Source organism: Amaranthus tricolor, chromosome 9 (genome assembly GCF_026212465.1).
Source record: "Amaranthus tricolor cultivar Red isolate AtriRed21 chromosome 9, ASM2621246v1, whole genome shotgun sequence".
NCBI classification, from domain to species: Eukaryota; Viridiplantae; Streptophyta; class Magnoliopsida; order Caryophyllales; family Amaranthaceae; genus Amaranthus; species Amaranthus tricolor.
Genome location: NC_080055.1, coordinates 11,263,423 through 11,317,242, shown reverse-complemented (window position 1 = coordinate 11,317,242; position 53,820 = coordinate 11,263,423). Strand labels below are relative to the sequence as shown.

Below are 53,820 nucleotides of genomic sequence, written 5' to 3'. Positions count from 1 at the left end.
GAAAAGGGTTTTTTAGAGGGTTATTGAGCGGCAATAGCGTTAGGCCGACTTTACTGAGAGGGGATCCCCATGAAGAGAGGAGGTTACGGAATCTGCAAGGCGAGCAAGGCAAGAACAAGCGGCCAGACATAGTCACGCCCAATGTTCAACTACCCTAGACCATGTGCATAGTCTCTTTGAGCGCCAGAGTAGCCTGCATAGTCATACGGTCGGCTCAGGTGTCGATGATACTGATTACGACGATTCTGTTAGTCGGGAAGAGTCTCTCGGTCAGGATGAGTCTGCCGGCCATCCTGTTGATTGGACGCTTGTCAGAGGGCATACTAGTCAGTTTAGGATTAGAGGGCATAGCGCGGACACTTTTGATCACGCAGGAGTCAGCCAAGTTGAGGATGCGGCTCCACGTGGGAGGAGGCGCTCACAGTCCGCGGACATGGACTGGTTGACACTCTAACCGTCCAAGGTCTTTCCCCTGGTTTACGACTACTTCCTATAATCATAAATTTACACCCACAAGCCCTACTTTTGGAACCAGGTCGGGTAGCATTGTCTAAGTTATGCAAATCACCCCTTATATTACCGTAGCGGTGACATCTTAAGTACAAACTCACTCTAGAACGTCCTTCCTTTTGTTTATATGAAGCACGTGTAAATTGAAAACTAATTGTTAGTGCTATCGCATCAGCCCAAGCATGTAAATCATCAACAAAATCAAATTCTCTATCGGTAACAAATCTATCAGAATAATCTACATCATCCCTTAAGTTTTCAAAGTCCTGCAAATAATAATTATAATAACATTATCATAATATAATAATATATTAAAATATATGAGTAAATAAAATCATTTACTTTAATATTCAATACATAATAATAACCTCAAAAATAGTTATAACAAATAAGAAGAAATAATTTTTCAAAAAAATAATTAAACATTAAACAAATTAATCCCTCCAATTCAAATTTAATTATTATAATAACATTATCATAATATAATAATGCATTAAAATAAAATAATCAATTACAACATTTATGAAATAACAATAACTTAAAAAATAATTTAATTAAACAAAATACATTTTATAATTCGAAGTTTAAAAAAAAAAATTTACCAGTTGCACAAAAAGTGCGACTCCACCTAGGTCTTTGTGCAATTGGTATTATTATTATTATTATTATTATTATTATTATTTTAAATTTTCGAATTTATAATATTCAACACTATTACACTAATTATTATAGTAACATTATCATAATATAATAAATTAAAATTAATTAATTTATTACAACATTTATTAAATAATAACGACTTAAAAAATAAATTAATTACACGAAAGAAATTTTATAATTCGAAATTCAAAAAAATAAAAAAAGTAAAAATTTTTTTTGAACCAGTTGCACAAAAAGTGCGACGGGCCTTTTTGGAAATTTTTTTTTAATAAAAATTTCGAATTGATTAATTACTTACCGAATCGTTATCATACTTGTTTTGGTATGCCATTGTTGTTGGATGTAGAGTTCTAGCTTGTTTAAGTTAAAGTAGTGTTTTTAGAGAGTTTTAAGAGAGATAGTATCGTGTTTGAATTCGTATATATACTACAAGAACGCCTCTGAAAATTCAATATATATAGAGTCCCGATAATATTGTTATTAAGTGATAATAGTGTTATTAAATGCGATTTATATTTGTTAAACATATTTTAAGTGCAATAGCAATTTCGTAATTTTTAAGTTTAGGGGCAAACTCATAATTTCATTATAGGCGGCAATCTTTATGTGCAGAGAACTTTATTTTTTCATGATTTCGTCCTATGCATTTAATATATTTTGTCCTATTCTACCTAAAACTAAATGATAACATGTTGTAGTAGTATTTGTTCTATTTATGCATTACAGAGTAATATACTCGCTCCAATTGACAATAATTATTTTTCTTTAGCATTTCATCCTTCGTGTCTTTTTTTTTTTTTTTTTTAAAAAGTAAATAAGCAATCACACCTTTGCAAAATTGTGGTTAGTTAATTTAAAAGATGGTATGTAACAAAAGTTTTGAACTTCGAAAAAAATGCTAAAGTTTTGAAGATGGGTAATCTGATTGGTTGCTTTGGAGGAGGATCCGACCCACCCGTTTTACCTCCTGGAGCCGAAATTTTGACACCTACTTCTTCAAGTATTTCTCCCCTCTTCTTCTTCTGCAAATTCTGCATTATATTAGTAGTTTTTTATGGGTCGGGTCTAAATTATTTGTGGGTGTGTAAATTGTTTGATTAATGCTCTTATTTTCTTAAGTTTTGTTTTTTAAATCATTTATTGTTCTTATTTCATAATTTTTACTTTATTGGGGTTGAATTAGCCTAATTAAGCTTACTTTGTAATAATTATTCTCTTAAATGTTAATTAATATGATTTTGTTTAATAATTGTACTTTTTGTGTTTGATAAGCTTTCTTGGTGTTACTTTTTTGCATTGGATTAAATAAAAGTAATTACTTTTTTATGGGTTATTGTTTTTGTTTCACAATTACACCTCTTTTGGGACTCTTTGTATCACAATTATACCTCTTTTGGGGTTAAAAAAGCTTTCTTGGTGATTGTATCATTAATGGGTTATTGTTTTTTTCTCACAAATGTACCTTTTTTGATGTTAAAAAAGCTTTCATGGTGATTAGTATGATAACTTTATTATCTTACTTCATCATACGTGAGTATGATTATTATTTTTGATGGGTTATTGTTTTTGTTTCAAATTGTACCTTTTTTGGTATTAAAAAAGCTTTCTTGGTGATTATTATCTTACTTCATCATTATATGTGATTGTATTTTTGATGGGTTATTGTTTTTGTATCACAATTATACCTTTTTTGGGGTTAAAAAAGCTTTCTTGGTGATTATATCTTTAATGGGTTATTGTTTTTATCTCACAAATGTACCTTTTTTGATGTTAAAAAAGCTTTCTTGGTGATTACTTTATTTCTTACTTCATCATAAGTGAATGTGGCTGTAATTTTTGATGGGTTATTGTTTTTGTTTCAAATTATACCTTTTTTGGTATTAAAAGAGCTTTCTTGGTGATAATTATCTTACTTCTTCATTATAAGTGATTGTATATTTGATGGGTTATTATTTTGTTTAAAAATTGTACCTTTTTAGTTGTTAAAAATAGCTTTCTTGTTGATTATTATCTTAGTTCATCAATTTATGTGATTGAATTTTTTTTATGGGTTATTATTTTTGTATCATAATTGTTCCTTTTTTGGGTTAAAAAAGCTTTCTTAGTGATGATTATCTTCCTTTATCATTAAATATGATAGTATTTTTCATTGGTTTTTTGCAGGAACTTCTGGTATAAACACATCTAGTCAAGGTTTTTCGGAGAGTAGTTGTTCAGTAATTAGTGGGTTGTCATTTGGAGATAATGTTACTTGTGAAGAGTCATTTCCTAGTGGAGAATTGTTGGATAAACCCAATTTAAAAGTTTTCACTTTTGCTGAGCTGAAATGTGCTACTAAGAATTTTAGGCCTGAAATACTTTTGGGTGAAGGAGGATTTGGGAAGGTGTACAAGGGTTGGATTGATGAGAAGACTAATGTTAGTAATTCTAAAAATGGGTTGAAGATTCCTGTTGCTATCAAGAAGTTGAATTCTGGGAGTATGCAGGGTTTTGAAGAATGGCAGGTAATCAATTTCTTCTTATCTAGAACAATAAAGCAAAGTTTCAATGTTTTACCCTAATTTGTTCTCACAATCATTCTTTTGCCCATTCCCACTCAAAATGGAATATAAAATGAACTTAGGACTTTGCAACAAGTACAATTTGACTCTTTTTAAGGGTTTGGGAAAAAGTTGCTCCACGGGAATTTGAATGAAATGTGTGAATGAGATGAAAAAATAAGGAAACTGTATTAATTTTAGATGCGATAGATTTCCACGAGACAAAGGGAGTAATTTTGGTTAGTGTAAATTGATGTAAAGTATCATTCGTACTTTTGCGCAAATTTAGGAAAATGTAAGTTAGTGGATAGAAACTAAAAGTTGGAGAAAAAGATTGCTCCACGGGAATTTGAGGGAAATGTGTGAATGAGATAAAAAAAATAAGGAAACTGTAGCAATTTTAATGGGATAGATTTCCATGAGACAAAGGAAGTAATTTTGGTTAGTGTAGAATGTAGATTGATGTAAAGCGTCGTTCGTAACAAAGGTGAACCATAAATAGCTAAATACGAAAATTTGACATGTGTGGTGAACTGATCTGTCTAATAAGATAATGAGACACTTGTGGTAACATTAAAAGTTTACTAATCACTTATGTAATTTTGAACCATAAATAGCTAATTACGAAAAAAATATTGTGCAATTGTTCAATTTAGGTATCATTTATGATGCAATATTAGTAAAAGTTGTCAATAAATTAGGAATTTTTATGCACCTACTAGTACCAAGGAAGAAAATTACCTTTTAGAAAGTTGGTGGATGGTGGAGAAGTAGTTAATGTTGTCCTACCCAGATTTGTGACTTTGATTTCTCATGTATACTGTTGCTAATTGCTATGACCTGTTTTTGTAGTTGCATTTAATAAATCATGTTTATACCATAAAATAACGGTGTGGAAAAATATTGGATCTTTTGATCAGGTTCAATGATGCTTAATTTCGCCATTAGAGTCATGTTAAGAGATCATGTTCGGAAATAACCTCTTTGTCAGTGATAACACTAACAAGGGTAAAAGTTTTGTACATCCGACCTCTGGACCCCACCCTAGATGGGAGCCACTTTATGGCATTGGGGTAATGGAATGTTATTGTTAAGATATCATGATATTAACTCTATCTAATATATCTAATAACTGTTTTGATTTACTAACTAAGCCAAGATGATTGAGCTACCTTCATGCCAATTTTGACTAAGTTTTCACCATTAAAAAGAAGAGATTGTAAGAGTTTGTTCTTGAAGTTTTGCTTTGGTGGGGATAAAGTTTCAAATGAATTATGTTATGACGAAGCCAATGCAAGAAAGAAATAGATAACAAATAACAAATATCACACACAAAGATTTAACGCGGTTCACTAACAATGTGTTCGCTACATCTACCAAGCCGAGAGAGAACAAATTTTATTATTATGTTTCGAGAGAAACAAGACAAAGTAATCAGGTTAAGAGGGGTTTATATAGTTACCCTCGAAAATCTAAACAAAATAACATAATATTCTAGAAAGTCTAAACCTAAACCTTAGGTTTTAAAGTCAAATAGAAACAACAACTCCTAAACCCGCCTCTAAACAACTGCAAAGGAGAATATGGAGATATAATTCATATTATCACAAATCATCTTTCATATCAAAAATTGTGTATGTAAAACATAAAACTTTAGCGAACTTAGAGGACTAAGGAATAGTTAAAATACTAAATGTCAAAAATATTAACTTTACACCATAATAGTGCATCTAGTTTTATTCATTGTAAAAGTTATTTGAAAGGAGAACCTTCATTTTGCGATCATGTCTTATATACCGCTTCTATTGATATATGCAGTCGGAGGTTAACTTCTTGGGAAGGCTTTCCCACCCTAATCTTGTCAAGTTATTGGGGTATTGTTGGGAGGACAAAGAATTGCTTCTTGTGTATGAATACTTGCCAAAAGGAAGCTTGGAAAACCATCTATTCCGAAGTAAGTTTTGAAGTGATTGATTGTTGGTTAATTGTTTTATGGTCGGAAATGCTAGGGTCCTTTATATTTATATGTAGGAGGTACCTCCACGGAACCAATAAGCTGGAACAGGCGGATGAGCATAGCATTGGGAGTTGCTCGTGGCCTAGCTTTCCTGCATAATTCGGACAAACAAGTGATTTATAGAGATTTCAAGGCCTCAAATATACTTCTTGATGTGGTATTGTAAATGTTTATATTGTTTTCCTAGTTTTTGCTCGGCTTTCGTGACAATAAAAATGTTCAGTATAAATTGCAATCAACAATGAGAATGGAAGAACATCATCATTATCATCATACCCAGTGTTCCCGCCCATAGAAAAATTACAGGTAGAGTCTGGGAGGGAAGGAAAACGCCGCCAAAGAGTCCCTCAACTCGAGAATGGAAGAACACGACCTATAATTATTCTCTCATTACTTATGTTTAGTTTGTTTTCCTAAATTTTACTTGGCTTTTGTGACAATAAATGTTCAACATTTCAGATTTATGGCAATAGAAATGCTCATGATTCTCAGGTGTTCTTATGTTTCCCTTGATACTCTTGTCTGGATGCAGAATTATGATGCTAAGCTATCAGATTTCGGTTTAGCGAAATTAGGGCCTTCTGGTGAAAAGTCACATGTGACGACTAGAATCATGGGCACCCAAGGGTATGCTGCCCCTGAGTATATTGCTACAGGTAAACTAATGTTGATTAATATCTAAATGTCCTTAATTTAAAGGGCACTGTGCAGTCAAACACATCTAGTTGTGTACATGCCCACAGGCCACAAGGCCACAAACACATCTAGTTGTGTACATCTAGATTCTAGACCTAATAAGTATTGACACTATCATTGGATGTGCCGATAGCGAATAGGGTGATATTTTTTTGGTAAAGAGGGATCTCTTCATAGATTCTTGTGAGCTATGTTACTTGACTCTGGTACTGATGTGGGATATTGGTATGTGTCCAAGTGTCAGATACGTCTAAATATTAAATTTTACGACTAAATTGAAGTGTCTAAGTGCCATAACAATGCCCGAGCATTAAGGATCGGACACGGGTACATAAAGCAAAATGAAGAGTCCGAGTAACAGAGCTTCTGACCTTAGTATATGGTCGGAAGTGCAAGGAAACCAAACCCCACTAGGCCAAATCTGAACGTTGCTTGTGAATTGTGATGTTCAACAAGATTGTAGAAGTGTTGATTGACCATTAGCTGTTTTTTCGTAGGTTACTTATATGTGAACAGCGATGTGTATGGATTTGGAGTCGTGATGCTCGAGATACTAACCGGGTCACGAGCACTTGATTTGAACCGCCCAAAAGGGCAGCAAATACTTGTGCAATGGACGAAGCCTTATCTCTCGAACAAGAGTAAGCTTAGACACATTATGGACCCTCGGCTTGAGGGTCACTATTCACTCAAGGCAGCATTCAACTTGGCTCAACTCGCAGTAAAATGCATCCGACTTGATTGGAAAGCTCGCCCTTCCATGAAAGACGTGGTCGAGATGCTACAAAAGATTGAAGCCATCAAGGTCAAGGACGGTAGCCTTCGTTCTCCTTACCATCCTTTAGACAATGGCTCGAGGACTAAGAGGGGATCTTAGTCATCGAATGTGCTGTGGAACTGTTAAATGTAATCTATAGTAGAAGTTTGCTCATGAAATTATCCCAAAATACATGATTGCAATCTATTGTTTATGAGCTATTTGATTAGCATGTGTAGCAATTTTTTGTCACTGATGTTTATCATCACATCATGTTAGATCAGAAATGGTTTAGTTTAATGAATGTATTTTGAATCTAATTATGGATTGTTAGTGTTACCTTGAGCTTATTTTATACTCTCTCTATACCTTTGAATTTTGCTACGTACGTTATATATAAAAATATCTCACAGCCATTTGCGTAATGTACTACGTAACGTCCAATATTAATGGGTTTTCAATGTCGTTCTTAACTTTTTATGGTCTTTAGGTGAAGTAGCGGTTAAAAGGCCTCATATAAACAAAGATTATTTCTTCATGTTTTGGAGTCGCTTTCCTCCATAAGCCTTTTTTCTTAATCCATTGCCAATTCGGATCACTCAGGGTACCAGCCCTAAGTGCGAATGTGCGAATTTACAAGAGCTTCATTTTAAGGTTGTATTGTGCAAATTGGCTTTTTTTTTTTTTTGATTTCTTTAAAATTTTAAAAATGAAAATTTTGGTTATGTATTACCTCAACTTGTCATTTATGTAGTCAAATTCATTGCTGCCAAGCTTTTAATTGAAAGAAGTTGATGTGCTAGTGTGAATTTAGTGATTTTTAGAAATGGAAGATTGTTAGAAGGGTTTTAAAGGGTTAAAGTGAATTTAGTGCGAAGGTTTTTTTTTTTTTTTCCTTAAATTTTGATCCCAATAATGAGGAAAAACAAAAAAATTCACAATGTTTTTTGTTATGTTCTGAGTGGGAATTTTTTAGAGGAAAACTTTGTTCACCAAACAAATAAGAAGCTGACATTTGTCCAAACAACTTTTTTATTTTTTAAATTGGCCTTTTTATTTATACATGTATTAAAAATATATATGTATTAAAGAATAAGAACTAGAGGGTGGGAGAAGTCGAGAAAGACCTAGGAGAACGTGGTGGGAGCAAATCAAAAGAGACTTATGTGAGTTACACCTCTCTAAGAACTTGACTAGAGATAAGTAATTAAGTATAATTGGAGACGCTTAATTCATGTTTTAGACTACTGATACTTTTCTTGCTTACATGTTTCTATTCTTATTCTTTTTCTATTTAGATCATCACTTAGTTACTCATTTATTTATTTTTACTATTTTTAACGGTAATGGTCCAACTTGTATTGTAAGATGCAGGCTTGCGGGTCCAGTCTTACTTACTCTTTCTCGTTGTAAGAATCTCACTATATGGGTGTCTGCATGAGCCGAGAGATTTTCTGATCGTATTTTCCTTTATGGGTATGAGTTGTCGTCTTTCATCCCTTCTCAAAGCATGAGCATAGTTTCCATGATTAGGACACATTGATTACGATGAGAGTAAAGATGATGATACTAATGGTCATAAAATTTTATGTTCTATAATTAGACATCCATTTTGCTATATATTAATATGCTTAAAATTTTTTTTTTTGAATTTATATAAATTAGTATTTAGAAAGGGGTGAGAAAATATTTTTGATTTTCATTGATAGGATAAATTTTTTATGTCAAATTTTTTTACGGAAAAAACTGATATGAGTGAAAGGAAAAGTGTAAAAAAAGATTGGTTACAATTTTTTTGGGTGTTACTAAATATCGCCACCCCTTTTCATTTTATCGCCACCCCCTCAAAATTACGTATTTGCCCCTGGAGTTTAAAAAATTACAAAATTGCCACTGCACTTAAAACTTAATTAATAAATATAAATCACACTTAATAACACTATTAACAATTTAATGCTGAAGATTTGTCTATATATATCGAATTCTGAGATGCGTATGAAGTACGAATTCAAACACGGTACTATCTCTCTAAAAACTCTTAAAGAAGTTGTCACCCGTAATTGGTTAAATATGGCTAACGAAAGCGACTATGAATCGGATGCGGTACGTAAATTTTGCGATTTAAATCGTTGGAAATCAAAAATAAATAAATAAATAAATCACACAAAACTGGGCGATTGAACCATGGTTCAATTGCACAAAACTGGGCGACTGGATCATGGTTCAATTGCATAAAACTGGGCGACTGAACCATGGTCCAGTCGCCCAGTTTTGTGCGACTGAACCATGGTTCAGTCGCCCATTTTTGTGTGATTTGTAATTTTTTTTATTTTAATTTACGTATTGTTTTTTTTAATTATTATTAATATAATTGTTGTTGTTTTAGTTATCGTTATTTATTATTATTATTATTATTATTATTGTTGTTGTTGTTGTTGTTGTTGTCATTATTATTATTATTATTGTTGATAATTTTTTTTAATTTTTTTTAATTTTTTTATTTACGTAATTATTATTATTATTATTATTGTTGTTGTTGTTGTCGTCATTATTAATTTTACTTTTCATTATTTATTTATTATTATTATTATTATTATTATTGTTGTTGTTGTTGTTGTTGTTGTTGTTGTTGTTGTTGTTGTTGTTGTTATTGTAGACATTAATGTAATTAATTTATATTATTTATATTTTAAATTTGCAGGAGTTTGAAAACTTTGGAGACAACGTAGACTACTTCGGTAGCTTTGTTACGGATAGGAATTTATTTTCATAGATGAGTTACATAGGTGGGCCGATGCGATAGCAATAACAATCGGTTTTCAATTTACACGTGCTTCTTATAAAAAGAAAGAAGGACGTTCTAGAGTTAGTGTCTATTTAAGATGTCACCGCTATGGTAATATTAGGGGTGATGTACATAATCTAGATAATACTGCCCGACCTGTATCTAAAAGTAGAAGTTGTGGGTGTAAATTTTTGATTATAGGAAGTAGTCGTAAACCACCAGAAAGACCTTGGACGGTAAGGGTGCGTCCTGGTGAAAAAGGAAAACATAACCACCCGTTCTTAGTCTACAGAGATGGTCATGTAAGGGCGAATAGGATTAATGTAGATATTCGGAAGCACATACGACAGCTTAATGCAACCGAAATACAACCGACCTTTATTATGAATTCTATTAAAGATAATTTTCCTGATTTTTATGCTAGTATGAATCAAATATATAATATTAGGCAATCAATAAGGAGGGAAGAGATGGAGGGTAGGACTCCCCTTCAACACTGTCTTCATATGGCCACAAAACTTAATTACATGGTCTGGACAGACTTGGATATCGAAGGGCAATTAAGCTCAGACATAGGCTCCTCGAACAGATTGGTGATACCGATCTGCCACTCCGCCTCCGAAGGCTCAGTCGGCAGAGAACCTTCAATAGAAATGCCCAATATGCGTTGCACGTCGTGCAACATAATCGTCATTTCCCCCCATGGCATGTGGAAGGTGTTCGTATCCGGATGCCACCTCTCCACGAACGCCGATATCAAAGCACAGTCGATGTGCTGGTGCATAATGTCCGGTAGTCGGTCGAGGGAAGTGGCAGGTAGAACATCGTTCAGCGCATCGGACATATCCCTCAGTCGGATGATGGACTCCACCGGTCTCTTCCTAATACGGCAATCCAGAATCGGAGGCGTACGCTCGGAGCCGTCAAAAATAAGTTTAGCTATGTGCCCGCCATAGCTAGGGATCAGTCGCGTATCTGTCGGCCCCCCGGGCTGGGGTGATGTCACTAACCAGTCTGTGTTAGCGAACTGTGAGGGCCTGCTTGAAACAGTCGTATTATTAGAAGATTTCATTAGTCGTTTTTAGTGCCTAATTTTTCTTATATATTTGTTCTTTACTAATTATAATTTAATTAGTGATGGTAGTAATTTGAAAAATCTCTACGATGATTAGAAACTTGTTAATTCGTAACATGATTATGAATCGTGACAAGTAACGTGAACTTTGGAGGTTAAACTTAAAGTTGAGCAACTACCCATAACAGTTCGAAAAAAAAAAATTTAATTTGTTACCCAAGCATATTATGTAACCATGATGGGAGTAAATTAAATATTTTACACATATACAATTGATTTTTAAACATAAAGTACAAGTTAGATAATTTGTTACATGTACAACAATTTTTACCCAAACTTTAAACTATCTTAGATAAACCTTTCTTATACCATAATAGACCAAATTGAGGACAAAAAGCACTCCAAATCAGCCCCAAACAGCAGCTAATATGGCTGTCCCAAATCCCCTTAGTAGCTCCTTGTTCACTTACACACTCAAGCCAATCACACTACCCAAAACCCCTTTTGTTCTACCCAAAGCTTGTGCATCATTACAAGCATGCAAGAGGCAAATATTTGAAGCAAAAATACTCCATTTTCTGAATAATTATTCAGCCATAAACCCCAACACATTGCTCCCAAGTTCATCCATGAACAAACACTAGAATCCTTCAAACTTTCAATAACTAGAACACCTTCTTTTCTCATCAAATCTCCTTCAAAAACCCATCTAAAACTTCTGAAAATTTATGTTTATAAACTCAAATCTCCCATAAAAATAATCTTCATCTTAAAAGCTTTCCATAGACACCAAACTTGAAGAAATCCACCAAGTATAGAGTAAGTTATGTTCATTTCTTTATTCCACTAGTTTTGTTAAAATTTGTTCATGTAAAACATTTTTTTACATGAATCTTTCTATAAACTAAGATCATTATAAAATGAGTATTTTATCTCTAAACTAAGAAAATCATCACTTATAAATCTATAAAAATAGGCCATAATAGAAAGTAAGAAAAGGTATTTCCACAAACATATAAATTTTGTTACTTAAAGGATTCAAATAAAATTATGGGACTTAACTAAGTATGTTGCTCAACATAATAAGTATACTCCAAATATATTAAAATCATCACAAGTATTAGTCTAACAACTCTAACTTGGAAAAATTAAGTGCATGTTAGAAATCCAAAATTATTATTGATTTTTGGATGAATGCAATATGTTTAGTTGAAGAGTTGGAGTTGAGACTTGAAGGGCAAGGACCCGAATTTAGAATCGCTTCTAAGAACGCGTAGGAGCTTACGGAATAATTATATAGGCTTGGAGTCGAGGTATGTCACATGGGGTGATTTTTAAAGGATTTAAGAACAAGTTGGGAAAGTTTGTGTATAAACTTCTTTTAAAAAAAATAAAAAAAATTCCCAAAGAGAAGTTCTGAAATCTTGAAAAATGATGTCAAAATGATAAATTTGAGTATGGAATAATTTATTACATGTATTATTATTGTGGGCATCATGCATGTTGATTTTATAAATTATTGTATGTTTAAAGACATGTTTAACACTACTTTGTGAAAGTTATTGTGATGGAAATGATTATATGAATTTAAAAATATTTGAAATTCATTTTAAAAGAAATTTCCAGTAGCTATATGTTAAGAAAAATTTTTTGGATACTTTTTGTTGAGATTATTCGTTAAAAAGATATTTTAATGGATTTTAAAGTGTTAAATACTCTTATTATAAAACATGGTATTAGATGAACTCTTCATCATCAAAAATAATTAATAAAAACATATTATAATGTCTCCAATAAGATTTGGCCAGAATATATTTAGTTTGGAATTTTTTTTATAATTTTTGAATAATCGTTAAATTGTTTAACGGTAAATTGTAAAATGGTAAAATATAAAATAATTACCAAACAAAGACATATGGACTTGAAATTTTTATCACATACTCATATGGACAGTAGGTAAAATTGGTAAAAGTTTGGGAAGGTTTCGTTGACATTTAAGGACCTTAATAATTTTTACTCGGTTATTAATAATCGGTAAGTTTGAAAACGGTAAAATATAAAATAAATACTAAATGACGTCTTTTGGACATGAAAATTTTATGAGACACTTATATAAATAGTAGATACATGTTCAAAAATTTATATGGATTTTCGTGACCATATATGGACTTAAATAAATTTTATTCGGTTATCGGTAAAATAACAATATTAATTATTAAAAATACTCCAAATGATTTTTAATGGTTATTTAAAATTTTTTACCCCTTAAAATAGCTTCTGGAATATCATATAGTTTTTATAATATTTTATTCGAACTCAAATAATTTTAAACCTATTTTATTCTATTTATAGATAAAATGTCTATACAAAATAATAAAACATCATACATGATTTTTATAAGTTTAAATGGCCTAATAAACATGTTAAATGACTTCTGGAACTTTGGTATAATTTTACAAAATAAATTATTAATTATTTACTAATTTATCAAATTAATAGAAAATGTTTATTTATTAAAAAGTGTAATATTGTTAATTAAATTTGGGTAAAAATAGATCTATATCAAAAATTTATACTTATATTAATAACCTACTGCCTCATAGTATAAAATAATTTTAAATTAGATGGTTTATAAATTTTACGGAATTAAGACACCATTTAAATAACGGTAAATACCCAAATTGTCGAAAGTAATTGTAAGATCGTTATAAATTCGCATAACCAATTATAATCTGATGGGACAACCTTAAATTCATTTTAAATAAGGTATTATAATGACTTGATTAATTTGGGCCTTGTTGGAGAATTAATATGTACTTTGTAAATCAATTATCGATTTTATTACCGGCAAAACTATCTCGTATTTAAGAAAATAGTGTTTAATGAAATCTTCTGTCGTAATGATTTATAGACTTATGAATCATATTCTAGTTGTTTTGAATGAATTTCAAAACCCTTTAAAGTTATATTTACTTTAAGAAGGATTGAAACGAAACATTTTAGTCGTTTCCTTAAAAAAAAAGTTGTATTGAACTTTAATTACTTTTTGTTACGATGCATTTCCATACATGCTAGTGATGCCCCAATATAATACAAAGGTTATGTTTAATGATATGATTATGCTAAGCATGTTTTACCCATGTGGGAAATATTATGATTTGATTTTGCTAAGTCGCAAATAAAGTATGTTTTGCTATGTGCAAATAAAAGATGTTTATCATATTGAAAAAGTTGATACTTTTGACTTTCAAATGCCAATAAAATTACAAGATATATATGATGTACAAAAAAATGTTTTAGCCTAAATGGCGGGTACATATGCCACAGCAAATGTTGTGTGCATGATTAAACAACTCACTAATGCTGAGCGCGTATTGTTTACAATACCAATGTGTTACACTTGCCGGACATGTCGCGGACGGTAGACCGACTACCAAACGAGTCACAGGATGACTCACAGAGTACCCATGTAAACTTATGATATGAGTTTGAAATTGATTTGGATCTATAGAGATCTTATGATTTATGATGAAAAATGAGAATTTGAAATTACTATAGAGCCATTGAACTGGATTTGAATCATAATATGATTTATCAAATGAAAAAGCATATTTCAAAATGAATTTACTCATAAAAAAAAAAAGATTCTAATAACTTGTTTGACGGATACCAGTGTGTTTATACTCAGCCTTTTTGCTGATACTATGCTTTGTATGTTTTTCCAATGGTTTTGTTTTTAGAGTAAACCCCTATGGCACCTCGACGGAGAATGGATATGCGAGCGGAAGTTGAACCCGAGTTGGAGTATGACTCCTCTTTTGTTTAGATCTCTTTATTGTATTTGAGAGACTATTAGTTTAGATTTAGACTATTTTAAGGATGTAATTTAAACTTTGGACTTATTTCGATTTGGTTGTAATTTTCCTATACAGTTAAGACTTCCGTTATATTGCTTGGATATTGGTTTGATCTTTAAGTAACCCCTTAATTGTGTTGGCAAAAGTAAGCTTCCGCTTTATTAATACTAAATTCCAGTTAGTGTTTGCTTTCATAATTCGAGGCGGTTACACTGCTCTCCCGTGGCGGCTCATTATCGACGAAACTACGTCCTGCGCGCTCAGATGCGACAGAAGAACTCGGGCCGCCACGGGCGAATCTGCCATCGGGGCCCCGAACAACAGTCCAGTGCAATGGGCGAGAATCAGGACCTTGGAACTGAACATCATCAGCATCATTATCATCATCACTAGAAACCCCCCAACTACTTTGGAGGCTTCTAGCCTGGTCATCAAAAGGAGTACGAACTTGGTTCAGCGTACTCGACCGTTGGGCCTCACTGTGTCTGGCAGCCTCTTTCTGCCTAGCCCTCCTAGCAGAACCCGTTACCCCCCCTCTCATGCTGGTCCACTCTGAGTAAGGTAGGCCTAGAACTATTACCTCTCAACAATTGTCTAAAAAAACCCTTTCCTTTTCCTTGATTGCCAGCCATTTTCTACAATTTTTGACAGTTTCATTAAATATTAAAAATAAATGAACATAATCAAACTTTACGTTACATTAACCAGATGAGCAAAAAACAATATTAATTTTCTAAATCGACAATAATCATAAAAATAATAACAACATTAACAAAAGTAATAACATTAATAATAATCATAACAATAATAACACAAATAATAACAATAATCATAACACTAATAACAAAAAAAAATGTAAATAACATTAAAGGATAATATAATAACAATAATAATAACAACAACCACTATAATAATAATATAACAATAAAAATAATAACAAATAATAATAATAATAATAATAATAATAATAATAATAATAATAATAATAATAATAATAACAATAATAATACAAATAAAAAAAAATTTCTAAAAAAAATAATAATAAAAAATTAAAAATAAAAAAAAAACGAAAAAAACCAAACAACAGCAATAATAAAAATAAATTTCAACACAACATACAAAGTTTATTAATAATAATAATATTAATTATAATAAACATATTTAAAATAATAAATTGATAATTAAAAGAAAAAGAATAATTTAATATAAAATTAATAACAATCACAAAAATAATAAAAAAATAAAAATAATATCAGTAATAATAATAATAATACCAACAAAAATAAAATTAAAAATAACAATAATAATTATCAAAAACAAACGAAAAAAATAAAAAAATTAAATGAATCGTCCAGATCTGGGCAATTGGACCCCGGTTCAATCGCCCCATTTTTGGCGATTGAACCGGGGTCCAATCGCTCAAATCTAGGCGATTCATTTATTTTTATTTTTTTTAATTTTTTTAAAAATAATTTAAATTCAAAAAATAAAAAAAACACAACAAAAATAATAATAAAAATTGTAATAATAATTATAACAAGCATATTAACATTAATAAATTTAAAATCAAAACATAAAAATATATTTAATAATAAAAACAATAAAAATCACAACAATAATAACAATAATGATAAAATTATTAAAATAACAGTACCAATAATAATAATAATAATAATAATTTTTCGTTTGAAAATTTAAATTAATTACATTCGAAAAGAAATTACCTCAATTAATTGTTTGCGGATTGAACTTAGTTTTTTCTCCAACAATTTGCTTTTGTAAGTTGGTTTTTAAGTGTGGTAGGAAATATTTTAGTGAGAATGTGGTATATATAGAAAATTTTAGGTTCAATGCAAAATCGTTATTTTTTGATTATATAGGGGCAAATACATAATTTCCTCAGGGGTAACGATAAAATAAAAAAAGTGGCAATATTTAAGGATTGGGTTTCTTTTTCCCAATCCTTATAATTCGCCACCCTTTTCATTTTTTCGCCACCCCCTAGTAAATTACCATATTGCCCTTGATTTTTGAAAAAATTACAATTATGCCATTGAAGCTAAAATTTTCTATATAAACCACAATCACACTAAAAATACTTTCACTACAACTAAAAACCAACATACAAAAGCAAAATTTGGGAGCAAAAATTAAGTTCAATCCGGAATTTATCAATCGAGGTAAGTTATTTGTAATTAAATTTAATCACGGAAAAAAAAAAAATATATTATAGGAGTCGCCCAGATCTGGGCGACTGGACCCCGGTTCAGTCGCCTAATTTTAGGCGACTGAACCGGGGTCGAGCCGCCCAGATTTGGGCGACTCCTATTATTTTTTTTTTTATTATTTTTATTTATTATTAAATAAATGTTTATGTTTTGTATATATAAAAATTTTTGTTTTTTAATTTTTTCCTTATATTTAAATTTAATCACGAAAAAAAAAATAAAATTAATGGAGTCGCCCAGATCTGGGCGACTGGACCCCGGTTCAGTCGCCTAATTTTAGGCGACTGAACCGGGGTCGAGCCGCCCAGATCTGGGCGACTCCCTTAATTTTTTTTTTATTTTTTATTTTTTCCGTATGTATTTTATTAATTTTATTATTATTAATTTAATTATTATTATTATTGTATTGTTATTTTTGTTAATATTAAATATATGTTAATGTTATTATTATTAATATTATTATTATTATTGTGATTGTTAATTTTGTATTATTAAATATATGTTAATGTTGTTATTATTAATTTTATTATTATTATTGTTATTGTTATTTTTATTTATTATTAAATATATGTTTATGTTTTGTATATATTTTTTTTAATTAAATGTTAATAATTTTTTGTTTGTTTTTTGTTATTTTTTTCCATATTTTATTTATGATTATTATGTATTTAGAAATATTATTATTTATAATATTGAATGAAACCGTAAAAAATTGTAGAAAATGGCTGGTAATCAAGGAAAAGGAAAGGGTTTTTTTAGGCAATTGTTGAGAGGTAATAGTTCTAGGCCTACCTTACTCAGAGGGGACCCGCATGAGAGAGGGGTCACGGGTTCTGCTAGGAGGGCTAGGCAGGAAGAGGCGGCCAGACACAGTGAGGCCCAAAGGTCGAGTATGCTGAACCAAGTGCGTACTCATTTTGATGACCAGGGTGATAGCCTCCAGAGTAGTTGGGGGGTTTATAGTGATGATGATAATGATGCTGATGATGTTCAGTTCCAAGGTCCTGAGCCTACCCCATTGGACTGGACTATAGTTCGTGGCCCCGAAGGCAGATTTGCCCGTGGCGGCCCTAGTTCTTCCGCCGCATCTGAGCGTGCAGGAGGAAGTTTTGTCGATAATGAGCCGCCACGGGGCAGGCCCTCATAGTCCACTAACACAGACTGGTTAGTGACATCACCCCAGCCCGGGGGGCCGACAGATACGCGACTGATCCCTAGCTATGGCGGGCACATAGCTAAACTTATTTATGACGGCTCCGAGCGTACGCCTCCGATTTTGGAGTGCCGTATTAGGAAGAGACCGGTGGAGTCCATCATCGGATTGAGGGATTTGTCCGTTCAGCTAGTCGATTTTCTACCTTCCACTTCCCTCGGTCGACTCCCGGTCATTATGCACCAGCACATCGACTCTGCTTTGATATCGGCGTTCGTCGAGAGGTGGCAGCCGGATACGAACACCTTTCACATGCCCTGGGGAGAGATGACGATTATGTTGCACGACGTGCAACGCATATTGGGCATTTCTATTGATGGTTCTCTGCCGGCTGAGCCTTCGGAGGCGGAGTGGGAGGTTGGTATCACCAATCTGGTCGGCGAGCCTCTGTCTGAGCTTCGACGTAAAGGTTCATTCACCAGCGGATGCATAAGCGTTGCTGAACTGATGCGGCTGTGTCATAGGTCGCATGCCTTGGATACCCAGACCACAGCGTACTACATGGCTGTCATTGGCTCTACCTTGTTGGTGGATAAGACCAGGACTGGCATGCGACCTCACCCGATAGTTGTCGTCAACGACGATGAACAGGACGTGGCTTGGGGTGCGGTGACTTTGGCGTTCTTGTACAGGCAGCTCGGAATGGCATCTAGGGCTGGTTGCAAGACCATTGCTGGATGCCTCACATTGCTCCAGACATGGATCTATGAGTACTTCCCCGCTTTCCGCCCTCATCCTCGCCGAGATGATGTGCCAAACACGACTAGGGCGGAGATGTGGACGCCGAAGAAAGTAGGTCGTGAGCTGGACAGGTTGATATCATTCCGCAAGGTTCTGGACTCAATGACTGAGACTCAGGTATTTTACATTACATTTTGTCATGCATGTTGTTTTTTATCTGTAGGACATTTGTTTTTTAACTTGGCCTGTAAGCAGGTTGAATGGACTCCCTATAATTGTGGAGCTGCTGCGTTGCTGCATGAGCACCCACGCACCACAGTCATCGGGGGTATCACCTGCTTTGATGTTGTGGAGGTGTATTTGCCGGAGCGGGCATTGCGACAGATTGGGTTCGTGCAGTCTATTCCTCCAGCTCCTATGAGACCAGCCAAGGCTCTTCGACCGGCACACGGAACCTACTCCGTGACCTTTCCTTCTTCTGCTGCTGCATTTGTGGAGGCGTGGAGTAGGTTCCCCTACAGTGGCCGCCTTGTTGAGCAGGGACTTCGACGGGCTACTGTTCCTTCAGAGACTGAACCTAATTACGTTGAATGGTTCAGAGTTTGCTCGCACCCGTACATATCCCGAGACGAATTGCTGGCTTCCGGTCCTGGTCCTGGTCAGAGCAGATCTGATTACGTGAGTTTTATTATAAATTTTTTTTCAAGTTTCTTTTATTTAATGATTTAATAACGCACATTGTACTGTTGTGTTTTCAGTTCGCGAAAGAATGGGCCAGTCGATTCTCTCCAGTGGCAAGACTACCTACGCGGCTTGCGGATTTGAACTCCCGTCAAAGACATGCGTTAGAAATATACCTTAATGATTGTAGAGAATTATATGATCAATGGCATACTGAATAGTCTGTACTGAAACTATTTTACATTATTTATTGCATTTAATTTCGTCAATGATTGCATTTAATTTACATAAATATACACACTAACCCACATCACACAAATACATGTATATTTGTCTACCAGCATTATAAATTCCTCCTATTAATCAAAGAAATAAATAAATTCTTAACAGCACACACTGTAGTATAAATTCTATGGAGTATCTAAATTTACAGCATCGTCAGCGGTGTTATTTGTTGGTGGGGGTGCCCCGCGTAGATTATTCCACAGCATAATCCTCGTAGTGAAATTTGTGTCAAGATCTTTCGCGAAATTGTCAGCTGCTTGTTTCCAACGTGGGTGGATCGGCGGCAGAGGGGATGAATCATCGTTCATAAAAAGTTGAACAAAATGATTTCGATTAACCCAAAGTATATGTATTAGTTTATTTACACTTCTCGCGGCCTGTGATTTTCTTAAAGGAAGAATCAAACAGTTGTTTAATGAATCACCGTTAGAAGAACCATAAAAAGCAATGGCAATGTTAAGAAACGTTGCTGCAGAGTAGAAAGCCATCGGTGCATCGAACCAGTGCATGAAAGGAGCAGGTCCATCGGTGTGTGAACCTACTCTGAATATTGACTCGTCTAGTGACTCATGAGATAGATACAAAGTTAGGTATTGCGCTCTGTTCATTTGCATTTCCATACTCATAGCACGTCTTAAAATAGGCCATGCTTCCTCGCCTCCCAGCTCTGTGACAGCAATTGCTCTAAATCCACAGTTACCATCACCTAACACATCAATCCAGTCGAACAAATAAGGAGGAAGCATGAATGGGATGTAATCAGGCCATGGAAACTGTGAGAAATCACGACCTCCTGGATCATCTACAATAAATGTAAATTAAGTTAATATAACCACAATAACAAATAATTAATGAAAAAAACTAAAAATTAATTCAATTACCGGATAAGTTGAAACTGAACTTAATTCCTATTGAAGATTGCGTCTCTCGGCCACTAGATCTGCCACTTGATCTCCCGCGGGAAGAAGATCTAGACCCTCGACCACGAGAAGATGATCGGCTATATTCAAATGAACTTTTTCTCCTTCTCATGGTTTTACTAGTGCTTGGTCTTCCCTTTCTCGGTGGACTAGCGTAAGGCTCAGGTATATCCGCACCATCTGGGTGTAATTCATATTCAAGTACCTCAGCCATTCGGCGAACAAAAGCGGGATCAGATTTAAGGACTTCATCGACCAGAGATTGAAAGTACTCTTTGTCATTGGCGTTCGCGTTTCGTACTTCTTCATTGGGTTCGTCTCCTACCTCTGTGTACCTCAAAGTACTCCAGAATTCATGAATGTCATCCAAGTACAAAGCACCATGTGATCCAATTTTTATTTGTAAATAACATGCACACGGCAATCCATTGGTTTTTAGAAGTACACAACCGCATTTGTTCAATGCAAAATCACCCAGTTCTAACATGCGGTTGAACTCATTCTGGATCTGCTCCAAGGCATAGAGAGACACGTGGCGATATAGAGGTCTAAAGAAATACTGTCGTAGCGTTCTTGGTACAGAGGTCATGGATTCCTGTAGCGATTGTCGGATTTTAGCTTGTTGATTTGTAATCTGTGCGTGCGCCCTTTTGAAAAGGGTATCGAATGAGCTATTACCGCTACCAAGGTAATACTTAAAAGACGAGTGTTGGCTTTCCACTCTGCTGGTAGTATGGTTACCCAAGTGTAAACAATCATTCGTCCACGCACGCACAAATTTCTCTCTAAGTGGAATCCATGTTCCAGTCAAATACCGAACGACCCTTCGGTTCCTAACCGACCACGTACTGACGATCCCTTCCCATCTCTTTTCATATTCCCGGATTGTAGCACTTTCAACCAAGGGGTTCCATCTACTTTTCCTAAATATCTGCCCTTGTTGATTTTTCTTGCCGCCGCACAACTTGTCCACCATGTTCTCAACATCGTTGCCAATATGCCAGGTGCATAACAAATGACGTACATCTACATTAAACAAAACAGTGAACGTAATTAAGACATTATCAATAGATATAACCACAATAATGAACTCACAAAGCGTTTTTACCTGGGAAGACGTCACGAATAGCTGCAGATAAACCTTCGTCACGATCGGTTACAATGACGCTAGGAGTCTGAGCACTGCCGAAAATATCTCTCAATCCCTGCAGCACCCACGAGTACGACACAGCCGCCTCATCTCGCATCAAACAAAACGCAACCAAGAAGTTGTGATTTGTTGGCGTCATTCCGATGACTTCACATAGTGGCCACTTTGATTTGTTCGTTTTGTACGTTGTATCTATCAGCACAACATACGGCCACGTACGTATCATTTGGATTGAAGTAGGATTTGCAATTAAAAGTCTGCTCAAGTGCCCGTCATTATCCAACTCTGTCCAGACCACATAATTATGTTCTGTGGCCATATGAAGACAGTGTTGAAGGGGAGTCCTGCCCTCCATTTCATCTCTCCTTATTGATTGCCTAATATTATATATCTGATTCATACTAGCATAAAAACCAGGAAAATTATCTCTAATAGAATTCATAATAAAGGCCAGTTGCATTCCGGTTGCACTAAGCTGTCGTATGTGCTCCCGAATATCTACATTAATCCTCGCCCTTACATGACCATCTCTGTACACCAAGAACGGATGGTTATGTTTTCCCTTTACACCAGGACACACCCTTACCGTCCAAGGTCTTTCTCCTGGTTTACGACTACTTCCTACAATCATAAATTTACACCCACAACTCCTACTTTTAGAACCAGGTCGGGCAGCATTATCTACATTATCTACATCACCCCTAAGTTTACCATAGCGGTGACATCTTAAATAACAACTAACTCTGGAACGTCCTTCTTTCTTTTTATAAGAAGCACGTGTAAATAGAAAACCGATTGTAATTGCTATTGCATCGGCCCAACTATGTAACTCATCTATGGAGATAAATTCCCTATCCGTAACAAAGCGACCGGAGTAGTCTACGTTGTCTCCAAAATTTTCAAACTCCTGCACATTTGAAATGATATAAATTAAGTACATTAATGACTATAATAATAATATTTGGATTAATAATAACAACAACAACAACAATAATAATAATAATAATAATAATTTTAATAATAATAAAAACATTACGTTAACAAAAAAAATTTAAAAACATTTAAAATAAATAAATAATGACAAGAAAAATAATAACAATAATAATAATAGTTATAACAATAATAAATAAATAAATAATTATAACAATAATAAATAAATAAATAAATAATAGTTATAACAATAATAATAATAATAATAACAACAAATACAACAATAATAATAATAATTATAACAATAATAAATAAATAAATTACGTAAATTAAAATATTAAAAAATTTAAAAAATAAAAATATCAACAATAAAAATTAAAATAATGACAACAACAATAATAATACTAACAATAATTATAAAAATAATTTAAAAATACATTAATACGTAAATTTAAAAAAAAAAAAAAAAAAAATAGCAGTCGCACAGATCTGGGCGACTGACCCATGGTCCAGTCGCCCAGATTTGTGCGACTTGTTTTTTTTTTTTTTTTTTTTTTTTTTCCTTCGAACGGCAATTTTACGTACCGCATCCGACTCATAGTCGCTTTCGTTAGCCATATTCAACCAACTACGCCTTACAACTTCATTAACACTTTTTAGAGAGATAGTACCAGTTTTTAGTGAGATAGTACCGTGTTTCAATTCGTATTTCAAACGCATCTCAGAGTTCGATATATATAGACAAATCATCCTCATTAAATTCTTAATAGTGTTATTAAGCGTGATTTACATTTATTAAGCGTGATTTACATTTATTAATTATTTTTCAACTCCAATGGCATTTTTGTAATTCTTTTAAATCCAGGGACAATTAAGTAATTTTGGAGGGGGGGTGGCGAAAAAATGAAAAGGGGTGGCGAAAAATAGCAACACCCTTTTTTTTTTTCACACTATTGAGTGCTTTAAGGCGGGCCACATCACGAAATTTAGGCTTCTAGGAGTACTAGAAATAGACATGATTGAATAATCTTTTCTTTTCAATTTTGGTAAATCATACGATTCACGTAATCATTTTGATTCAAAGAAGTACTAGAAGTTAATCGTGATAGTTTACCAAATACTACTACTTTCTCCGTTATATTAAATTTGTATTATTTTTTATTTTAGCTTGTCCTACTATATTTACATTATATTTTAATTTTCTTTTAATTTTATCAACACACCTCATATTCTCTCTTCATATACTACTACTTTTTTAAACGTTATAAGTTACTTTTTTTCTCTTTGATACAAATCTAATAAAACATATGAGTATTGATTTTTAGAGTTTGACAATGAAAGGATGATTGGTTTTGAATGGTTGCCTTCTCATTAGATTGGAATCATATTATATACAAAGATACAATCTATAATTTAGGAAATTAAATATTTACACAATATTCTACATAATTAAATTGATTATACAAGATATTCTATCAATCAAAATATATTATTCTAACAGACAACATTTTAATTTTAGTCTATTTATCTACTTTGTAAAATGTAAATTGTAATTAGTAATATTCTTAATTTAGAAAATGTTTTTACCAATTTCTTTAATTTTTTACATATTATTTCTTATTTTCTATAACTTTTAATAATATTAAGGCAATTTAATTGTCTTTATTATTTTTTAATTTTAGTTCCAAATCCATGATTTCAAAATCATAGAGACGAAGGGAGTATTTATATTTTGGCTACAGTATAACTTGCTTTTTCTATCGCTACGCTACCAATCTTCCAAAAAGGTCCACGCAGAAAAAAATGTTATTTTATCCTTTTGAGTTTGCCTTTATAATTAAATATTTTTTATGAGAGTTTTTTTAGTTAAATAGAATAAACTCCAAGGGACAAAAGAAAAGGTTACTAAATATAAATTTGTTTTACTTTAATTTATCTCATTGTATATTTTCAAAATGAAATTCTATAAATATTTTTATGTAATCAACTATTATCTATTAAAATATTTTTATTTATCAAGACTTCCTAAGAATAAGATTTATTATCTTTTAATATTTTTGTTAGTATGTATGATATTTTGTTCCTTTCACTCTAAATGTCTATTTACTTTTTCACACTATTTAAGGTACTTATTCAATGCTTAATATTCGTTATTATATAGTTATTATATATAATGAAATATTATAAAAAATGAAAATTAATAATCTTTTGTATTAAGATGAGTCAAATAAAATCTCACTTGATTATATATTAATTTATAAATTAAGACTAGATATAAATTAAGGGTGCAAAGTAAATATTGTTAAAAAGTAAATTAACAACTGAATGAATCATAGAAGTACATTTATTTGTGGTATAACGTATATAAAATGCTTAGCAACTGAATAATTTAACAATTAATTCCAATAATTTCTGGATTCAACTAAAGGATTCTCTCTACTTCTCTACTTAATTTCTTTTCATCCATTAATGGCGGCCACCGGCGCTACTAACTTCGCCGATGGTGCCAGATTTTTGAAGCCACGATTGAAGCAATTTTCTGCTGCCATGACGCTTCGTCCGAAGACTGCGCTTTTCGTCGTTGACTCTCAGCGGAATCCATTTTCTCAGTCAGTGACGATGAACAATGGCGTTTCTGCAACACACGAGGATAAACACCATAGGAAGATCAATGGAGAAGCTGTGATTGCAGAAACGGAGGAAGAAGAAAATGAAGAAGTTCAAAAGAGTTGGAGAGATTATTTTGAACTTGCCAAGTTGTTCGTTGGATCTGGAAATGGAGGTTGTGATAGCATTCCTCGTTGGTTTTCTCCATTAGAGAGTGGTTTTAAAAGGAAAATGAAAAATTCGCCGGTGTTACTCTACTTGCCTGGTTGGTAAATTTTTCTTTACTCGAATTTTGTTTCGCCATATGTTTTCGTTATTAATGCAATAATTGTAGATTAGGAATTCATTGAATTGTTTAGTTAGAACATATTTTCCGACTAAAATTTCTGTACTAAAATTGTTTAGTAGTCTTGTATTGCAGGGGATTAATTTCTGTACTAAAATTTTTTATATTAGCCCTTACGTATGAGAGGAGAAAAGTCGTCGTAATCAATTTCAAAGATTACGATGATAGTCTTTTTATTAAAAGTTACTTTTTAAAAATCTATTGAAGCTTACATTTCATTTATCTTTTTATCAATTTGCACATCAATTACTAATATAAACCTAGACCCCAATTTTCTTTTGCTTTGATGACTGTTTTTCTGCATTAATTTTCACCATATATCTTCGTGATAAATGCATAGTTGCAGATTATAAATTCATTGAATTGTGTAGAACATATCGTCCGACTTGTATACTTGTGTAGTACATACTTTACTCTGTTGAAAGTAACTCTCTTTCCTTTGTTAGTTTTACGGTAAATTTGCCTACATTCGGCCAACCAAATCCCACTTGATGGTATTGGCCATTTGGGTAATGGAATGTTATACTCTTCATTTGATTTGTTATTGACTTGCGCATCAAAAACTGATATCAACCTAGAACTCCTCAAGAAAGATAGCAATAGTGTAAAAGTCAAGATACAGGAACTAAAATGCAAAACTAGACAATGTTTTTTAGACCATGTTTATTGACATTTTTTTTAGAATTTTGAGGCCTAAATTGGAGTAATTATGTAATGTTAACTAAATATTTGAGGGGCTTTTGCGGTCAAATACGTAAGCCGAGTTGTACTTGTACTACAAGGAATATTTGCTTTGCTAATTTCTTCTTTATTATTGTTTCACTTGAGTCCATGAAAATTTCAAATTGTATGGTTTATTTTTTATATATTCATACAAGTACATTTTCCAGGATTGGATGGACTTGGAGTTGGACTAGTTCTACAACAACAGAAACTCGGCAAGTAAGTGTTATACTGTTATGCAATGAATTTCGATTAGTAAGTACTTCATGCTGATGTAAAATAATTGTGCCTCAATTAGTTTGTTTTAGATTTGTACTACTACTTTGAACTTAAAGTTATGTATCCTGGATCTGGGTACTCATTTTGGACATGGGAATTTGGATAAATCTGGTCATTTTGTGAAAACGCCTCATGATCACTATGGATATTATATTGATTGCGGAGGTGATATAAAAGATTCTAGTATCGTAGCTTTCAACTTTTAATGTAGTTGTTTTCAATGCCAATTGCCAACTAATGATATGTTCTTTTTCTTGTCAAGGCTCTTTGATGTATGGTGTTTGCATATACCAGTCAAGGATCGAACTCCATTCCAAGGTCTAATTCTTTTCTCCTTTGCTTTGTATGCATATGAATGATTGTGAACATATTATTTTGACTTACTGTCATTGTCCTTTACAATTTTACCTGTTTCGAATTAAATGAAAAGCATGATTATGGAGTTGCAACTTGCAACTGACAAATATTTAATTATTTTATGTGTTTGGTTTGAAACCTTTGTATGTTTGTGATCTGCTAGATAAGATTATTTACCTCTATTCTTTTTTATTTAGATTTGGTACGGCTGGTCGAGGAAACTGTAAAGTCAGAGAATCGCCGTTCCCCTGATAAACCAATATATCTTGTTGGAGAATCAATTGGAGCATGTCTTGTGTTAGCTGTGGCTGCTCGAAATCCTAATATAGATCTTGTTCTTATTTTGGCTAATCCTGGTAAAAATTATCAGTTGGTTAAATAGCTTCTTGAAGTTTTTTTTTATGATTTCCCACTCAAGTTATTTATGAGCTAAACTAGTATAAAACTTTAGCTAGTAAGATAATCTAATGTATGTATCACTATTCAGTTTTTACCTAGCCATGTGACCACATCTTTCATTGAAAAGGAACCATAACTCATCTCCTGTTTGCATGAACTAAGCATATTTTTTTATTGGTCTTGCAGCTACAAGTTATGGCAAGTCACAGCTGCAATCTCTAGCACCTCTATTAGAAGTCATACCCAGTGAGCTTTCTCTGATCAGTATACCATATGCACTTAGCCTAATGACAGGTTTGGTTTCCTTTTTGTTATCATGTTGTCTGACATGTATTGCTTCATCTCTATGTCAATTGTCAACATGGTTTGCATGCATACTGAAGGCCAGATGCTATCTTTCTAGTTTCATTTAACTTGCAGAATCAATAATACTTGCTTTATCTTGTTGTGCCACATTTAAGTTCGTGCATCAACTTTCTTGGCTTTTTAGTGCCTTAAATAAGAGCAAGTGCTCAGTGTGTTATGATTTATGAAAGATGTTATCTTTGTCTTAATACATGATTATCACCATACACTTATCTCTCCTTTGTTCTCTCATATGGAGAATCAGAAGGTCTAGATCATTTGCTTGCTTTAGATATTAATTACCATACTCTTCATTGTATTTTGTGTTATTTGATTCATTTTGGTGCATAATAATGCAATTATCTTTTTCTTGTTGTTCTCATTTGTGTTATTTTGCTAGAGAAAATAGTACGCAGAACTACTCTTCCTTGGAAGATTTTTATTTGTAGGACTTGAGCTGCATTTAGAAGTTCTAGATTTACAATCCACCATGTTTAACTTAGAATGGCTGGGTGCCATATTCATAAAATCTGAGGCCTAACAACTTCGAAATGATAAAAATTGCTATGTTGTACTGTGGAAGATGGAATGTGAGAAGTAAAGTATATGATGATAGATTTTACAAGTTTATTAGAAGAGAACTTAGTTTCCTTGAAACATTGTAAAATGGAGTTCGTGACCACAGAGCTTTTGATATGCTGCTAGTGAAGATTCTGATATTGCTTCATGACTATAGAATTTCTACCTTTGTACTCACGATCACGATCATGATCACAATCACTGCATTGATGATAGACCCTCATTGCTGCACACTTTCTGCAAATCGATATGTTTCATGTTTTAATGTGTTGGTTTTAACTACAATGGTGGGACTAATTAGTTTCTATCTTACGTCAATTATATGCCATTGACAAAATTGTTTTTTTTAGGCGAACCTTTAAATCTGGTCTCAACTACTATCGTGAAAGGGTTTCAACAGAAATCAACATTGGAGCTTTTCCAAGGTTTTAGTCAGCTGTCAGCTTACGCTTCTGTAAGACTCAATATTCTTAAATAGTCTCCCCTTCACTACTTGTTTGACATTTACTATATTGATTGAGGGGTAGATATGTAACCTCTGGACAGCATGGATAGTGAAGGTTAATCTGGGATATGGGTTTACAAGGGTTGAAACTCATGATCAACTCCCTTGGAATAGTTTCTATATGATGTAGAGTGTCTTTTTTGAAACGTATGAATGCTCTGCTGGATAATGATGATGATGATGATGGATGCTCTGCTTGTATTTGCATGTTAAGTGGTTGTATTTGTACAATCATTTTGATAATTTTTTTCCATTCACATATGGTATCAATATATATATATATATATATATATATATATATATATATATATATATATATATATATATATATATATATATTTTCATTTTACTTTTGATAACTTGCCATAAATTGAGCTCTTGATTGAGGTAAAAGCTGATTTAGAAGTTTGCTTAAGGTGGGCAATTTTCTTCTAAAGTTTGATATGCTCATTCTACTTTGGCACTACTGTTATGAACAAGTTGTAGATGATTGTTGTATCTAATGTCTTTATCGTTTTATGATTTCTAGAATTAAGGCCTATATAAAGCTTTTATTTACAGATTACCTACTTAAATAAATTATAATTAAGGAGGCAGGTCTTGGCGGATATTCTTCCTAGAGACACACTACTCTGGAAGCTGCAGATGCTGAAATCAGCTGGCTCATTTGCAAATTCACGTCTACATGCTGTCAAAGCTCAGATTCTGATTCTTGCCAGGTGTCCATTCATTTTCTTTGATAAGTATTTTTTAAAGAATTTTATGAGGGACCCACCCACTACGTGAGTGCTAAACCTTAGGATACATGGGTGAAATCCACTAGACTAGTTTGAAGGACAAGACGGAAGTCACTACTCACTACCACACGGGATACATTGATATGACTATGGTCCCTTGTCTTGAAACCAAGGCACGTGTATCCCTTCAATTTGCATTTATGTTTTTCTTCAACTTGTAATCTTGAAAGAGGCTACTATTTTAAATTCACTCACGACTCCTTTGGTTGTCTGTTAATGGTGAGAATGGTAATGAAATGTGATTTTGGTAGAAAACTTACTTGACATGTTTAATGGTCTTGCTTGTTCTACTTTAATCCTCTCATTTTCTTCAAAACTTCATTCCAACGCGTTACCATTTGAAGGGTGGAATTAGGTGGTATTGAAAATTGTGAATAAAAATTTTTTTTATGATCAAAGTTTCATTACCATGGGAATGATATGGTACGTTTTATGAAAATTCACACAACAAATCATTCCCATTACCACCATTTAGTATCAATAATTAAACTTGCCATCAATTTAATAAAGAAAGCAGAAATAAAAAAAAATTCCACCTGCATTCAGAACTGAGTAAATGTAGTGATTGCTCAAATTTCTTCCATTCATGCTAATTCTGCTTGAACTATTTCTGCTTTATGGTGCAAGCAGGTGTTTACTGTTTAGGAAAGTGAGAAATGCTTTTGCAAGTGTCTTGTGGTTTACTGGTTGTGGAATCGACTTTGTGGTTTCTTAATTAGGAGGTGAAAACTTAATCATGATTTCTTGAGAGGAGAATTTACATGAAAAAAAGATTTGAAAATTTCCTTATGTTGAGGATTAAATGTTAACTTGAGTATACTGTGTTGTAGAAGAGACTTAAATTTTTCTTTGCCAAAACTACTAAAACTGTAGTAATATTGGTTATGTCTTGGTATGGGCATTTTTACAAACATATTAAATAGGGTTGCAAACCTAATTTTCCTTCTGCCTCCAAGCACAACACTAGGTCTTCTTCTCTTTCTGAGCTATTGGGTTTCCGTTTAATATTTCTGATTAAAGTAATCGTGGTAGTCTGTCAGTTCATATGGGATCTTGTGTTGATGGTAGTCATGGTACTTATGGGGTGAGGTATTACTGTTGGAGGCTGCATAACGTGAGTCATGGGGAGGGGCACACATCACCACTTGATTGTTCTAATCAATTGAAAGTTATGTGTTGCTTTGAAACATTTGATTGTTTTGTAAAATTTTATTTTCTACTTTTTTGACTTTGGCATAAACATAAACATAAACCTAGTATTCTTTAAAGCCAGATGTCCTTGTGCATGAATGATTCTATGGATAATATAGTGGACTTACATAAATATAACAACAAATGCGCTCAAATTGAGACAAGTAAATTATCAAATAATACGTCTTCAAATTATTAGGAGTATGAATATTAATGGCTTAAGAAACCTTGAAGGATTATGAACGGGGGAAAAGAAAAGCTTAGGCCCTTGAGAATTCAACTTTTTGGTTTCACTGCTCAATGAAAATGACATGTTAATTGTTACCTTTTTGATTGATGCAAAAAGAACTTGAGAATGACAAAGACTTTAGTGTTCAAAATTATGCTCTTCGTCAAGATAAGATAAAAAATGTAGTTCCACCTCATAATTAGAAGGGACATAATGATGTTTTTGGATAAATGATAGATGTTTTCATTGCTGATCTTAACCAATAGAACACATGAACATAGATGTAAATTCTGCAATAAAAGGCCAACCAAACTTAGAAAAATATAAGATGATGGCATGCAACTGCAAGTCATGGAAGATATAGGACGAAATGCAGAAAGTGGGGCATATGCATAGAGCAACATATCGGACATGTGTTGCTGAAACGATTGTGACTATTATGTGCAGTTATTGCAGCCTATACTGTGGATTGCGATAGCCTCAAAAACCCTTACAATGCATTCGAGATGTGTTGATGCAACTCATGCAACCAAAATTTTGCCCCATTTGGAACTGGGTGTATATAGCTGTGCCATGGTCAAAGAAAATAGACTCTTTTTCAGTGTAGAAATAGAAAACGCATAGTAGTGGCATTTCAAAGTGAAAAAGAGAATGTAGAATGGTAAAAAGAAAGCGTGAAATGGCATGTTTAAAGCATTTTGTTGACAGTTACTTCTACTCCCTCCTATTCACTATTATTTTCCCATTAGATTTTTTATAGGAGTACTATTTATCGATTGCTCTTAATTTGTATTTTATTCTCAATCTATAAGATAAAACATAGTCAATTGAGATTTTGTTAATTCATCTCAATATAAATTTTTATTTATATCAACTTTTGTTATTTTAATTATACATAATTAAGATATTTATGTCCCTTTTTCGATGAGGCAAATATTTATAGATTTTTGGTTTCGGATTTTAAGGGTCAACCGGAAATAACCTCTAAGAGTAAGATTGTGCACATCCAACCTCCAAACCTCACCTTCGGGGCATTGGAGTGATACAATGTTTTGCATAATTTAAGATATTTAGGATTGAATATGTGCAGCGGAAAACATGAAAAACTAAATGGGATAATAAAGTGTATAAGTATAAGAGGGAGTATAATATTTCTCTACGTCACTCTTCTCTCTTTGAAGTCTTAACTGTTGGGGCAAGGTGGAGTTAGCTCTTTTTTTGTTGTTGCATCTATTAGTGCAGCTACCTGTCTGCTCAGTGAGGGTGAGGTCGTGTCTTCCTTAGTTCTCTGATTTTGGCTTTGTTTTCCTATGTTATCCAGTGGAAGGGATCCTTTACTACCAAACTTGGAGGAAGCTGAAAGAATTCGTGGTGCTTTACCAAAACAAGAGATCCATGTGTTGAAAAATTCTGGTAAAATGCCCAAGTGTGAGATTCGCAAATTCAAGGATTCTGGTCATTTTCTCTTCTTGGTAGGTTGAACTTTGTGTTTTCTTTGAGTTTTGGGATTATTCATGCCAAATCTGATGCTGATATGGCCATATGGCACAATGAGATTCCAAATGAACAGCATGTAAGCTCGTTTCAGTTTTGTATAGGAATGCCATTATTGGGGGGGGGGGGGGGGGGGGGGGGGGGGGTGGGGGAGTGTGAAGGTGGAATTCAGAGAAAATGAAAATACCCGATTTATTTCTTGGAAAATTTCATAAGCACCCATGTTATGTCAAAGCTTACTTTTGAAATGTTCATTTTCTGAAATATGTTGCTCATTCTAACCTAGTGTTTTTTTCCCTGAATTATGTCAAAGCTTTTCAAGCTCATTTATGAAGCTTAGTTTCATTTATTGTTTGAATTAGGATGTATTAACGTTTTACTTACCCTAATAAGCTCTGCACATAGGTGGAAATTGTTATGGTCCTTTCCTCCAAATTAAAGATAAAGAATGCTTGATCGTACTTGTTTGTATTTTGAAGTTTGATTCTGACAAGGATAGTCACCTGCCCTGGACTTCTGTCTATTCCAGATGTCAAATAATAAACTTAAGATATTTGCTTTTCCAATTTTTATCCAATTAGCTGAATTATGGGGTTTAAAACTGATTGATTATGGGATCTGTAATTAATCAATACCTCTGACACCAATTGTCTTGCCTATTCTGCTTGCGTTCTATGCTCTGTCTTCTGTCTGTGTTCAACATTTCCTCCCGTGTCTCAATTCACAGGAAGACGATATTGATTTGGTGACCATTATAAAGGGAACGAGTTTCTACCGTCGGGCTAAATCCCATGACTATATTTCTGACTATTTGCTTCCTACTGAAAAGGAATTCATCAGAACATCTGAGTCATTCAGGTAGATTGTCATTTCCAATTTTCATCTAAATGGAGTTAATGGCCGGTATCGAGATACAATGTAAGGAGAAGATTAAGAAAGGAGAGACAAAAAGCACTTCATGTGGGTTATTTTAAAATATATATTAGTTAAATTATAGTTTTTTGTTTAAAAAAAACCCAAAATAAATCATCCTACAATAATGATGCATCATTATATGCCATTTCATGTTTTTATTGTGAAATGTAGGTAGTTTGTTTAACAATAAATGCAAGATTTTGTTATTTGCCATAGTACGAGGATTTTAACTGAAACAACTGAATAGCTTAATTGCTATAAAATTTGAGAGTGTGAGTGAGGAATTTGGTTTCCGTCATTTAAAACTTTAGTGATGTAGATCATGAAATAGTTGTAATAAAATAATTATTGATCACAGGTGGCTCAATATAGCTACTGGACCAGCAATGCTCTCTACTTTGGAAAATGGTCAAATTGTGCGTGGCCTTGCAGGAATTCCTATTGATGGTCCTGTTGTATTTGTTGGTTATCACATGTTACTGGGTTTGGAGATATATCCTCTAGTGATAAACTTTTGGTCAGAGAGAAAAATCGTCATGAGAGGCCTAGCACATCCTATGCTTTTTGCAAAGCTACAAGATGATGATATGGATATGTCTATGTTTGATTCATATAGAATCATGGGTGCAGTTCCAGTCACAGCCAGTAACTTCTACAAGTTGCTTGCTTCAGGTTCCCATGTTCTGTTGTATCCAGGCGGGATGCGTGAAGCTCTTCATAGAAAGGTTCAGTTTCTCACTTTCTCTTGAGCTTTGTATCTGTAATTTTTCATCCTAGATACATACTCAAACACTCATCTGTTCCTGCATAGACCTATAAAAGGTTCAATACCTGATTAATGATAAAGGGGTACTAAAATCGAAGAGTGTTTTCCAAATAATTCCACCTAAGACTCTGATTGGGTGAAAACTGAAATGTGAAGCTTGTGGGAGGATGAAATAGGTTCCGGCTAAATATTGACTTTCGCCTAACCAAACGGATTAATTGTTATCATCTACAACTGATGGTTCAGTCAAACTTTTGGATAATATAGCCTTGCCACCTTTTGTCGCCACTTTAATGAAATTACAAAAATGCCCTTGAATTAGTGTAAAATCAAAAATTATTATTATTAAACTAATTAATAATAATTCAATTAAATTAAATATTAATTATAAACAATAATTTTTAAAAAAAAAAAAAGGAAAATGGACCTAATTGCATGTTTTATATGACTCAACCTCGGCCAAATCGCACGTTTTGTGCGACTGGGTCCAATTTATTCATTTAATTAATATTTATATTTTTATTTCTTAAAATTTTTAATTTTAGTGGCTAAACTGGACTGGTTTGGTTGCATCTGGTTTGATCTTCGAGTCTTGCTAATTCATAATTCTAGGTTCGGTTCGGTGTGAAAACCAATTAAAATGGTGAAAACTGAAAAAGGTATACATAAAACTTAAATAGCATACATATTCTGGCGGCAATTTTGTAAATAATTGGACATTTTCTAAAACCTGTACATATTCGGATGTCATTTCTGTAAATAATATGAATTTTTTCCTTCACAAAAATATGTACACTCTATAAGATAATATGTACACCTTTTACCACATTTTGTATATCTCAGTTTGGTTTTTAGTTTTCACCACTTTAGTTGTTTTCACCTGATCCTGCCCCTATATACATACATACATATATATATATATATATATATATATATATATATATATATATATATATATATATATATATATTCGTTCTTTTTTGTTTTTCTCGTTTACTTTTTGTATAGTTTTCAAAATAAACTTTTAGCCTCATTATCTCTAAATACCCATCATAAAATTATAAAAAATATATAATAAAAAAGTTTATATCGAGACGAATCTTAATTAAATTTATCACTCCTCAAAATAGAATATTTTAAACAGGAAGATCATTAGAGAACGGAGGAAGTAATTTTTAAGGGGAACAATATTTTTAATTTATATGTATATACTTACGTAAAGAGCGTTATATTTCTTAATACTAACCCTAAAAAAATTTTAACTTAAAATTTTTAGTTGTATAAATATTAGTTTGCTAAAACATGTCAAATCTTTCATTTTTTAATTTATTTGCTGGTATCGAAAATAGCATCTGGTCTAACCAGTCTAAACTCGGATCGGATTAGGAGAAAATAGGATTAGATCGGGACCACACCTGATAGAACCGATCCCATCTTCGATGTTAACGTATTTAAAAATTCGGACTTCCGGTTTGAGTTCGGGTTTGGACCAGTGCACATATCTTTTAATCTCATCTACAGACTTTCCTTTTTCTTTTTATGTCGTCTACATTTTTTTTTCATCCAAATTCTTTTTTTCAGTCTTATTCTTCAACAACATTCAACATTCTTTTACCCACATGCCATTAAGTGGCTCTCAGAATGAGATTTGTGGGGTCGGATGTACGTAGGTGTAACCTTACCCTTGTTAGTGATAAGCCCATCAAGGCTATTTCTAATTGACTCTTGGTAGCTAACATTATGTGCAACTTCACATAAGTAAGAAGTGCACATGATTTAATAAGCCATTTTACTGTGGTCCATTATTATTTGAAACCAAAGAAATAGGGCCCTATATCTGAATCTTCAGCTACAAATTAAAAACATATCCCTCTCCTTGTGTGTCAATCTCACGGGGACGAAGGGAGTAGATAATAGTATTGAAATTTCCAATACAAAATCTTCTAGAATGGTAATTATGAGTAGGTGCCTTGTTTTTTATTTGGCAAAGACTGTTAGTTAATTTAGCATTTTGTGGACAAATTACATTTTGTTCTTCAAGAATAGACCTTTGTTTTTGTGTGGTGATGTGGACTGTAATTGCATTTTGAGCTACAAAGATTCATGTGCTACACACATGAAATCCCATCTATTGAAAGAGCATGTATATGATTATGCCAATCATTGTCACTTTCAAAATACTTGTTACAGTTGTTTCTTTAGGAAATGTCAGACTTATATACATGCGATTGTAATGGAATGATTCACTTGACATTGTAAAATTCACTATTAAGTCACGCAGGGCGAGGAATATCAGTTATTTTGGCCAGAAAGATCTGAATTTGTGAGAATGGCTGCTAGATTTGGTGCTAAAATTATACCATTTGGAGTTGTTGGAGAAGATGATATCTGTGAGGTTAGTTTTAAATGATAAAGATTTATTATTACGATATGCTACAAATATGATCCCACCTAAATGAGAGTCGCTTTATGAGTTGTATATGCAACAAATATGGGCTGCTGTTTTTGTGGATGTACCCTTCTTGCACTTAAGTTCTTGCACAATAATATGGTTGTCTAGCTACTGTTGGTCCGTTTCATTTTTTAACATCGTTGCATTTTTCCAGCTTATTCTTGACCATGAAGATCAGATGAAGATTCCTTACCTAAGGGATACCATAGAAAAACGTACAACTCAGATTCAATTGAGGTACTGCTTGTCTTGATTTGGGCAACACTTTTGAACCGTTAATCTTAAGTGTAAGCATTGTGCAATATGGCTATTTCAGTTGCCCAACTACAAGCTGACCTTTGTTAAATTTATGATAGGACTGACATGGAAGGGGAAGTTGCAAACCAAGTTGCATATTTTCCAGGACTGCTACCAAAGGTTCCTGGGCGTTTCTATTATCTATTTGGTAAACCTATTGACACAGCAGGTATCTTCCTGATATGCTATGTGAAGGTTCTTTTTTCAGATTTAATGCTTGGTGGTTTATTTATATAATATTCCCAACTTTTAAATCATTGCAATAAATCTAGATAATCTTGGAAATTAATGAAATTGTCTAGTGCTGTCGGCAGGGCGAAGTTACATGTGAGATTGTTTAAATTGACTAGTTACCATGTGGTGATTTATTTTGGAGAAACTATTTACTTGTGTTTATTACGATATCTGATGGTTTGCTTTTCTTGAAACTCGCATCATACATCTGATCGAGTTCTCTTTTAACGAAATATCAGTCATCAAAGCTTATGTTAAATTGATTTCTGCTCTATTCTACTGCCACAGGGATGGAGCAAGAGTTAAGAGACAGGGAGAAAGCTCATGAATTGTATTTGCACGTAAAGTCAGAGGTTGAACGTCACATTGCATATTTAAAGGAGAAAAGGGAACAAGATCCCTATCGCAGTCTTGCTGCTCGAACATTGTATCAAGCCATGCATGGTCCAACGGCTGAAGTTCCAACATTTCCGCTTTAATTAAGTATTGTATACTTGGAAGCCCACCAAAATGGCCACAATTGAGGTATTTTCATAGAATTCTATACGATGCTCATACTTCACGAGATATGAATTGTACAATGGACTTACTATTCAAAACTCGATGACCCTATTCTTTCTTTTTCCTCTAGTGGTGATATTCTATAACCATCTCTATAGTAAAAAGAACTATTTGATCTTACCTGATTCTCAAGAAGCTCTTCATTATTGGTTATGAGAAACTGTATATTATTATAATGTATCATTGGGCTTGAAACTGTATATTATTAACATTGATTATAATGCATCATTGGGCTTAACTTGTGATTCATTGTGATTCTTTCCATTATAAGACCTTTTTAACCTAAAATTTAATTCTTTTTCGATGTGTTTTTTCATAAAGTCCAATTCATACGGATTCTTCCCGACCAACCAATTAATCTCGGTGACATTATGCATAAGAAATTGATCATAGAAAGCCCACTTGTTCCTTAAATTCCAAAAGTTTTGATCTTTAGTTTCTTGTATCTCAAGTTTTTTTTGTTCTGAAACCAGTACTCTTATGATTTGTCATTACCTACGTTGTATGCGCAATAATTTCTAATCAATAAGCGTGACCACAAAAAGACAAAAAATAATAATAAAATAAATAAAATAAAAAAAATTAAATTAAAATTATAAAACTTTCATCCTATTAAATCGTACCAGCATGATTTATTAAGACCTCTTCTTATGTACGATGTATGCTCATGTAAATAAGAAGTGTTTTTGTATACTCACTTGGCATGATCTTGATTCTAGGGAAACCTAGAATGTTCCTAAAGAGCCAATTTGTATGTTTCAATAAACACACAAATTATACAACTATATCAATTTGCACAAAAACAATTTCTATCCACCCAAATTCGCCATGTTATATTTTAAATGATGGTTTCACAAGAAATTTTAAAATTGATTTAAATGTAATATTTGACAAATAAAAAAAATTAAATCTAAATTTGAGATATTTTTATCATTATTCTAAAAGCATTTAAAGTTGAAAATTTAAAAATGATTTCTCAAATATTGTCGTTATCAAATTTATCGTTTATGATTTCATAATTAAAATCAACACTTTGAAATGAAGTGTTTGTTTCTGAACACAACCTCAAAGAGATTGAAAAGAGTTCAAGAGAATTGTAACGGAGCCTATGATAAAACTCAAAGCACCACTCGTTTCAAAGATTGGTACACGCTCTTTTAGGGGCATTTTGTAACTTTTAAAAGCAAAGAAAAAAGTAAATACTTCCTCCGTTCTTTTTTGATCTTCCACATTACTATAATGAGTAGTTTCAAAAGTTCTTCTACTTTAAAAGACTTTCTATTTTTAGAAAGTTTTTATCCCACTTTTACCCCATAAAACTCCCATTTTCTTTTAATGTACCCCTTTTCTTTTATTTATAATTATTTTCTCTCTTATATTTTCAATACAATCATTATTTTACACTACTATTTAATTAAAATAATACCCACTACAACTTCATACTTTCAATACAATAATTACTTCACACTACTATTTAATTAAAATAATACCCACTACAATTCAAAGATTCTATAAACCCAAAGTGGAAGATTAAAAAAGAACGGAGGGAGTATAAGATAAAAAAATATTATATGGACTTGATGTGTTATTTAGTGTGCATCAACGTGAAAAGATACAAAAAATATTATGTATTTCCACTTGACAAATAAAACTAAATACATCATTGAAAAATATTTACTATTTTTAGGTTGGTGCAAATAAAAATAGTGTGAATTAAGTCCATACAAAATTTTTATTATATAAAAAGCCTCATTTGATAACCAAAGGTTGTAGGAACCATAAACAATCCTTGTAAGGCTGCTAAATGCTTTCAAAGAGCCCGTAATCGTATCGATAAAGAATTATAGATAGAGGTTATACAATCGAAATCGCTTGCAAAGAGATTCTATCCGCCAAACACCCTCACAAGAATTATAGGGGGGCGTGGAACGAGTTTGGTGAATTTTGAGTCAGAACCTATGATAGATTCCAAAAGCTCTCAATACGTTTTGAAAATTTTGCAAATAAAAGTAAATTGAATTTAAGGACTCCAGGCTAGCCACATTGTGATCTCAAAAAGTTACTAGTGGAATATCACCAACAAAAAAATAAATAAATAAATAATTGAAGATTATATCAAGAATAAAACTCTAAAAAGATGATGATTCAAGTGGAGTAATCATTAGAAAATGCAGCATAAATTCAGAGTGAAACTCATATAGAAGGTAAGAGAAGTTCATGAAGATCAGAACTCCATGAAGATCAATAAAAAAAAAACTTGATATATACATCATAATTCATAATACTATTACTCACTTCCCTCTTCATTGAACTAAAAAACAAACATAAAAAAGTACCTCCAACTCCAAATCAAACTAACCCATTAAATGATTAGTATTTAATTTATAACTAATATTGATTAAACTCATCTCATTAACTTAATCAAACCCACTAATTACAGAGTTAAAGAAAGATCCAACCTCTGTTTTTTCATCTGCTGATTTTCCACACTCATTGGAAGAGATGAAGGATTACCAATCATGGGTCCCACAATCTGAGCACCACATTCACAGTCACAACTAGTATTAGCAGCACCATCAATATAGTAAGGTTGTTCAGGAGGAGTATTAAATGGATAATACCCAAACCCATTATACAAACCATACCCATTACCATATTTATTAAATGGATAATACCCATCTCCATAAAAACCCGGATTATAAGAAAACTGACCCGTATTACAATCAATACTACTACTACTACTAGTACCACTACCCATTTCTTCATTAAAACTTGCATTGTTATTGTTATTATTGTTGATTTTGAGTTGTTTAGCAGCAGCTCTTTCACTTTTATGCGCATTTTGGTGACCACCCAAAGCTTGAGAAGAAGAAAACTTACGTGAACAGTAAGAACATTGGAATACTCTGTTGTTGTTAAAAGATGATGATGATGATCTTCTGGGTTTCTTAGATTTTGTGTTTGTGGGTATTATTTCAGTGAAAATGGAGGTTGTAGTAGTGGGATTTGTGGGAAAATAATTATATGGGTGTTCAATGAATTTAAGCATGTTTGTTTCAAGGATCATTGAAGTATTATGATCGTAATCCTCCATTGAAGAAGAAAAGGAAAAACTCATAGTTTAAGAAGAAGGTATGATTAATATGAATATGCAAATAGGGAACGAAGATTTGATATTTATAGGAAGAGAAAAAAAAAAGGTTTTTAATAAAATTATTGTTATGGTGTTGTAATTTGTTATTTGAATGATTTTGTAGTACATAAGCCGTTTTTCTATTTTGTCTTTAGTATGATATAATAAAGAAAAAAAAAATTTTATGATTGGTTTTTGGGATTATGTAAATGTAATGTAATGACAATGGTGACAACTCCATTTTATGTGGTTTTCTGATTTCTCAATTTCCACCTCCTGATTATTATTAGGGCTTACAATTCATCACATAATCTCATCGTAGTTCACTCGTGTAGACACGGAACACTCGTGGGCTCGGGCTTATAACCCCATGGGTTGTGAGGTTTATTATTTCTCAAAATCATATGATTATAGAAGGATTAGCCCACCCAATATATATATATATATATACAAGTCCACGACCCACTATTTTATCAATGTAAAATCTTCAATGTGAAGTATTTTCAACAATTACTGACCTTCAACAAAATCTATTACCTTTTTACTTTTGATTATTGCTTTTTGTGCATTTTGTAGCATTCAACAATGAACTATATATTTTGAAGGATTCAACAATTGATCATGAATTTTGAGGGACTTCCTTGTTCTTTCATAGAGTCTATTTATAGTTAGTTTCTTAGAAGATGTACTCATTGTTTGTTAATTGCTGGTATTACGTAATCTAATGATTGTAATTTGATATTCAATTGTAATGTAAATACGAGTATGTATTTTTGATTAATGTATCTATCTAGTCATGCTCTTTTGATTTGTTAGCGTAATATTAATTTTTTATAATTTTTAATTAACTACAAATTAAATAAAATAAAAGATTACAAAGTACACTGGATATAGGTCAGATTGGTTTTGGGTCAATTGTGTTTGATCTAATAGATTATTAAATTATTATTTTATTTTCTTCGCTATAAAAAATATTCTCATTAATTTGCATCATGTAATTCAAATATGTAAGACTTTTCTTAGTCACATAGTGCACTTTAAATGCCAAAAAAAATATTATGCAACTTTTTTCATTAACACTTTAAAAATAGTTGCTAGTAGTATATTTGCAAAAAAACATATTTTCAAGTCAAAATTGGTAAAACTAAAATAATAAAATTCACATAGCGGCTACTACTCATAATATAAATGTAATTCAAAAAACTCACAAAATATTAGATAAATGGATCGAATCGAGATCAGTCGGTCGGATCGAATCAAAATTTATCAAGACTACTTAAAGCTATCATATTTAAAAAAAAAAAAAAAAAAAAAAAAAAAAAAAAAAAAACTCAAAACCTAATCAATAAGGAAAAAAAAGGAATAAATGGGTAAAAAATGAGAAATCCGTCATAAATTCATCAGAAAAAAAGGACAAAAAAAAAGTACTATCGCCATGTCATCAAGCTGCAGCAGCAACACAACACTCCTTCACCTCCTCACCTTCACCCCCACCAGAAAACTCTTACTGTTCACTTTTACATCAGAAGGCCACGTGGCAGATGATTAATGCATCTAAAAAGTTAAAACAGTTATTAATTGCCATATATAAAAATTTTTCACATATTAAAGTTTTATGATACAAATTTAAAAGAGCGAAAAAGTATACAAATTACCATGTGTAAGTTTTATTTTGAATTTTGCAACCATTGGATGTGTTCTAACACTTACAAGTTGTAATTCATTATGACATTTTTTCATATAATATGTCGCACTCAGTTGCAAATATTTTAAAACGGAGATTACATAATTTACCAAAAAAGTATTTTTAAGAAAATATGAAATTTAATTAATTAAAGAGAAATTAAATTGTGAAGTAAATATTAAAATGTTCGGATAAGATTAAAATAAAATAATTAATTTTATTTTTCATTAATAGAATGAGACAATATAGATTGTGCAATTCGAAATTAGAAATGATGCAAGTTATGAGAATTATAAGTCTTCAATTCAAATTTAGAAATTAAATTTAAAATCTGAAATCTAAATACTACCTAAAGAAATTTAACTTGATCAAAATTTACCTTTTTCATTTTTTAGATTTGACTTATTTAATTAAAAAAATTATTAAATAAAATAATTAAAAGAAGCAAACTAAAGAAGCAGTCATATTATACTACTTACGTTTTTGTTTACTGGCACCAACTGTTTGCTTGTAATATCTTTATATACTATCAAAAGTAGTATTTATATCCAAATTAACGTCATCCCCATCAAACTCAGGGTATCCCGTTCATAGAAAAACTATGATTAGGATTTGAAGAGGGAAGGAAACGCAACTCATACCCATAAAAGAGAGTGCGGTCAAAGAGTCTTTCGGCTCAAAAACGTGCAACTACTCTCAAATCCTGCAACTTACACATACTAGGTTCAATACCAATAATTAAAAGAAAATAAAAAGGAAAAACGATAATATACAAAAAAATAATAATAAATAAATAAAATAAAATAAAATAAAATAAAAATAAAATAAAATAGAATAGAAAGGTATAAAAAAAAAAGCAAAAAAGGGCGACATGTAAACGGCTAGGAACAAAGGCAACGACATGTAACTGGAACAGATTCAGTAATCTAAGACGTGAATAAGTCGTCACCAACTATCCTATCCCTATCCCTGGTCGGATCCTTTGAGAGGTGTAGGTCATGCAAGTGTAATTTTGATATCATTTTTAGTTATATAAAAAAAGATTGATTAAATCAAATTAACATGTTCGGTAATCAATATTAAATGGCATGAATGGTAATAAAAAGTTAGTGTAATTTTGATCGAAATATCTCTTGATAAATTTAGTCGTCATGTTTATTATGTTTCAACAATCTCATTTTTTCACAAACAATCATTCTATTGCATTACCATTTGGAAATGTGGTATCAGATGGTAATGAAAAAATAGCTAAACAAATTTTTTTAATGATCAAACTTTTATCATCATGAAATAATATGGTACATATCATAAAATGAAATACTCTTGTAAGAAATCGTTTCTTGGCGAACAACCTTGAAAAAGAAAGTCATATTATATATATATATATATATATATATATATATATATATATATATATATATATTGTGAGGCGCGTTTCATGTTAAAATCGTCTCATACAACAATTTCTGAATGAAAATTTCCACTAGAAATATTTACGTTTTCAACATTTAATACCAATTAGAAAATGAAATATAAATAGCATCAAATAAGAAAATATTAAGTTGAAACAGATGTAATTTAAAGATGTGAATCAAGGTGAGTTCAATTGCTTGGTGGACTTGATCATGCATATCTACAAGTTAAAGAAAAAATTAGCAATATGTATTTCAAATATATTTATAGACATAGGATCGGCAATAACCCTCCTCAACTTTTAAATTTCTTTATTACAATATTAAATAAGAAACTTTTATGAGTTTTGGCCAATCAAAACTAGCGCCATTATTTCTACTTCATATGACAAAAAGGTTTTATTTTTTATATGTAATTTTTAGCCTAAAATACCAAAAGAACCTTTATGACTGGATTTATCGTCAATATTAGCATATAATCAGCAAAATATGAGGTGCATACACTTCATAAGTAAAAGAAATATCATCCAAAAACCATATAAAATAAGAGGAAGGGGCTCAATAACTTAAAAAATATACAGATCATCCTAAATTCATCAACATGAAACATACTATTCTAACACTCCGGGCAATTGCCCAACCCTTGCCCCAAATATAGGCCTAGGTGTGACATAGAGAGATAATAGACATATACTTCATATGTAATTTTACCTTTTATCCTCAAATGTCGGTCGATCAAGACAACCAAGAGAGTAATTTTCACAAAAGTAAGAAATATGAATGAATCAGCTGATAAACATATAACACTATTAGGCGGCTGTGACAACTCATCACATAATCACTTAGTGGGTCCGCATATGGGTACACTCACAGGGCACCCGTGTGCTTAGGCTAACAAACCCACGGTAATAAATATTGAATTGCATACACATTTAACGAGGTTTATATTTTCCCAAAATTATATAATATTAGAAAAATTACCAATTACATATTATATACAATTCATAATCCGTTATTTTAGTGATGTGAGACATTCCTTGCATGCGAAATATTTCCAACAAGCACAACATTGAAAACATTATACCATCTGAGTAATTAAATTGCATAATTTTATTATTTTGAATTTAGAGTTACCTGTACAAAAGAGAAAGAAGTTTAACAGAGTCCATCATGGACACTTGATTTGTATTTACATTTTACAGTATGTACAACGTCCCAGACCCTGCTCGTAGAATTCCTATAAACGGAATACACTGGGTATGATGATGATAAACATGTACAATGTGTTATTGAACTGTAAATATGGCTGGAGATAATAATACACTTGATCAGTCCCCGATGTCGAAATACTTGGGATCTGCTGGGAAATCGTATTCTACGTTCAACTGCAACGAAAATCTCGAAGGATAAATCACTAAACAAGTAGTATATAAACACTAGATCAAGCCTTGAAATGAACAATCGGATGTTTCTTGTCGAATTGAATCTTATGAAGAGAACTAAAGCTATTTCATAATTTGTGGTTCTTAGTAATAAAGATTGATTTAGTAACAGAAAATTTGAGTTTTATGGTTGTAAGATTATTGGATAAAAAGATCAAATGAAACAACAAACCCACTACTGATCAAACAATAAATTTCAGATGGGTATCGGGGTCGCATCTTAAAACAGCTATCATCTATGTCACTCAGACTTTTTATATTTCTTCACGTACCTGTGTCCAATCCTTAATCCTCGGACATGGGTGTGACGCTTAGGCACTTCATTTTAGGCATAAAATTGAATATTTAGACGTATCGGCAATTAAACACTTATCAGTATCCAATATCAGTACCCGAGTCCAAGTAACATAAGTCACCATATAAGAAAGATCAATCAAATTCTCTTGATCTTGGGGCAAGCACTACTTAGCATAGTGCAAAAATATGGATTTGATCATATCACTCTAATGGTTGAAAAAATGGGTTTTGCAGATGATTTTGTAGTTAACGGGGTCTATAGTTCGGTCTTGTTTAACTCAAAAAACCTTTGCGATGAGTTATGTAACCTTTTTTTGCACTATGCTACTCAAACTTCCTAAGTCCAAGGAATACAATTTACGGTTTGCAATGTAGGATGTAACGACAACATGTCATTACCCCAATGATGAGTGGTTCCCGTCTAAAGCAGGGTTTGCAATGTAGGATGTAACGTTACTTTTGCAAAAACAAAGAAGTTGTTTCAGATTACCATTGAACTATTTAAAAAGATCGAACCTTAACAGATGTGTCCTCTACAAAAGTTTGGAACCACTGAAAACCCTGAAATTGCTTTAAAATTTGAAAACATTTGCAAAATGTAAATTGCAAAAAGAAGTAAATTCAGGCCCTTAGACGGTTTAAAATGAGCAAATGAGGAATTTCCCCTTTATCCTCCCTTGAGTGCATTTACTAATCTAGATGGTATGAATTATTTCTGATCGCCTAAGTTACTCGGACTCTTCATTTTGCTTCACGTACCCGTGTCCGATCCTTGATGCTTAGACATTCGTATGACACTTAAACACTTCATTTTAGGTGTAAAATATAATATTTAGACGTATCCGACCCTTGGACACGTACAAGTATTTGTCACATGTCCAAGTAACATAGCTGATCGCACTCTAGTCATAGACAATTAATGAGAATGAGATTGATCCAAAACTAAACTTCAAAACTGAACTTGCATGCAATAAGCTTCAAATCAAAGTACTCCTATTAAACATCGAAAACATACCTTGCCTTCATCGGAATCAGTATGTCTTTGAGGAAACACAACCCTTAGGTCATTGTACAAGTAGAATCTTCTTTCCCGCTGATTTTCTCCAGATTTACGCCCCTTCAATGGAGGGCACAAGAAACGAAGATGCAGAGCATACCGCAGAACTCCGGAACTGCTCGAGTTCTCTTTGACCTTAAATGAACCAGGAGAGCCCATTTTCTCAGTTACATTACACGCGGCCTCACAGAAATTAACATTGCAAGTGTCCTGACATTCATGTTTATATACATTGGAAGCAGCGTCTATCTGTCCCCGGTTTCTACACACATTCTCCTGTTCCCCTTTATCATAAGAACTTGCTAAGTTAAAGCATCCCTGACCTTTGATCGGAAAAGATCTTATTTTACTGCTTGTATCTCTCGGATTCTCTTCACAACCATTTATTGATAGCATACCGATATCTATAGCAGCTTCACTCTCCTCCTTTAAGGGTGTCTCACAAACTTTATGTTGATCGGGTACAGCAAAATATTTGGCGGATGCAAGAGTTGTCTTTTGGCGCAGGAATGTCTATCGAAATAAGAAACAAAATTTTTAAATAACATACTATGAGGGGAAGGGAGGGGGAAGAAAAAAACTAGGCCAAATTTAACGGCCAATTTCATAAACAAGGATGTTGTAACTCGGTTAACAAGCATGCTTATCGTCACATTTATCAAGAACGATTACAACAGCAGAAAATAAGCTCGTATGGCCTAGCTAGTCACAATAGTAGGAACAAGAAAAATAAGAGTAGATCACCATTCAAACATATGTTGATCATATGTTACTGATTCTAACTCATAAATCTCTAGCTCTTTAGGATCCGATAAGATTTTTGGGCAAGATAATGCCCAAAAAATAAGAAAGAGTCATAAAACTACAATCACAAAAACATTAAAACACAACCTTCATTATATGTATCTCAAAACCCAAGGAAAATCCTTATTTGCAACAATATTGTCTCATTCTTGAGGCTCCCTTCTGCCTAAAGGCACCCAAACTTACAGCTCCTAGCATGGTGGTAAATCAAACCATGTGTCACACCACAAAAATCGGTATCTATCAATTAACTTTAAGGCACAACCTATTGCGCCTGTATAGGCTCTAGAATCTACTATGAATGAGAAGTTCCGAACTACACACCATATTTCAAGAATAATATGTTCTAAATTGAGTTAGCCATTGATGATTCAGATCATTTCTTATAGCAAGAATTGTAAAGGAATGTGTGAATATCTGAATTTGTATGAATGTAGTCTAATGATGTAAACGTATGTATGTAGTTGAATGGTGTAAATGTATGAATGTGTTTTGCATGTCAAAATAAATCTTTAACTGATCGTAAGTTTGTAACCTAGAAAGATTACAAACAATGTAATAGTAGTACAAGCTTTCTGAGAGGCGTATCCAATTAATTACTGATTACTAATTACTATTTAGTAGGTAATCTTTATATTACCCCTCCAAAGACATGGATGACATATTATATGCAAATTAACATACTAGTAACCTCTCCTTATTGGACCCAAAAACACGTGCTACACACAAAACTTCCATATAACATCACAACAATCACACAATTCAAATACTCGAGATACGCCCTGGCCATCTTTCACACAGCTAAAGCTAACTAGGTCTTGCAATAACCCCATGCTACACTACATGGGCACAAGGTTCACACTTCATACAATTCCAATATTCGAGATACGACCTGGCCATCTTTCACGCCGCTTAAGCTAACTAGGTCTTTCAATAACCCCAACCTACACGAAATGGGCACAAGATTTGCCATGTTGATTTCTAAATAGCAAAGTTCTTCATTAACCTTGCTCATCATTGTCCCATGTGGGATCGCTGATGTTACTAACCAAACCCAACCACACAACAGCTTAGGTTTGTTTCCTACCCAAATGCTATGTTACCATAAAAGATGAACAGATACAAACAAACATCTAATACAAAGACATAAAAATAATACAAAATCTCAAATGAGACGGTCTTAAGGTGAGACCATCTTTATTGCGTTGGCCCAATGTACACTTACAGTATTAAAGTAATCATTTATAATCTTAAATTGATCATTTATAACCTTAAATTGATCACTTTCACTTTAAAGTGATTGCGATCTCAAAGAGAACAATTATATGCAATCACTTTTTAAGTCTTAAAGGTAATCATTACCTTAGATTTATCACTTATAATTTTAAAGTGAACAATTAGATAAATACTAAATAGATTGATTGGATGGGCCTGTCTCATACAAGACTTGCTACAGAACTAAATTTTCACCGACTTGCTACAAAACTAAATTTTCACCTTGGTACCCGCAGGCATGTCACTTAAATCATAGTTGCAAAAGAAGGTATGAATAGGGGTCTTTTCCGGGTTGCTAAGGACCTGCACCATGAATAAAACAATCTTCATAATAGCAAAATTGCAGAGTTTATATAAATCATTTTCCATGAAAAATAAATTCAAGGTAAAGACAAAAACTAGTCGATGTTTTTATCACGCTAGTCTGAATAAACAAGCACAAAGGACTAAATACCAGCTGTATTCGTCCTTTCATGGGAATGCGCAGTCGATTTCTAGTAGCTTTTGCCTCATCATTGCTGAGGCTTCTTCTAAACTTCTGGACATTACTCCCACTGGAAGCAGACTTGCCCGGAAGAGCTATGGATGCATAATAGAGCAAGTAACTATCTCCATCCACGCTTGTAACGGAAAATGGAAGTTTCTGTGATTGCGGCGAGAAACTTCCTCCGCTAACACATAGAACAGCAAGAAACCCATCGATTTTCTAACAAGAAACAGATATATAATACAACAGTAAGCTTCAAAGAGGCTATAAACTACCAAAAAACACAACAGAAAAATGCCAGAAATGGAAGTACTAAACCGACCTGATGTACACTCCCAAAGGAGAATCTACCGGACAAAAGGGACTCTTCAAATGAGCCAACCAATGACCTACGCGCACAATTCCCACCAAAAGTTCTAACTGCCCTAAAGCCTAGTCTAGGGCCTAAATCATGAAAGGTTGGCCAAGTTAACCCACCAGCAGAATCAAAGGATGACGACTGAAAGCCGTCCATTGATTTTTCCGTGACATTACACACCTCTTTTTCTGCGGAATACAGTGTACAAGCAACAGACCCATCAAGTGATAGTTCAATGTTACTATAATCATTCTCCAACCGTCTTGTAGTAGTCCTAATTCCATCTGCAATCTCCATTCTTTCACAAGATTTCCGACCAAGGGGCGATGATGGAAGAGAAATGGAGGTCTTTCTCTCTATGCATAATAAGTTACTCCCAACATGACTGCGTATGTTTGCTTTTTCCAAGTTTCTGCCTCCCGGAGGGGACATAGAAAAATCACATGGTTCCGGGTCTACTGATGATGAGCCATCGACCATAAAATATGAAGCCTTTTTACAGCTTTCAAACGATGCATTTATCCATCCTCTGCGGTGATAGAGTGATGAGATTGGGGTACTCAACTGATCCATTGATCCATCATTTGCTACTCTAAGGTCCTGTATCCCTATGGTACAAGCATTCTCAGTTCTTACGGGGGACAACGATCCAAATCCCGGATTCAAAACATCACGTCTACAGTTGTCTGGCAAAATCAATTTGCTCAAAGGAGACAACAATTTCTTTCTAAATACTACACCACACGATCCAGCATCATTCACATCATGATCAACCTTACCAGAACATCTACTTTCATTCAATTCCCGAGAACATATCGTAGTTTCATTTGCTTGAAAACCTACAATCCTTGAAACAGGAATAACATCCCCCTCCTGTTTAGCATTCCTACAGCCAATATCACCTGGCACAAATTTCACCATAGGAGCATACGGCACAATATCTTTATTCCTTATTGGCTTAAAAGATTCATCAGAAGTACCAATACCGTCCTTACCGTTCCTTAAAATTTCTCCTTTTGGAGATAATGACGAATCCCTACACGGTATACTTACCTGGACAACACCCAATTCGTCCCGATCACATGTGCTCATGTTACAACAATGGGCTGGATTTTCAGTGCACGGACTCGATTGTGACCGACATTCCTCATTAGATTCACTAGAGGATACTTGAGGCAACCCCATTGTCAAATTCTCTACTCCTTTGTATAAATCTCGAAATAATGGTTCTATCTTAAACCCACCCTACCCATGTAACGCAATGTTCCTCCAACTAGATCATCTCTTCCTTTTCCAGTAGCTCAAACACTAACTAGTGCAAAGAATTGAATTCCATTTTCAATACCCGTTTAGGAAAATTATACCAAATCATTACCAAACACTAGTAATCTTATTCATAAACTAACTAACAACGGATTATACAACACCAATCATTCTAATCACCTATCCATAACTTCAATCTCAAATATGCATCACCACAATACTCGTAAGCGACGAAACATACACAACTCCTGATTGATGTTCATCTGGACCTGCAAATGCACCACATATTCACATCACTATTGTGGGGACACAACCAAATCAATTGAAGTTCAAGCAAAACCAAGAAACCAAAAATTCTCAACAAGCCAAAGAAAGGTATAACCCATGTTCAACTCAAACATTCCAGTAAAAATCAAGAGCTCTTATCAATCATCACCATTGATAAATCACTTGAAAATTAACCATCTCAATTAGCATCTACTAAACATCTTATCTTAGTTCTTGAAAAACTATAATCACTTATTAACCAACACAAGGTTCACAAACAATGGTTCAAAAAACAAAACCCCATTATTTCCATATTAAGAAAATTACCTCTTTTGAAAAAAACATCACCAATTAACAAAGTATTATTGCAGCTCATATAATCAATCAAAATTGAACAAAAACTGTATACAAAAGTAATTAGCAAAAAGGACAATTAAATTCACAATTTTAAAACAAAAAGAACAAAATTACAAATTTAATATTCATCAATTAAACAACGGAATACTAACATCATATACAAATTATAAAAGGGTGTCAAAAAAAGATTACTTTTTAGACAAATTAATACAAAACCCTAAAAAGAAAAGAAAAACCCAACATAAATACATACCGCTTAGCCAATTAGGGAAACAACCCATTATCAATTAATTCATCAAAATAACAAATTTCAATTCTTTTTAAAATGGGTTAAATAAGAAGAGGAAAAAAGATGCAATAAAACGGTGAAATGGGTTATCTACTTTTTTTTGCGTCGTTTGGAAGAGGAAACAAGTTGAAAGGTTGGTAATGCAGTGTTTGGCATAATAACCATGACTTGTTTTCTTCCTTTTTCTTTCCTCCTCTTATCTTCTATTTTTCTCTTTCCAATTTATACTTTGGTTTTTTAATCCTTGCTTTTGGTTTCTGTAAACTAACGAAAACTAACAATAAAATCAAAATACGGAGAATCAGTACCTAGACTGTGTCGCCCACGAATTTATATAATTAGTTTATTTTTATAATTAGTCACTTTAAGATTACAAATAAACAATTTAACATTAGTGTTCGCTTTAAAACTATAAAAAGTAAATATTTTAAAATTATAAGTGTTCACTTAAGATTATGAGTAATCACTTTTAGATAGTTACATTAGATCAGTTCAATAAAAATAATATTACCGTAAAACAATCTCATTTAAAAATTTATGATCGGCTCCTATATCCATTGAAGCAAATATCGTCTCTCGTGTAAAATACTGGATGGAATGCAATCTAATTCAATGTGAATTGGTATTGTTTTCCCATAATATGGTCCAAGTTTCTGTATAGGCTCTGTACTTGTATGACTTTTACCAATTCATGTTTTCTTAACAAGTTCCAAAATTTTGAATTTGTAAACGCAGCCCAAATAATTATGTATCTTTTAGCAAATAAATTATTTTTTTGACTTTTACCTTTTTGATTGATTAAACAACAAAAAATATTATTTTTTTCGTTCTGAAATACTCGCTATATAATGATTTTTGACACTATTCATCATTAAAGTATTGCGGTTAATGTGTAAGAAAAAATATAGTCAAGTGCGATCTTGTTTGAACCGTCTAATTGCATACTTTCATAAAATTAAGTTTTTGTAATTTTTAGATGTGTATAGTTCAATATATAAATGATCAAAATAGCACATTGGATTGTATAAAAAGTTAAATATAGCAAGTATAATGGAACAGAGAAAATATATTTAGTATATGACTTAAGCTAACTAAAAAGCTAAAATTTTGAGTTTTTAAAAATACCTAACTTTTGATTTTTTAATCGATCAAATAACAAAAGAAAATATTTGATAAATCTTTTCATATAAGCTAATTGACAAACATCCCCTATTTCCTTTTATAATAATGATCTCACTCTCATTCTATTAATCATATCTACAAACTCATACTCTCTCTCCACTTTAACTACTTATTTCTATCATTTATTTGTTGTTCGTTTAGTTCTCCAACTCAATTTCTTTCAACTAAATTTCAATGATTTTACCGTAGAGGGTCAAAGGGAGTTTTTAATATTTAAATAAAGAGAGTTGGGATAACCTGGTTGTCAATTGTCATCCTCACCATTGAGATTGAATTCAAGGGGTAATGATTTTTAAAAATTAAAACGTATGGATGAATCCTAGTATGTTGTTGCTTTCGGCGCCTTTAAGACAATGTTCCTAACCATATTACTTGTATTTTATCTGTTTTTCTGAGTGGTTCTTCAGCTTTTAGAAACTTCGAATTAAAGTAATAATTGCATCTAATTCAAC

At 32.7% G+C, this 53,820-nt stretch overlaps 6 protein-coding genes across 7 annotated transcripts; 3 read left to right on the top strand and 3 right to left on the bottom strand.

Annotated features, from left to right (window-relative positions):
• The first annotated feature begins 1,887 nt into the window (after nt 1–1,887).
• Nucleotides 1,888–7,600, top strand: LOC130823847 (probable serine/threonine-protein kinase PIX13). The gene is made up of 6 exons (XM_057688652.1): nt 1,888–2,170; nt 3,334–3,674; nt 5,529–5,664; nt 5,742–5,884; nt 6,260–6,383; nt 6,921–7,600. The coding sequence occupies exons 1-6, from the start codon at nt 2,083–2,085 to the stop codon at nt 7,298–7,300; spliced, it is 1,212 nt and encodes a 403-aa protein (XP_057544635.1). The 5' UTR covers nt 1,888–2,082; the 3' UTR covers nt 7,301–7,600.
• Nucleotides 7,601–19,112: 11,512 nt separating this feature from the next.
• On the top strand, nt 19,113–19,921 carry LOC130823248 (serine/threonine-protein phosphatase 7 long form homolog). Its single transcript, XM_057687875.1, has 3 exons — nt 19,113–19,196; nt 19,275–19,697; nt 19,778–19,921. The coding sequence occupies exons 1-3, from the start codon at nt 19,113–19,115 to the stop codon at nt 19,919–19,921; spliced, it is 651 nt and encodes a 216-aa protein (XP_057543858.1).
• Nucleotides 19,922–20,110: 189 nt separating this feature from the next.
• Nucleotides 20,111–22,493, bottom strand: LOC130823247 (protein FAR1-RELATED SEQUENCE 2-like). The gene is made up of 4 exons (XM_057687874.1): nt 22,014–22,493; nt 21,380–21,931; nt 20,692–20,787; nt 20,111–20,454 (listed from the first exon to the last, which is right to left on the bottom strand). The coding sequence occupies exons 1-4, from the start codon at nt 22,453–22,455 to the stop codon at nt 20,111–20,113; spliced, it is 1,434 nt and encodes a 477-aa protein (XP_057543857.1). The 5' UTR covers nt 22,456–22,493.
• Nucleotides 22,494–25,349: 2,856 nt separating this feature from the next.
• LOC130823738 (phytyl ester synthase 2, chloroplastic-like) lies at nt 25,350–38,306 on the top strand. The gene is made up of 14 exons (XM_057688475.1): nt 25,350–25,857; nt 26,829–26,880; nt 27,203–27,258; nt 27,495–27,653; nt 27,883–27,990; nt 28,971–29,074; nt 29,723–29,844; nt 32,664–32,814; nt 33,564–33,694; nt 34,110–34,476; nt 36,799–36,912; nt 37,124–37,206; nt 37,326–37,435; nt 37,789–38,306. The coding sequence occupies exons 1-14, from the start codon at nt 25,455–25,457 to the stop codon at nt 37,977–37,979; spliced, it is 2,151 nt and encodes a 716-aa protein (XP_057544458.1). The 5' UTR covers nt 25,350–25,454; the 3' UTR covers nt 37,980–38,306.
• Nucleotides 38,307–40,495: 2,189 nt separating this feature from the next.
• On the bottom strand, nt 40,496–41,110 carry LOC130823246 (zinc finger protein GIS-like). Its single transcript, XM_057687873.1, has one exon. The coding sequence runs from the start codon at nt 41,108–41,110 to the stop codon at nt 40,496–40,498; it is 615 nt and encodes a 204-aa protein (XP_057543856.1).
• Nucleotides 41,111–45,378: 4,268 nt separating this feature from the next.
• Nucleotides 45,379–52,491, bottom strand: LOC130823737 (uncharacterized). 2 transcript variants are annotated; one of them, XM_057688473.1, is made up of 6 exons: nt 52,151–52,491; nt 49,975–51,542; nt 49,620–49,871; nt 49,388–49,468; nt 47,045–47,599; nt 45,379–45,675 (listed from the first exon to the last, which is right to left on the bottom strand). In XM_057688473.1, the coding sequence occupies exons 2-6, from the start codon at nt 51,193–51,195 to the stop codon at nt 45,619–45,621; spliced, it is 2,166 nt and encodes a 721-aa protein (XP_057544456.1). In that variant the 5' UTR covers nt 51,196–51,542; nt 52,151–52,491; the 3' UTR covers nt 45,379–45,618. The 2 variants fall into 2 exon arrangements, with proteins under 2 accessions (XP_057544456.1, XP_057544457.1); XM_057688474.1 differs by having other exon boundaries at nt 52,281–52,491.
• Nucleotides 52,492–53,820: the final 1,329 nt, after the last annotated feature.

Bases quoted from the DNA above. Each gene is read 5' to 3' on its own strand.
- LOC130823847 (XM_057688652.1), top strand. From the start codon at position 2,083: ATGGGTAATCTGATTGGTTGCTTTGGAGGAGGATCCGACCCACCCGTT. The intron at 5,665-5,741 runs GTAAGTTTTGAA...ATTTATATGTAG, and splicing joins GGAAAACCATCTATTCCGAA to GAGGTACCTCCACGGAACCA. The intron at 6,384-6,920 runs GTAAACTAATGT...GTTTTTTCGTAG, and splicing joins CCCTGAGTATATTGCTACAG to GTTACTTATATGTGAACAGC.
- LOC130823248 (XM_057687875.1), top strand. From the start codon at position 19,113: ATGTGGACGCCGAAGAAAGTAGGTCGTGAGCTGGACAGGTTGATATCA. The intron at 19,197-19,274 runs GTATTTTACATT...GCCTGTAAGCAG, and splicing joins ACTCAATGACTGAGACTCAG to GTTGAATGGACTCCCTATAA. The intron at 19,698-19,777 runs GTGAGTTTTATT...TTGTGTTTTCAG, and splicing joins GTCAGAGCAGATCTGATTAC to TTCGCGAAAGAATGGGCCAG.
- LOC130823247 (XM_057687874.1), bottom strand. From the start codon at position 22,455: ATGAATCAGATATATAATATTAGGCAATCAATAAGGAGAGATGAAATG. The intron at 20,788-21,379 runs GTGATTTTGCAT...CATTTATTGTAG, and splicing joins CAACCGCATGTTAGAACTGG to ATGATCCAGGAGGTCGTGAT. The intron at 20,455-20,691 runs GTGATGGTAACT...TCTACTCTGCAG, and splicing joins CGACTGGATTGATGTGTTAG to CAACGTTTCTTAACATTGCC.
- LOC130823738 (XM_057688475.1), top strand. From the start codon at position 25,455: ATGGCGGCCACCGGCGCTACTAACTTCGCCGATGGTGCCAGATTTTTG. The intron at 33,695-34,109 runs GTAGATTGTCAT...TATTGATCACAG, and splicing joins AGAACATCTGAGTCATTCAG to GTGGCTCAATATAGCTACTG. The intron at 36,913-37,123 runs GTTAGTTTTAAA...GCATTTTTCCAG, and splicing joins GAGAAGATGATATCTGTGAG to CTTATTCTTGACCATGAAGA.
- LOC130823246 (XM_057687873.1), bottom strand. From the start codon at position 41,110: ATGCTTAAATTCATTGAACACCCATATAATTATTTTCCCACAAATCCC.
- LOC130823737 (XM_057688473.1), bottom strand. From the start codon at position 51,195: ATGGGGTTGCCTCAAGTATCCTCTAGTGAATCTAATGAGGAATGTCGG. The intron at 49,469-49,619 runs GTATTTAGTCCT...TTCATGGTGCAG, and splicing joins TGAAAGGACGAATACAGCTG to GTCCTTAGCAACCCGGAAAA. The intron at 47,600-49,387 runs GTGAAAATTTAG...TTATTTCGATAG, and splicing joins ACATGCCTGCGGGTACCAAG to ACATTCCTGCGCCAAAAGAC.